Source organism: Silene latifolia, chromosome 11 (genome assembly GCF_048544455.1).
Source record: "Silene latifolia isolate original U9 population chromosome 11, ASM4854445v1, whole genome shotgun sequence".
In the NCBI taxonomy this organism is placed as follows: Eukaryota; Viridiplantae; Streptophyta; class Magnoliopsida; order Caryophyllales; family Caryophyllaceae; genus Silene; species Silene latifolia.
Window position 1 is genome coordinate 186,973,221 of NC_133536.1, and position 72,089 is coordinate 187,045,309.

Consider the following 72,089-nt stretch of genomic DNA (forward strand, 5'->3'; position numbering starts at 1 on the left):
CTCTTGTATCAGAGTTGGTAGGGAATTCGTTTTTTGTTTTGTAGTTGAGGATGGCTTGGTACCAAGCTTCGACATGGTTTTCCTCATCGTTGTTAATGGCGCAGATGTGAGCTGCCTCACTCCTTCTCTCGACACATAGGGGCATTTATGTCATGTCGTCGGGTAGGCTGACGAGCGCGGCAAGTTTTGTTAGGGCACCGGCAAATTGGTTTTTTTCCCGTGGCAAGTGGAAATAGTCGATTTGGTCGAAGAATTCGGCTTCCTGGTTAATTTTTTCTTGGTATGGTGCTAAGCTGTCGCTTCGGATTTTCCATGATTTGGACACTTGATTGATGATGAGGGAGGAATCGTCGTAGACTATCATTCTCTTGATGCCAAGTGTTATGGTTGGTTGTAGGCCGATGAGGCATGCTTCGTATTCGGCGGCATTGTTAGTGACGGTGAAGTCCAGTTTGACTAAGATCAGAATGTCTCCCCCTTCTGGTGATACTAGAAGGATTCCTACCCCGAAACCTCTCAGGTTTGATGCACTGTCGAAGCATAGGTCTCATGCGTCGGTATCAGCACAAAGGATGTCTTCGTCAGGGAGTGACCATGTCTCGGTCGTTGGATCCTCAATGACGGGATTTTCTGCTAGGAAATCGACGACTTTCCTTCCCTTGATAACCTTGAGGGGTATGAATTTGAGGTCAAATTCGGAGAGCATGTGTGTCCACCTGGACAGCCTTCCGTTTAGCACAGGCTTCTCGAAGATGTATTTAACAGGGTCCATCTTGGAGTGGATGTGAACTGTGTAGCTGAGCATATAATGTCGTAGCTTCTTTGTTGACCAAACCAGGGCAAGGCATGTCTTTTCCAGGTAGGTGTATCTTGTTTCGTATTAGATGAATTTTTTGCTGATGTAGTAAAGGGCTCGTTCTTCGCCGTCGACTGTTTGTGCTAGCATTGCTCCCATGGTTGTGTCGGTGACAGTCAGGTATAGGGATAAGGGAATTTCTTGCTGAGTTGGCATGAGGACAGGAGGCTTGGATAGGATTTCCTTTATCCTGTCGAAGGCCTTTTGACAATCATTGTCCCAGTTAGTGTGATCGGTGGCGTAGAGCTTCTTGAACAGAGGTTCATAAATCATAGTGAGTTTGGCTATGAAGCGGCTGATGTATTGGACTTGACCGAGAAATCCCCGAATCTCTTTCTCGTTCTTAGGCCGAGGCATTTGTTGGTGATCTTTGATTTTGGTAGGATCGATTTCGATGCCTCTTTTTCTAACAACGTGTCCCAATAGTTTTCCGGAGGTGACCCCGAATGCACACTTTTGAGGATTTAGCCTCATGTTGTATTTTCGAAGGCGAGCGAAGAATTTTCGAATGGCGCTGATGTGGCCGTCTCGCTCTTTTGATTTGACAATCATGTCATCGACGTACACCTTCACTTCCTTGTGCATCATGTCGTGTAGGAGAGTGGTGGCGGTTCTTTGATAGGTTGCTCCGGCATTGATTACACCGAAAAGGCATGAAAGTGTAGCAATATGTACCCCACTGCGTAGTGAATGCAGTCTTGTGCATGTCTTCTTCAGCCATTTTGATTTGATTGTACCCGGCATACCCGTCCATGAATGATAATAGGGCGTGCTCGGCGGTGTTGTCTACCAAGATGTCGACATATGGTAAAGGAAAATCGTCTTTTGGATTTGCTCTGTTTAGGTCTCTGAAGTCGACGCAAACCTGAATTCTCCCATCTTTCTTGGGCACGGGGACTATGTAGCCATCCTGTCAGAATATTCGGAAACTTTGATGAATCCGGCTTTGAATTGCTTGTCTATCTCCTCCTTGATTTTCAGGGCCCACTCAGGGCACATACGGCGCAACTTTTGCTTTACGGGTTTAGCTCCGGGCTTAATGGGTATCCTGTGCTCTATAATCTCTCTGTCGATCTCAGGCATGTCTTTGTAGGCCCATGCGAATACGTCCTTGTATTCGTGCAATAGGTTGATGAATTGTTGTCTTTCCGAAGGGTCAAGGGTGGTCCCTATCCTAAGTTATTGAGGTGCATTGTCGATCCCTACGTTGATGGGTTCAGTCTTCTCAAAGATGAGTGTTCTATGTTCACGTTTGTCGAGTTCTTTGGCTAGGTGAGGCGGGTAGTCACTCAAGTCAAATTCTTCATATTCGTTCAGAATTGCATTGCAGTTAAATTCAGACGAGTCGTAAGAAAACTTAGCATTCATTAAGTAGACCTGAGCGAAAAGCTCGGGTAGGACAAACATCTCATGGGCAGCCAGAGGTGACGCAGCAGAGGAGGTGGCCCCTAGAACAAGCTCCAGATTTCTACCTTCAGCGGAAGCAGGGTGACTTTAGTTGACTCAGCCTCTGAGACAGCCACAAGCTTGTGATAAAAAAAGCATAAAAGGGACTTTGACCGGGGTATCGGGAGCGTTAGAACAAAGGATAGACTCTGACTCAAGTTTGTCATCAGATTTAGACTCAGACTCAGTCTCGTCTTCACTTCCTTCTTTGAACATGGGGCCTTCTGCAGTTGTGATCTTGAGAATGTGGCCTTAACGATCGGTCGACTTGACAGTCTTCCCTTAGCCTTGGACAGCTTTCTCTGGGTTAGCATCAGAGATTGAGGCAGTGGGGTCGAACCGGATGTCTCTGAGAACAATGTTTATGATGTCCTCGTAGTTGAGGTGCTTGATGTTGTCTTCTCCAAAAAGGAGGTTGTAATACCTCGTATTTATTTAAGTGTAACTAGACCGAATAGAGAACCCACTCGGCCGAGTGCAGCTCCACTCGGCCGATTGGGAGACCGAGTGATCCAATACAGTAGGCTGGAAAGCCTGGAAAGTCGGTCACTCGACCGAGTGACCATCCACTAGACCGCGTGACCATCCACTCGATCGAGTGGGCTTCCACTCGACCGAGTGCCGGTCGAGTGATTTTATACGGGAAATGTTTGGTGAGATGTCGCTTTCATAACCCTATCATCTCTAATTTCCTACACCAAAACTCCGCTCAAAACACTATTCACCACTCTCTACATCTTCCCAACTTCTCTCTAAACTCTCTACCATCAAATCCTCTCAAGAACCCTAATTTCTCTTAAGGAGATTCTTGCCTCCTTAGCCTTCTTTCTTTGTTGTAAGTAGATTTACACTTCTTCTTCTCTATTTTATTTTAGTAACTCTATGTAGTTAGTAGATTAATATTTACTTAATTATGTTGTAAGAATTCAAGGGGTTAAGTTAGTATGTTGTTATAATAGATGGTAGTGTTAATTATAATAACTTATATGTGTAGGAAACTTCATTGAGAAGCATTTCTAGGGATTAACAAGTGGGATTGTAAAGATAAGCTCAAGGTAGGGTTTCCCTACTTAGCTATGGTGTTATGAGTGTTTAATTGTGCATTTAATACCATTAATTACATTTATCTCATAGTAGTTGCATTATAACATGTGTTGGATAATTAGGGTTTGGTACATATTGTGGTCCCATGATGATTTTAGGAAGAATGAGTATGGTGAATGAATCTAGAATTATTTATCTTGCATTATGACATGTTAATAAGCAATTAAAAGAAGAGAAAATGAATTAATGAAGTTATGAGCATGAATTCATTGTTGTATGAATTTAATGGCATGCTTGTTTGGTTAATTGTTTTTGTTGTTGGTGAATTGTTGACATTGGAGATTATTGGAGGATGTTGGTGATAGTTTTGGAGACGAAAGGCGGTTGGGAAACCATCATCTGCTCAAGTCTCCCTTGGAGCTTCCCACTCCAAGGGAATGTGCACATTAGTACTTGGGTTATGGAGGACCTCATGCGGTGAGGCATGTTGTCTTGCAGGGGACTCGAGTCGCACTCGGGCCCGGTACCACGGATGTGTTATGAGTACCTTAGTGGTTTGGTGATGTCGTGGGCGTGTCCCGGTCACAGTTGAAGGAGATGAGTCTGGGGGATGTTTGTCAGGTTACATACCTCATTAAATTAGTAAGTTAGTTGCATCTCTTGTTTATTATTGAACATTCATATCATTGGCTAACACTTGGGTTTGAATGTCTGTGATGAACCATATGATGATTTCCACCCATATGGGGAGCAGTGTCGACAGGTACACGTGTTTGAGTAGCGGGCTTGGGAGCGGTCTACCTCGTTGTCGTCACTTGTTCTTATCTAGTTTTTGACATTTAGACTCCAGTCGATTTGGTTGTATTAATAGGATGATTTTTATGTCCCTTAACTTGTGATCACTTAACTCTACAACTTAACTATTTATGTTATCTAAATTACTTCTTTACTTGTTGTTCACACTACACTCTTGGGAAACCAATGAACCAATGAACTAGGGTGAGTCAATTTAAAATGAACCCGGTTTGAGTTTTAGAGGGTTTGTGACAAGCTTGGGAGACGTCTCAAGGTTGAGTACTTACCCTCTTAACTTGAGTCGGTCACTACGCGTGGGTAATGGGACGTGTTTGGTGCATATGATTGTTGCATACTTCTTGCTTGATGCTGTGAATTTGCTTTGCTTGGTGATATCCTACATGATAATATGCTCGATGATGGTAGACTTTTTAGAAAGATATGTGGGATGTATAATAGTAAGTATACGTGTTAAGTACCATCATACGTGTGTCATATGTTGTGCATATGTCTATATTCTCTCCCGTGCTTGCGTATAGGAACATGTGAATAGGGTTATATGTGGACTTGTGTGAGTTAGAATGAGTAGATGACCCTTATGTAGTGTATTCGGCCAAGTGAAGAGAGAAACTCGGTCGACTAGATAGCACTCGACCGAGTGCCCCTCCCACTTGACCGAGTGGATGTCATTCCAGAATCAAAAGAGCTCCTGTAAGTTGCCACACTCGACCGAGTGAAGGTCTCACTCGATCGAGTGTGTTCTACTCGACTGAGTAATGTGGTCACTCGACCGAGTGGATTATGGGAGAATTCTGGAAACATTTTGATTGTTGTGGCACTTGACCGAGTGACGGATTCACTCGACCGAGTGTATAGCACTCGACCGAGCTGCGAGACCACTCGATCGAGTGAACCTCTGGAGATTTCAGGAAACCTTGTGATTGTTGAGACACTCGATCGAGTGGTACACCCCTCGACCAAGTGGGCTCACCACTTGACCGAGTGACTTTCCTCACTCGACCGAGTGGACCTGTATGGTGGTCAATACCCATTGACTCGTGTTTTGAGGCATGTATTGACGTTTGTTATACTTATTGAAGAGACATTATGCCAAGACCCCGTGCAAGGACTCCTTCCCCTCCACCTCGTGTGTCCGAGGAGAAGATGGAGCGGCTCATTGCTCAAAATGAGGCCCTCACTGAAGCTCTTTGGAATGTCACTCGAGAGAGAGATGCGGCAATGGATGCCTTGGCCGTAAGCACCGCCATCTTACGCCACCTCCCCACTAAGTACCTTGGAGTGGGGGAGCCTTGCCTTTTTAGCGATTGGGTAAGAGAAATGGAGAACATGTTCGAGGTGGTGAGGTGCCCGGAAGAGCTTAAGGTGGAGCAAGCCGCCTTCTACTTGAGAGGACTTGCGGGAGGTTGGTGGTACAAGGAACGGGAAGCTATGAAGAACTTCTATGAAGAGACGGGCGAAGCTGCCATCCCTTGGGCCGATTTCAAGATGGAAATGAGGAATGAGTTCATCCCCGAACACGTGAGGTGCAAGCTTTGAGCGGAGTTCGACCGATTCGTTATGACCGATGCTATGACCGTTTAAGACTACTACATCTGCTTTTGTGAGCTCGCTACTTACGTGGAGGACCTTCACCTTAGCCAAGCTTATTTGGCTCTCAAGTTTGAGAGAGGTTTGACCGTCAAGCTCTTGGAGAACCTCCCACCCGGAGATTTGTCTAGTGTGAAAGAAGTCTATGCTAGGGCCGGTAACGCAGAGAGGTTACTTGGTGTCGCCAAGGATGCTAAGGAGAGGTCCGGGGAGAAAAGGAGGAATGAAGGTGAAGGAGGGTATCAACCCAAGAAGGTTACTTTTAACCAATCCAAGTCGTACTCAGGAGGAGCACAAGGGAATAGCTTTGGTGGGACAAGCAACTTTGGGAATAGGGCCACTAGTGAAGGAGGAGGGTTAAGGTGCTATAATTGTGTCGGGCTCGGTCACAAAAGGGTGGAATGCACTAGTGCTCAAAAGGAACATAACCGGAGATTTGGACAAGGAAACTCTTACCACACCCCTTCCCAAAGCGGAGCAAGCAACCGGAACTCGGGGGCTTGGAGTAACCCAAGGAATGCAAATCCCAACTTCAATGGCGGAAACAATCGGGGAAACTTCAACCGGGGAACACCATCAAGGGCAACAAGTTATGTGGGCCGCAATACTTCCGGGAATAGGCCAACTCAATCGGCTAGCACGGTCCAAGGAGCACCCAAGACTAGTGGCAAGCTCATTGCCATGGACAAGAGGAGTGCCGAGGAAGACGCCCACGTTGTATCCGGTACATTTCTTGTTAACTCTCACCCATGCTTTATTTTATTTGACTCGGGAACCACACAGTCTTTCATGTCTAGGAGCCGTGTACCGACCTTAGGATTGGGGGAGGGCGAACTAGCTAAAGATGACGTGACCATACCTTCGGGGGAGTCTATTACATGTTCCAAGGATTTACAAAGAAGTACCCGTCTTAATTAACAAAACAAATTTTCTGGTAGATCTTTTAGAATTTCCATTTGAGGGGTTTCAGATAATTCTAGGAATGGATTGGTTGAGTAAACACAAAGCTAACACAGATTGCTATCAAAAGAAGATTGCTTTGAAAGGACCTAAGGGTATTAGTGTGTCATACAAGGGTTACCTAGTCAAGCCTAAGGTAAAACTAATTTCGGTAATGACCCTAAATACTTGCCTAAAGAAGAAGTGCCCAATGATCTTATGTCACGTGAGGGATACTAGTGTGGAGAGGCCCCAAGCTAGGGATATACCGGTGGTGGGAGAATTTGAGGATGTATTTCCGGAGGAATTGCCCGGATTACCTCCACCGAGATAAGTGGAGTTCAGAGTGGACTTGAGACCGGGTGCGGGACCGATTTCTAAGGCCCCGTACTGGATGTGTCCAAAGGAGCTAGAAGAATTGAAGAAAAAACTTCGGGAATTGGCGGACAAAGGGTACATTAGACCGAGTGTTTCACTTTGGGGAGCACCGGTTCTATTTGTAAAGAAGAAGGATGGAACGTTGAGATTGTGCATTGACTATAGGGAGTTGAACAATGTTACCATCAAAAATAAATACCCTCTACCAAGGATTGATGACTTATTTGACCAACTTAGTGGAGCCGGAGTGTTTTCAAAGAATGACCTACGTTCGGGCTATCATCAATTGAAGATCAAAGATGAGGATATCCCAAATACCACTTTTAGATCAAGATGTGGATATTATGAGTTTGTGGTAATGCCATTCGGACTAACAAATGCACCGGCCGCTTTTATGGATCTTATGAATAGGGTGTTTAGTCCGTACTTGGACAAGTTCGTGGTGGTATTCATAGACGATATCTTGGTCTACTCCAGGACCAAAGAAGAGCATCAGAAGCACCTAAGGATAGTATTGCAAACCTTGAGAGTGCTTCAACTTTATGCAAAGCTTAGTAAGTGTGAGTTTTGGCTAGAGAAAGTGGCTTTCTTGGGCCATATCGTGTCAAAGGAAGGAGTTGCTGTGGATCCCACCAAGATTGAGGTCGTGTCTAGGTGGGTAGCACCCAAGAATGTAACGGAGGTTAGAAGCTTCTTAGGTCTAGCCGGGTACTATCGTTGGTTTGTGAAAGACTTCTCTCAGATTTCAAGACCTTTGACATCGCTAATGAAGAAGGAGAGTCGTTCCAAGTGGGACGGGAGTTATGAGACGGCCTTCTTAACTCTAAAGGAGCGCCTAACCACGACTCCAAGTTTAGCCTTGCCGGAAGGAAGTGAGAATTTTGAAGTTTACACCGATGCGTCAAAGAATGGCTTGGGGTGTGTACTTATTCAAAATAGTAGGGTCATAGCCTACGCATCAAGATAATTGAAGACTCATGAGGAGAATACCCGACTCACGACTTAGAATTGGGAGCCGGTTTTTTTGCATTGAAGATTTGGAGGCATTACTTAAATGGAACAACCTTTAAGGTGTTTTTCGACCACAAAAGTTTGAAGTACATCTACACCCAAAAGGAGTTGAATATGAGGCAAAGGAGATGGATTGAACTAATTGAGGATTATCACATGGAAATACTCTACCATGAAGTAAAAGTTAATATGGTGGCCGATGCCATGATTAGGAAGTCGGTGCACTCCTTATGTACTACCTTGTCCATGATAAGACTGAAGGAAGAAGTAAAGGAAATGGGCATTCATATGATAAGAAAGGGGGAATCAATTGGAGACTTAACTCTAGAACCCGAGTTGTATGAGGAGATTCGGGAAAGACAAGTAAATGATGTGAAGATCCAAGAATGGAAATGAGTATTAGACAAGGGGGAACCTTCAAGGTTTGAGTAACATATAGATGGGAGCCTTAGATTCAAAGGGAGATGGTGCGTGCCATGTGATGAAGAGCTTAAGAAGAATATAATGAATGAAGCTCATACTACCCCATACTCGGTACACCCGGGTGGTGACAAGCTATACAAAGACCTCAAGAAGCTTTTGGTGGCCGAATATGAGAAGAGAAGTGGCGGAATTTGTGGCAAAGTGTTTGACTTGCCAAAGAATAAAAGGGGAGCATAAGAGACCGCAAGGGAAGGTGCAACCTTTGGATGGGCCGGAATGGAAATGGGAGTAAATCTCCATGGACTTTATAATGGGCTTACAGAGGACCCAAAAAGGGAACAATATGATTTGGTTTATCGTGGATAGACTTACCAAGTCGGCTCACTTCATTCCAATGAAGGATACTTGGAGCAAGGTAGAACTAGCAAATGTATATTGCAAGTATGTGGTCAAGCTTCATGGATTCCCAAAAGACATTATTTCGGATCGAGACTCGCGGTTCATCTCAATGTTTTGGCAAGAGCTTTAAAGCTCCTTGGGTAATCAATTGAAAATAAGCAAGACCTTCCATCCCGCGACGGACGGACAAACTGAAAGGACAATTCAAACGTTGGAAGACATGGCTTGTGTTCTAGAATTTGGAGGTTCATGGGAAGAAAGGTTACATTTGATCGAATTCTCCTACAACAATAGTTATCATGCTAGCATTGGAATGGCCCCATTTGAGGCTTTATATGGGAAGAAATGTCGAAGTCCGATATGTTGGGACGATAGTACCGAAGCCGTGAAATTAGGGCCTCAAATGATTCAAGACATGGTTGATCAAGTCCATATAATCCATGAGAAGATGAGAGCCGCGCAAGATAGGCAAAAGAGCTACGCCGACTTGAGGAGGAGTGACATAGAATTTGCGGTGGGAGATAAGGTACTACTCAAGGTTTCACCCATGAGAGGAGTCATGAGATATGGAAAAAGGGGCAAGTTGAGCAAAAAGTTCATTGGTCCCTACGAAATCTTGGATAGAGTCGGGGAAGTGGCTTATCGCTTAGCACTTCCACCGGCCTTGGACCGAGTTCACAATGTATTCCATGTGTCTCAATTACGCAAGTACATAAGTGATCCCTCTCACGTGCTCGAAGTGGAGATGATTGAACTTGATGATGCCTTAGCATATGTGGAAACACCCAAAGAAATCCTAGACCGAAAAGTTAGGAAGACAAGACATGGTGAGACAACCTTGGTGAAAGTGTTATGGTCCAATCACCTTGTGGAGGAGGCCACTTAGGAGGCCGAGGAGAACATGAAAGAGCGATACCCTCACCTTTTCGAGCAGGTATGAGTCTTTTACGGGGTCATAACCTTGTTTCTACAGGGGTAGGGCGTACTACACAAGTACCTTAAATAGAGTTTTCTCTCTTTTCTCTTTCGTATATGTAGTTGACCGCCATTTAACGTCACCTTTGAGTCAACACTAGTCTTATACTCACCCCGACTTGCCATAGTGCACCTTGATGGGGGAGCTATATTCCTTACCTAGTGTCGGGAGTGAACTTCGGGGACGAAGTTCTTTTAAGAGGAGTAGACTGTAATACCTCGTATTTATTTAAGTGTAACTAGACCGAATAAAGAACCCACTCGGCCGAGTGCAGCTCCACTCGACTGAGTGGGAGACCGAGTGATCCAATACAGTAAGCTGGAAAGCCTGGAAAGTCGGTCACTCGACCGAGTGACCATCCACTCGACCGAGTAGAGCCTCCACTCGATCGAGTGGGCTTCCACTCGACCGAGTGTCAGTCGAGTGAGTTTTATACGGGAAATGTTTGGTGAGATGTCGCTTTCATAACCCTATAATTTCAAATTTCCTACAACAAAACCCCTCTCAAAACACTATTCACCATTCTCTACAACTGCCCAACTTCTCTCTAAACTCTCCATCATCAAATCCTCTCAAGAACCCTATTTTATATTAAGGAAATTCTTGCCTCATTAGCCTTCCTTCTTTGTTGTAAGTATATCTACACTTCTTCTTCTCTATTTTGTTTTAGTAACTCTATGTAGTTAGTAGATTAATCTTTACTTAATTATATTGTAAGAATTCAAGGGGTTAAGTTAGTATGTTGTTATAATAGATTGTAGTGTTAATTATAATAACTAATATGTATAGGAAGCTTCATTGAGGAGCATTTCTAGGGATTAGCTTGTGGGATTGTGAAAATAAGCTCAAGGTAGGGTTTCCCTACTTAGCTATGGTGTTATGAGTGTTTAATTGTGCATTTAATACCATTAATTACATTTATCTCATAGTAGTTGCATTATAACATGTGTTGGATAATTAGGGTTTGGTACATATTGTGGTTTCATGATGATTTTGGGAAGAATGAGTATGGTGAATGAATCTAGCTTTAATTATCTTGCATTATGACATGTTAATAAGCAATTAAAAGAAGAGAAAATGAATTAGTGAAGTTATGATCATGAATTAATTATTGTATGAATTTAATGGCATGGTTGTTTGGTTAATTATTATTGTTGGTGGTGAATTGTTGACATTGGAGATTGTTGTAGGATGTTGGTGATAGGTTTAGAGATGAAAGGTGGTTGGGAAACCGTCGTCCGCTCAAGTCTCCCTTGGAGCTCCCCACTCCAAGGGAATGTGCACATTAGTACTTGGGTTATGGAGGGACTCATGCGGTGAAGCATGTTGTCTGGCAGGGGACTCGAGTCGCACTCGAGTCCGGTACCACGGACGTGTTCCGAGTACCTTAGTGGTTTTGGTGATGTCGTGGGCGTGTCCCGGTCACGGTTGGAGGAGATGAGTTTGGTGGATGTTTGTGTGGTTACATACCTCATTAAATTAGTAAGTTAGTTGCATCTCTTGTTTATTATTGAACATTCATATCATTGGCTAACACTTGGGTTTGAATGTCTTTGATGAACCATATGGTGATTTAGCGGGCTTGGGAGCGGTCTATCTCGTTGTCGTCACTTGTTCTTATCTAGTTTTTGACATTTAGACTCCGTTCAATTTGGTTGTATTAATGGGATGACTTTCATATCCCTTAACTTGTGATCACTTAACTCTACAACTTAACTATTTATGTTATCTAAATTACTTCTTTACTTGTTGTTCGCACTACACTCTTGGGAAACCAAGGCTTGTGACACCTCTATATGATGGGGATTACCTAGAGGAAGGGCCCCAACTTATGGGGGTGTTATAGAGGCTCACAGCTTGTCCGTCTAGGCAAGGGGTCGATTCAGACTTGGGCAACGCAGTTTTGGTGTTGTTGGGGTTGAAATAGCAGTCTTGAAATACTTCTACACCGGGTGCTTGACCTTTGTCATGGGGTCGTAGATTTGCGCAGGAAAGCCGTTGTAAAGCTTAGACTATCCCTCGGGGACGAAGTTGTCATTGAGGGTCAAGTGGTAGGGGCGGAGGATGACTCCTTGATTTTTGCGCTTCCTTACGAGGAAACCCATCTCTTGGATGTCTTCATCGATCAGCTCGTAGCCTAGTCCGAAAGGGATATTGGGGACCTTGGCTTGTTTTAGGGGAGGCAAGGTGCTTTTCAGTGGGTTGAGAGGTACGCTCGGGAAATAACCCTCGCGCATCAAGATGTGGTTGACTGTGAGGTTCGAGAACAGATCACAATCAAAAGGTGCTGGTTGCATCAGTTAGGGCATTCACAGCTTGGAATCCCCACATTTCATTGTCGTACTCTTAAATGGCTTGAGAGGTTATCCCCTTTTTCATGACAGCCTTAATTGGGGATACAGGAATTGTGATTGTCTTCCCGTTGAAGGGGACCCTGATTTTCTGATGAAAGGTTGATGTGACGGCTTTGGCGGCATGGATCCAGGGGCGTCCTGGAAGCATGTTGAATGAGGCGTCGATATCGACAACTTGAAAACTGGCTTGCCTCTCCAAGGGTCCCGTTGCGACGGTCAGGGTGATGAGGCCTCCGACTTTACGATGAGTGCTGTTGTAGGCGCGCACTCCTTGATTGGTTGGGATTAAGTTAGCTTCCCTCATCCCTAATCTGTGAGCCGTTTTGAGGGGAATGACGTTTACTACAGATCCGTCATCCACCAGGACCATGGGTACGTTCTTCTTCAAGCATTTCACGGTGATGTATAAGGCCAAGTTGTGGTTGGCTCCGAAAAGAGGGATATCTTTGTCGGAGAATATGATTGGGTTGTTCAAGTCAGGGACATCCCTGGTCATATGAGCTACCACTTCTTCGGGTGAGGAGGTAGAAGGCACTTTTAATTTCCCCAAGGCTTGAAGCAAAGCATGCGGTGCTCAAAGGATGTGGCGATCAGTTGCCAAATAGATATTTTGGCCTTAGCCTTTTGGAGTTGCGTGAGAATTGAGTTCTAGGGAACTCTGGGTTGAACGTCCACGTCCGGGACGATTTGGTCATTGGTTACTGGCGGTTTATTTGTTGTGTTGTTTAGGTTCTGGTAAGGGCATCCAGATCGAGTAAGGTGATCAATCTCTTTGGCTCGTTTGCCTTTTCCCGAGACAATGTAGACATCATCTACGTCGTCTCGCCAGATGTAGTTGCTTTCGGGGTCGCGAGGGTACCTTGAAGGGATATTCCTCGGAGGATAGTTTTTATGAGGGAAGTTTTTGTGGGGGTAGTTCTTGTGAGATTGATTATTGTGTGGTTGATTATGGTGGGGTTGATTATTGTGGTTTGTGTTGTGGGGTTGATTATGGTGGTTTATGTTGTGAGGTGCATGCCAAAATGGTCGCGGGAGTAGTCCTTTCTGGAATTGGGAGTTTTGGGTGCTTGATGGACCCTCCCTTGGGCGTGGTGTAGGTGTTGGTGGGTTGAATATCAGCCGGTGGTAAGCATCCTCAAGTCGAGTGATCCTTTCCGAGAGAATGGCTATGGCTTCTTCAACTTACTGAAATATGGCGAGCATGGTTGCGGTGCTAAATACGAACATCCCGTTCGGGGTGTCCTTTTCCAAGGCATTGATCTCGTCCTCAATAGGCAAGATGAGATGGGAGCATTCCAGAGTCGGCTCATCATCGGAGATGGCGTGGATTCCCAAGGGGTTTGTTTTGTTGTTTGGTTTTGTTGACAGAGGTAGAGGTAGTTCTGCTTTCTCAATCATATCTTGAATAGCGTGCTTCAGCTTGAAGCAAGTTTCTGTGTCAGGGTCCTTGCATTGGTGATACTGGCAATAGGCGTTAGGGTTCCAAAAGCGGGTTTTCCTTGCTTCAGGCGGGTGCGAAGTGGGCTCGATTGGTTGCAGTTTCCCTTGGTCTATGTGCCTTTTTAGGGCGCTAGCATAGGTTGATCGAAAGCTGGTGAATATCCTTTGGGGATGTTCAGCTTTCTTCGTAGTTGGTTCGAGGAGGTTGACCTCGTCAATCTTGTTTGCTTAACCGTAGGGATGAGATCCAGTTGATGTAAACCTCTGATAGCCTCTGCCAGTAGTCTTGGCGAGAACGCCCATGCGCAGGTCATCTTCGATACGGGTCCCGAGGATCTATAGATCCTGAAAGGTTTTGATGTTCTGATACCTCACTACAAGAATTCAGTTCTCGGGCAAGCAAAATAGGCGACCGAATTCCGTCGCTAAAACTAAATTGGCGACTGAAAGCAGTCGCTCAACTTCCGTCGCAACACGTAGTCGCCTAAATTGACTCGGGCGACCGATTTCAGTCGCCAAATTGGCGACGGCACACTTGATCGCCAATTAGCGACGAAAATGCGACGAATAATGGTAGCCAAATTGGCGACGGAAGCACAAGGCAGTCGCCAAATTAGCGACGAAATAAAAATTAGTAGCGACTGCTTTCGGTCGCTACTTTAGCGATGGATATTAGAGCGGTCGCCAGTTTGTCGCCAATTAAAAAATAGAAACAGACGGTTTGTGATGGTTTTTGGTCGCTAAATTTGGATTTTCAGTCGCCAAAATGGCGACGGATTCCCTTCAGTCGCCAGTAGGAAAATTGAATCAGATTGTTTGCGACGGAAATCAGTCGCCAATTAATCATTTTCAGTCGCCAATTTCAGAATGATTTTGCATGAAAATGACCATTAATTAGCTCGAGCCAAATTCCTATAATGAAAACCTGTATTTAAATCGTACAGCCTAGCATCAAGGACAACACACACATACACAAGATGGCCAACAACGTCACATTTTTATACAATGATACCTCAAATCCGAATCCAAGTTATTACAAGTTACTAACTAATAATGTTTGGTTCCAAATCCAACAAACCGACCTACAACTCAACTCAACTCAACTCAACTCAACTCAACGACAACTCAACTACAAGGCAAAGTAGCTCCCGCTCTACTACCTCCTCCTCCGGAAGGATCTTTAGGGTCTTGGTTGTGTGGATGCCATCCGGGGTTGCAAGACGAGAAATAAGTGGTCATCAACTCCATTTGCTCCTTCATTTTCTTTAATTCTTCATCCCTTGCGGCCTCCCTTGCTTTTCTTTCGGCCTTCCTTTCTTCTCTTTCGTCCTCAAGTGTAGTTTGAAGTTAAGCCACGATACCCGGCACACATGTTTGCTTTTGTGAGGTTGGCGTTCTTTCATTACGTTGGTCGTAGTAAAGTTCTCTTGCCATTCCGATTCTGTACACCTCCCCCTTATTGAAGCCCTCCACTAAGTCAAACCAAAGCTCATTATCGGGCACGTCCGGGTTCCTCGCTTTTCAGACCTTAAATTTATTCTAGAAAATGAAAATGTTAATGATTAGAGGTTAAACTTATATAACAATATGAATATGTAATCAAAACACTACGGAATTGTTTGATACTTAGATATAAATCTATGTCCTTCTTCGTCGTGAAAACCCTTTTGCCCTTAGCTCCCTCTTTGGTATGCGTCTCATAGAAAAGCTCCGGAACCGTAGGCATCTTATCCTTATTCTTGGCCACCTTCCGGAAAAAAAAAAAGCAAAAGATTAATTATAAAGATTAATTTATACTTTAAGTCCTAATCTCAAATAAAATCTAACTTATATACATAATTAAATATACAACGTACACTTGACATTGCACGGTCGTAGAACAATTGAGAACCTCCATAATGAGTAGCCTAAACTTGGCTATCTTTCTTTCCTCCCCTTTTATTGATTTGTGCTTGAGCCGACTTCTCTTTAAATTCTTTGGTATTTTTTTTGTCCATCAATTCTTGATATGCATTTCCTATAATCAAAATAAATTTAAAATATTAGTGACTAATTAAATAGATAAATTTGACGATCATTTGAACTAATTAAATACATCCATCAAAAGTAACTAAATACCTTGCATAAACTGAGGCACTTTCTTCCTTCTAGCAATCTTATACATGTTATCTCTTAACCGCTTTTTGCCGATGAAATTGTACCTCTCCCAAACTGCACGCTCTTGCTCCTTAGGCCAATGAAATTTTTTCTACACAAATTTTTGCTCCTTATGCCAATGAAATCTTATCAAACCACTTCCATTCCTCTCCATCACTCGGATGACACATCTTTTCCGGTGTACGAGGATTTTCTTTATGCCATCTCATTTGTTCGGCAACGTTTTTTGTTGCATACATTCTTTGAAGTCTAGAAGCTAGAGGAAAATATATCAATGGGTTTAGTGATATTGGTTTCTTACTCTTTTGAGCCCTCTTATTACCCTTCTTGCCTTTTTTTCCTTCAAAACAATATCTCCCTCACTTGTCTCATATCTACCTCTTTGACATTTCTTGCACTTGTCAAGCAAAGCATCATCTTTCCAAAAGAGCATACATCCTTCAGGACATGCATCAATCTTTTGATGCGGAAGCTCAAGGCCTTTAACAACTTTTTAGTATTATAGAAACTACGGGTCATGACGTTACTATCAGGGATAGCATCCTCAAGCAAAGACGCAATGCCATCAACGGCATTATATGGCATATTAAACTCATATTTCAAGGTTACTATCCTAGAGGCGGCTTGTAAAAATGACATTCTGCTCCCTTCATATAAGGGTTTTTCTGAAGCCTTTAACATTTCAAAAAAAGATTTTTCTTGTGGGTGTGGTTCTTGTTCAATGATAAGTTGGTGGTTGTCATTATAATTAAAAGTAGTAAACTCCAAAGCATCAAATACCATATCTCTGTATGGGTTCTCATTTTGTTTGATTTGAGGTTGCTCGGTAGTTGGAGAATATGATTCTCCATGACAAATCTAATTATAATAGTTTGGACAAAAACCATTTGTATAGAGATGTTCTTCTACCTCAATGTGATCTAAATATTTTAAGTTTTTGCATTTAGTATAAGGACACCTTATTTTTTTTCTACTAAATCATATTCATCTTGTTGTTTAGCAAACTCAATAAACTCAAGAATCCCCTTTACAAATCTACCGGTAGGACGTTTTCTCTTATCTACTCTATCTTCGTACATCCATTTGCATTCCGATCTCTTCATTTTAATCTAAAAAATATTACAAACAACAATTTATAACAATAAATCATACAAAATTATACGACTTAGTTTTTAACAAGTCTAACACTAATTTACTAAACTAATATCATACCAACATTATCTAATTTACCACCTTCAACAATATTAACAATACACAATACAAAATTATACTAACATTATACAAATTTGGTAAATTCAACAATACTACCATTAAACTAACTTTAATTAAACACTACAAACACTAATACTAAAACTATACTAAATTTTATCAACTATACTATTTTTTGTCAATTAAATGTACTAACATCATCAAAATCACCAATACATTGTCAATTACAACCCTAATTCAAATAATATTAACAATTTCACAAAAACCCCCAATTTATATTCATCCTAATTATCAATTTACACAAACCCTAATTAATTAACAATTAAAAACAAAGTAAGCATCACATAAGTATACATAAACAACATAATAACATAAAAAAAACTAATTACAATCAGAAATTAAACAAACAATACACAAATTAAACTAAAAAATTGAAATTTAAAATAAAAAAACACACCTTCAAACAACAAAGGAAATGAAAAGAAAGGTGAGGAGTTTGGTTGTCGGTGGTGTCGTCGGACGAAAGGGCAAGATCCGACGTGATGGTGGTGGTGGTGGTGGTAGGCTGTTGTTGGTGGTAGTGTGGTTGTTGATGGTGTCGTCACTCATTGCACCTCTTCCAACTTTTTTTTTTAGTAAAGTAACAAAAAGGGAGGGAAGAGAGCTCGTTGTGGTCTATGTTAATAGGGCGGGCGACCGATTTTGGCGACGGCTCCATTCAGTCGCTAAATTAGCGACGCCATTCGGTCGCCAAATTCAGATTTTCCGTCGCCAAATTCAAATGCTTTCCTTCGCCAAAATAGCGACTACAATCCGTCGCCCGAATTTTTTTCCAGTCGCCAACTTGGCGACTATGCTTTACAGTCGCTTAAAATAGTCTCCCGTGCACGAAATTCTTATAGTGCTTTAGCATATTCGCATAATATAGACAGAGGTTGTTGATAAATTTCTCCACCAAGGATGATTCGCTCAGTTTACTGACCAATTGGGTGCTCTCCCTCTTCCAACGGGTTAGGAATTCGGTGAATCCCTCTTTGTCATTCTGAGTTAAGACCTCAAGAGTGCGGATGTTGGCTTGAATTTCAACGTTGTCGGCGTAATGTTTAGCAAATTCAACGGCGATTTCATCCCAAGTGGTAATGCTCTTTGGGTCGAGGGGATAATACCATTGGCGGGGAATCGGCTCCAAGGATGATGGAAAGATCCGGGTGAAGAGCTCTTGTTTGACCCCTTTGATGGACATGTAATCCCTGAAGGCCCGGATGTAATTGAGTGGGTCCTCCACTCCTTTGAACTTAGGCACATCAGTTAAGGTAAAGTTGTCAGGCAGTTGATCCCCGACGGGCTCGAACCTTCGATTGTTTTCGAGGTGAATGTTGTTTCCACGGGCCAAGAGTTACTTTTCCAAGAGCTCAAGTCTTTTCTCAGGTTTGGTTAAAGGCGGAGTATTATGTTCTCCGGTTTCCTTGTTTTCCAGAGTGTCGATTGTTGGAGCTTGTGTCCTCCACAAATTAGTGTGATAACATTTGTAAATCTTTTACAGGTTCATAAGGGTATAGTTCGTATTTTAATCAGCTGATTAACGATTACCTAATAACGGTTGGCTTGCTAGAAAGTTTGACGTTATTATCATACAGATGGCGGTGATCAACTGGTCCCTAAAGGTCACACCTATAGGATGTGTTTGAGAGATGTGGTTATAGAAATATAATCATATTGATGCCTTATATGACTAAACAGTTAGTCAATGTGTTGATGAGACAATTATTTAATGAAGATTAAATAATATTAGTTGAGACGAATTAACTGTCAATTCGTAAGTTGAATATAATAAATTATATTTAATTAAATGTATGTAATGTTAGCTTGGACGAATTAATCTGTTAATTTGTAATTAAATGTAATCGGTTATATTTAATATCAACAAGATGAATATGTCATAGTGGTAATAGTGAGGGTACTCAAACCAATAGGTCATGGGTTCGATCCTCACTAGATGACAATTTAACACATTTTATAAATTTTTGGAATAATCGAAAATAAGGAGATCATACTCCTTATTTCGGTGATATGGGGCCGAATTTAGGGAAGATAATATCTCTCTTATTCACTCCCATTTTTCGGTTTCAATAAGAGGGGAAGGGAGATCATTTTCTCTATCCTAATTCTCTTTTAACCTAATCTCTCCTCTCATAAAAAAAAACACAAAATAACCTAAATTTTTACAGAAAATTTGGATCGATTACAGCATAACCAAAGGGCATATCTCATATCATCTTGGGCGCAACTGATAGGAGAATATCATTGCGATATTGTTCATAGGCCGTTTTTGCTAGGACCGAAGGTTACTTCTTAATCCTTTAGTATTGTTTATGTAATTTTATTTTATGACTAGTGATCATCTTCATAAAATTCGTTATAATCCTTGAATATAAAGGGATGCATACAGATAAATCCCACAAGTGGTATCAGAGCCAAGGCCACGAATTTTAATTTTGATGATTTTCATAAATTGGATGTAAACTTTTAGGGTTTCGAAAAAAATAGGGCACCGCTGAAATTTTTTTGCTAATGCCGAATAAAAAAAAATATTTGCAGCCGGTGTTTGTTCCTTTTTTATGCGAGATTTCCATTTTTATTTTTCATAATGTTGTTTTAATCAGTTAAAATTATCATATGAAGAATTGGTAGATGTTTAATTTAATGGAGATTAAGTTAAAACATAAATGGAATAGTCATGTTTGATTTAATGCAGATTAAGTTAAAATTAAAAAGGGCATTAGGGTTCTAATTTAAAAAAAAACGTGAAAATTTATTTTATTTTGTTTCGGTTATTGTTCACAGTAGCCAGAATATATAAAAAAAAAAATTTGTTATGGTTTTTACAGAAAAACCGCAAGAAGAAAGAAATAAAAACGGGCTGTTTTTTTGTTGTTTTGTCTATTCAGCCGAGCAAGATATAAAAAAAAAACATTTCATTTCTGTTAGTGTTCACGTGCTGGACAGATTATAAAAAAAAAAAAATTGTTTTTTTTTTCGGTTTAAGATGTAAAACCGAGATAGTTTTTTTTTTTATTTATTTTGGTTGTTTCGTTTTTTTACCAAGATAAATTTTAAAGAAATTTTTGTTTTGTTTTGGCAAATTAATTATTGTGAAGCGGTTCATAATTAAAAGATACCTAATTATTTTAAAGCAGTTTAAAATTTTGACGGATTGAATCCATATTACAAGTTTAATATGAATTAAGATTGAAATTAATGTAATTAATTGAGGAATTGTCACTTAATTTGATTTAAATAGGTGGTTTGGATAAAATTAATCAACATAATTAAGGAATTGTGTTATGTATGTTTAATTTATTTTTAGTTGATGCATTTTTTTTAGTTGAATGAATCGATTGAATGGTTTAATTTACGTATTTTTGCATTCGGTTGTAAATTGTAATACTTAGTGTGGCCTTAGTCAAATTATGTTTTCGTAATGAAGGAAACATGATTTTTTATGTAATTATGAGATCTCGAATCTCCTTTATTTTTCCTTTAGTTTTGGGTTTTGAAATTAGAATGTAATAAATAGGTTTATTATGTAATTTATTTATTGTAATTTCAAAGAAGACTAAAGATGGAGATTGGAGCTCACTCCCGCTACATGGATCAAGATGGAACATCAAGACAAGCTTCTTGGGTCCAAGGAGGATTCCAAACTTGTATTTATGTTCATTTTGATAGGATAGGCCACACTAGGACTTTATTATTGCTTTTACGTTTTTCATTCCTATTGCTTTTCATTCACATGATAGATTATGCATCATATTCCGCCTAAAACCAAACCACCTACTACTAAAATGCATGAAAATTGACACATATAGGTTGTATGTTAGTTTTCATGGACATACAGATGTCACTTTTTATTAAGCCATCACCTTAGTTTATTCATTCTCACATGCTAGATATTAGTTCACTTAAAATGAATTAAAAAGTTGATGGGATCTTCCTCTAAAACGGAAATTGAGATTAGTCTTTATAAGGGCAAACAACTATGAATCCCTTCTTCGTCGGTAGGCATAATATGACCTCTTCTACGTTGGGTAAGTAGCTGTGTTGACTTAGTTTACCTCAACATCATAGTTCGAAGAGTTTCTCGTGATTATGATGGACTAAAGATAGAATTTATAGAAATTTATCGACCGAGAATTCTAACGGTAGAATTAGCTAAAAGGTTAGCTTATCAATTTACAGAGAATTGAGTCTTGGGATCATTTATATAATTCTTAAGGGAGGTCAATTGTATAAATGTTTTGAGTCTTCGCGTTATGACAGTAGTTCATTAGACTTAAAAATATAAACGATGCACATGCTTATTATTTTTATTCTTCTTCTCGCAGTGTAGAACACGTTTATTTTGATAATACTGTTACAACAAAATGTCTGGAAATAACGCAATCCAAATGCCTAGTGCCACACTTGGACGCGAGTCCTGGCTGAAAATATTCATGGACCAAATGAATCAGTTCACACGTCTGAAAAACGACGGGTCCAACTTTGCGGATCGGGAGGCGGCACTACGGAATGCTTTGCCATTGCGACGGTAAGCTCGTGTACTGGGAATCGAGCCAATACCGGTAAACCGAGGCCCCAATGCAGGAGTCAACGAGTCACTCGGTTATAGTGACTTCGTTATGGAAGCGGGTGCGATAAAGAACGCACTCATCTTTGCAATGGAAACCAATTTGCAGAGACGCTTTATTGCCCAAGGTGCAAACAAGATTTTCACCACGCTCACTAACGAGTTCTCAAAAGCACCGAGAATCGTTACATATGAGCATACCTGTCGCTTCTTTGATGCGAAACTCCAGAAGGGTCAACCGGTTAGCCCACACATTCTTCACATGATTGAGAATGTCGAGAAGCTGGAGGCACTTGATTGCAAAATCAGTGAGAGCATTGTCATTGACCGAATGCTTCATTCTCTTCACGATGGTTTTGCCCTTTTCAGGGCGAACTACTACATGAATGACTTGAAAAAGAGTCCTCATGAGCTACACTCCCTTCTCGTACAGACCGAGAAGGATATGAAATTGAGTGGGAGCATGAAGCAGGATGTTCTCACAATTTACAACAAGGGTAAAGGTAAGGGCAAGGCTCATGGCGACCTAGTTGTAGGTAAGCCAAAGTTTAAGAAGCCAGGAAACGGTAAGAGTGCGCCTGGTGAGACTAGTGGCTCACAGGGCAAGGCAAAGAGCAAGGGCGGTGACATTGAGTGCCACCATTGTCACAAGACTGGACATTGGAGGAGGAACTATCCCGTCTACCGTGAGGACATCAAAGCAGGCCGCGTCGTTCCTGTTGGTATGTCATCTTATATTCATATGATTGAGATTAACCATGCAAGTTTCGGAACTTGGGTACTTGATACTGGTTGTGGTTCTCATCTGTTTAATCATTTGCAGGGCCTAAAGAACATCATATCTCTCGAAAAAGATGATGTGGACCTGCGAGTCGGGAATGGAGCACGAGTTGCTGCTGTCTCGAAGAGAACATATGTAATCCAACTCCCTAGTGGTTTTGAGTTATTTTTAAATAATCACATTACTATGTACCCAGTTTGTCTAAGAACATTATTTCTGTTTCCGTACTTGCTAAAGACGGTTGTGCATTTTCAATAAAGGATAATAGCTGTATTTTCTCTTTCAATGAAATGATTTATGGCAAAGCAGTTTCCATGAATGGAATTTACATCTTAGATCAAACCACAGAAGTATTACACATTAATAATAAGAAATTAAAGGTTGGTCACAAAGATCAAACCTATCTATGGCATTGTCGAATGGGACACATAAATGAGAAACGCGTGAAGAAACTCGTCGATAATGGGACTATTCCCACATTCGATTTTTCTACATATGGCACGTGTGAATCATGTCTCATTGGCAAAATGACTCGAATTTCCTTCAAAGGTGTTGGAATGCGCGCTAGTGACCTATTAGGACTCATACATACTGATGTTTGTGGACCTATGTCAATTACCGCTAGAGATGGCTATAGATATTTTATCACTTTCACGGACGATTTAAGAAGATACGGATATGTCTACTTAATGAAGCATAAAAGTGAGTCCTTTGAGAAATTCAAGGAATACCGAAACGAGTCTACGAACCAACTCGGGAAGAAAGGTTAAAGCACTCCGTTCAGATCGGGGTGGCGAATATCTTTCAAATGAGTTTGATCAACACCTTAAAGACTGTGGAATCGTTCTACAGCTAACTCCACCTGGAACACCTCAATTAAATGGTGTGTCCGAACGGAGAAATCGAACCTTGCTTGATATGGTTCGATCCAAGATGAGTCACACGGTAGTGTCTGATTCATTATGGTGTTTTGCTCTTTTGTCAGCCGCTCTTATACTTAACCGAAGTCCGACTAAAGCTGTCGACAAGACTCCATATTAAATGTGGAAGGGAACGGTACCTAACTTGTCCTTTATTCGGGTTTGGGGTTGCGAGGCTTATGTCAAGTGGAGACACGAGGATAAGCTCGGCCCGCGATCGGTCAAAACATACTTTATAGGTTATCCAAAATGAACATTTGGTCATTACTTCTATTCGCCTACCGAACATCGAGTTTTTGTTGCGGCTAATGCGACGTTCTTAGAGAAAGAATTTCTCGAGAACAAGACGAGTAATAGAACCTTCGAGCTGTCGGAGATTATAGAACCAACAACCGAAGAACAGGTGGAGGAAGTTGTTCCTCCAACTGATGATACGGTTAATATTCCTGAGGAACCTAGGAGGTCGGGTAGAGTCTCTCATCCTCCGGACAGATACATTGGTATGGTCGAGGAGAATGACGTTTTACTCCTAGAGAGTAATGAACCCGCTACCTATAAAGGTGCTATGACCTGCTCCGACTCAAAGCTATGACTCGAAGCCATGCAATCCGAGATGGACTCCATGTATGAGAATGACGTATGGGATCTAGTTGATTTACCTAATAAGGTAAAACCTCTACAGTGCAAATGGCTTTACAAAATAAAGCGTTCTGTAGACGCGCAACCAGATTCCTATAAGGCACGACTTGTGGCAAAAGGTTTCACTCAAGTGCACGGATTGCATTATGATGAGATTTTTTCACCTGTAGTCATGCTACGTTCCATTCGGATAATCTTAGTGATTGCCGCTTTTCATGATTATGAAATTTGGCAAATGGATGTGAAAACCGCCTTCTTAAACGGTTATTTGGAGGAAGAGTTGTACATGGTGCAACCCGAAGGTTTCATAGATCCTGAACATCCTAATAAAGTATGCAAGCTTAAGCGTTCCATTTATGGACTTAAGCAAGCTTCTCGGAGTTGGAATCATCGTTTTGACCAGGTGATAAAAGAGTATGTTTTTACTCGATCGGTCGAAGAACCATGCTTATATATCAAGTTGAGTGGGAGCAAGATTATATTCTTGATATTGTATGTCGATGACATACTCTTGATTGGGAATGACATTCCTCTCCTAGCTTCGGTTAAAGAATGGTTGAAGAACCATTTCCAGATGAAAGATCTGGGTGAGGCACAACGCATTTTGGGAATCCGTATCTACCGAGATAGATCACGACGGACGTTATCACTTAGTCAGGAGTCTTATTTGGATAAGATTCTTGAGAAGTTCAGCATGACCAACTCCAAGAAACGGAACCTTCCAATGACGACCGATGCGATTGAGCAAGTCTCAATCACCCACGACGCCTGAAGGGATTGAGCGCATGAGTCGTGTTCCTTATGCATCTGCAATAGGATCGATCATGTATGCCATGATATGCACACGTCCAGACGTGGCATATGCATTGAGTATGACGAGTCGGTACCAAAAGATTCCAGGTGAAACACATTGGATAGCTGTTAAAAACATCCGCAAGTACCTACGGAGGACTAAGGATTGGGTATTGACTTATGGAGGCGATACTAAGCTATGCGCAATCGGTTACGCAGATGCTAGCTTCCAAACGGATCGAGATGACTCAAAATCTCAGTCCGGGTTCGTCTTCACTCTTAATGGTGCTGCGATCAGCTGGAAGAGTTCCAAACAGAGTGTTGTAGCAGATTCTACTACTGAATCCGAGTACTATGCCGCTTCGGAGGCAGCAAAGGAAGCGATATGGATGCGTCAATTCTTACAAGGACTTTCGGTAGTTCCTAGTTCGAATGACCCAATCACCATCTATTGTGACAATAGAGGTGCCATCTTCTAGGCTAAGGAGCCAAAGTCTAGCAACAAATCTAGACATGTACATCGGAAAGCTCACCTGATCCGTGATTACGTGGAGCAAGAAGAGATAGTGATTGACAAGATTGCGACGGATGATAATATCGCGGATCCTCTTACTAAACCGTTGAATTATGATAAGCATGTAGGGCACGTTATTTCCATGGGAATTAAACGTGTTCCTGAGTTGTACTGACAACATTGAACGCCACAAAGTGAACTGAATTACATTATTCTTGTTTTTGGTCCGTAATCGCCAATGTGAGCTGATAACTCCGGCTATTATATTGTGCAGTCGATTGATGGTGGGTTCAACGAGCCATAAGTCAAACGGTTGACTGATCGATCACAAATGCGAGATTATAACGATACCTCGTAGGACAAATTTTTGTGACAACGTAATGGAGTCCTAAATGTTTAAAAACATTCGGTGCCAGGTCATGGATAGGACATCCATTGTGTTCCTAGAGTCGATTCTTTTGACTGTCGAATGTCTCTTGAGATTAAGGCACTTTTTGGGTGACTTTGGTTTCTTTCTCACGGTCTGCCGTAACTGGAGGCTAAGTAGATTTTTTCTCGGTCATTTCATACTGTGCTTACATCTGCAGGATTCAAGTTGAGGAAAATATCCAACCCTTATCAGGTATAGTTATTTCTCAGGGCCACTCGGGGAGTTGTAACTGAAATGCATGGCCATGCTCGAATGTTGATTCGTTTATCAGTTAAGTTACTCTATAGTCGGGGAAACCACTCTTGATGATGATCTCTTGTAAAATACGACCTTTGTGAATACGGATTTGCAAATTGTTTTACATTGAGTGGGAGAAATTTTAGGATATGAGAATCGGTTATCGCACATACACTTGTGAGGACAAGTGGGAGTTTGTTGGAGCTTGTGTCCTCCACAAATTAGTGTGATAACATTTGTAAATCTCTTACAGGTTCACAAGGGTATACTTCGTATTTTAATCAGTTGATTAACGATTACCTAATAACGGTTGGCTTGCTAGAAAGTTTGACGTTATTATCATACAGATGGCGGTGATCAACTGGTCACTAAAGGTCACACCTATAGGATGTGTTTGAGAGATGTGGTTATAGAAATATAATCACATTGATGCCTTATATGACTAAACAGTTAGTCAATGTGTTGATGAGACAATTATTTAATGAAGATTAAATAATATTAGTTGAGAGGAATTCACTGTCAATTCGTAAATTGAATATAATAAGTTATATTTAATTAAATGTATGTAATGTTAGCTTGGACGAATTAATCTGTTAATTTGTAATTAAATGTAATCGATTATATTTAATATAAACAAGATGAATGTGTCATAGTGGTAATAGTGAGGGTACTCAAACCAAGAGGTCATGGGTTCGATCCTCACTAGATGACAATTTAACACATTTTATACATTTTTGGAATAACCGAAAATAAGGAGATCATACTCCTTATTTCGGTGATATGGGCCAAATTTAGGGAAGATAATATCTCCCTTATTCACTCCCATTTTTCGGTTTCAATAAGAGGGGAAGGGAGATCATTTTCTCTATCTTAATTCTCTTTTAACCTAATCTCTCCTCTCATAAAAAAAACACAAAATAACCTAAATTTTTACAGAAAATTTGGATCGATTCTAGCATAATCAAAGGGCATATCTCATATCATCTTGGGTGCAACTGATAGGAGAATATCATTGCGATATTGTTCATAGGCCGTTTTTGCTAGGACCGAAGGTTACTTCTTAATCCTTTACTATTGTTTATGTAATTTTATTTTATGACTAGTGATCATCTTCATAAAATTCGTTATAATCCTTGAATATAAAGGGATGCATACAGATAAATCCCACAAGTCGATACGGGTCTCGACACGGTCCAGAATGACCTTAAGGGCTTTAAGCAAGCTGGCTAGCTGAGCAGTTGTGAGATCCCTATTGTCATCGTTGTTGTTGTTGTTGGATGAAGCCGGAGATGGGGCCATGGTTCTAAGGCAGAAATTGGCTCACGTTATTCGACACGATTTAACTACTAAACGCAGACAACACAAAGGACAGAAAGACCCTTTGGACCCAACGAGACGAGGGAAATCGTGTGTGGTGCCTCGGTGCTAAATCGATTTATGGTGTGACGGTGTTGACCGGACTTTGACTTGCGTTCAACGTAATGGCGTGACGCCGTTGAACGACACCCAAGGGGAGACAACTCATAAGTAAAGACCCATAAGTACGTTTGTTTTGACTCGGTAAACACGAGGCCGAATTGGAGTGGTGGACTGATCTTTTCGAAAATAAAAAATTTCAGAAAGATTCATTTGCTTTATGGACGGCTTTCGAAGAGTAGGGATCTACAAAGAGTCGGCCAGTTGAAAAGGGTCGTCTTAGGTTTGTTTTCAAAAGACGGTTTGAGTTGAAGCTGCAGCGGTTTTGAAAACAATGTGTTGTTTCCAAAGACAGTTTTGAAATCCAAAATTGTGCGTTTTGAAAATCGAGATTTGCAAGGTTTGAAATTGTTGCGGTCTCGAGAACAGTGTGTTGTCTTCGGGTATTGCAAAGCCTCGAAAAAGGTGTTTTATTTTCGGGTTTTAAAAAGGCCATTATGTTGGCGCAAAAGGGTTTAAAATATGTGTCTTGAAACGGCCATTATGACGGCGCAAAAAGGTGTTTTTGGAAACGGTTGTAGAAACCGGTTTGAAAATCGTCATTACAACGACATGAAAAGGTGCTTTTTGAAACGGTTGCAAAAATCGGTTTCAAAATCGTCATTACGACGGCATAAAAAGGTGCTTTTGAAACGGTTGTAAAACCGGTTTGAAAAACGTCATTACGACGGCATAAAATGGTGTGCAACGGTCGGCGAAAGACCGAGGTTTGAAACGGCCATTATAACGGCGCAAAAAAGTGTTTTAAAATAATGGAAATGACATGGAAGGACTTATGATCACATAGCACATAAGCACTCGCAGTTCATTATATTATGCGTAATGCTGACATGGGTTTTGGCTTAATAAGGGTGGTTACACACCAAGCGATCAATTCCCGATTTTCGAGAGGGATGCCAATCTAAACAAACTATGTAAGGTTGGTGACCTAGCCTCGTGCACGAAGGAAATGAATGCTCTTTGACGAAACAGAAATGTGTAACGTCAATGGTATGCTTGACGCAATCAGGATTCGAAACGCGGGGATAAGAAAACTCACGCCGACGGGACGAGCCAATTGGTCGATAAAGGTCAGGTTATGGGTCCGGACAAGGAACCCGATTTATAACTAAGTGGTGTTAGTCCAGTGGTAGCCGGGTTAAACCTTGAAGCTTGCAGAAATGCAAGAGTTGAGAGGTCCCGGGTTCGACTACCAGCTGGAGCGATGATCACTTGGCCACTGCTGCCCCCGAAGGGGGTGGCTTACATGGTCCATGTGGTGGTGCGGGAATGCATGGGCCTGGGGGGATTCAACCCCTCGTCATCAAAAAAAAACAAAAAAAAGGAACCCTACTTATGACCGTAATATCAACTAATGCATTTTAACCAAAACGTCGTTTGAGTCTCACCATTTAGGGATCGCAACGACACAAGTGTCCTAGTTATCCCCAGCGGAGTCGCCAATATGTAGACATGGGCCCACCTACACGCCAGGCCAATCTGTGGACGTGCAGCAGACGGAAAGCCACTCTAGGCGGCCTAATAAATGTTTTCGACCGGATCGCTTTAGATCGGTCGGTTTCGTCTCGGTAAGGGTCTCGAAACAACGCAGAGATATTTGGAGTCGCCATCAAGCAATTATGGGATGCCTGGAAACCATTCGAATCAATTTTATACCTAGGTCAATCAAGGCAAAAAGCGGTGCTTGACATAGGTACTAAAGATAAGGAATCGTCCCTCTTTAGCATTTTATCGCTAGAATGACTCTCGTTCGCCCTAGATAAGGTCGTCAACTATCCAAAGTTTCTGAGTAAGAGGTGAGGGCACGTATTGGGAAGCCCTTTAATTGGACACCCAATCTCGCCCGCGGTAGCGGCCTCTACTGATCGATCTTGGTTGGTTATATGCAGAAGTTGATAAAACGGGTAAATGCATGAATGCGCATCTACAAGTTTAAACCTGACATGTGAAATTTGCTATGTCGGTTGTTTATCCAAATATCAAGTAATTGATGTCGAGTTGGAATTAATGTTGATTTGCATGCAAGATGGAAATTAAACATCCATTTACCGAGTTAGGTTTATGGTGCATAACGTGATCCATTTGTCTTAAAAAGGTGTTTTGTAAATACAAAGTGTAAAATGTGGACTCATCAATCTGATCCGTTCTGTATTCGGGTTAACCGAAGTCGAGATCGTCCTAGACGAGTGCTGGAAAAGAAACAGAAGCATCTCCAAGCAGCCTATTGAGGCGCGAGCCATAAGGCGATGCAAGGAAGCGTGTCCAGGTTTGAAAACTGGAAATCAGAAGGCTTGTTAAAGCGCGAGTCAGGCGACGACCTAAAGGGTGTCTCCTGGCTGTTTAAAATATTTATGAAATTGTTTGTAAAATTATTTGTAGACGGGTGTCAAAACCCGCTTTGTTGAAAAGGTCGTTGAGACCGCTTTTGTGCTAATATGAAGAACAGGACTTGAATAATCGTCATTATGTTTACAATATTCGATGTCGGGTTCGGTTTTGCAAGTTTAACATGAATAGTTTTGTAAGAAAAGATGCAAAATTTTTTGATATGAACTAATTATGTTAAGTTCATTGCTTTGTAAATAGAGCTTAAAAAGATGCTTGATATGAACTAATTATATTAAGTTCATTGCTTTTTAATTAGTCAAAGTTCATGATCGTCCTCGGATTAAACCGACATGGTATGTAGAACTAAGGATGATTATGCATCTATGACTAATATGGTTGTTTTGCAAATGTAAACAAATGAATAAAAGGTTTTAAAATACCCTTTAAAATGTAATTAACCAAATATCGTCACCGAATCACGGATTAAACCGTCATGGTATAAGGAACCAATGGTGAATATAATTTATGGTCAAAAATATTTGTTGTGAAAACGGTTTGAAATATTTGAAATGGTAAAAACCGATTACAAATAATAAATGAAAATGGGAAAGAATGAACTCACACTCTTTTAAGTTCTGACCTGGGCAGCCAGAATAGGAGTGAGCCACCTAGTTGTGACTAGGGGCTTCTGTTTCAGGTCAAAACTCAGTTTTGGCTCATTCAATCCGTATTTTGGACCATGTTATGCATGTTTTAGCATGTTAAGGTCATAAAAATAGATAAAAGAACATGAAAGAAGAGGATTAATTACACCCTCATACTTACATGCTAAGTTTCTTGACGAGAAATCGACGAAAGTGTAAAAACTTGTTGAGTCGGAAAACACGATTTAAAACCATTTTTGTAAAGTAAGGAGTGTTGCTTTGTTTAGTGATGGTGTAGTTGGTCTAAGTGATAAGTCAAGTGATTTAATGCACGAAGACGGTACCAAACAATGTGTATGGCTCGTATTTTCGATCGGTAGGTCGAAAATACGTGTCGTTTGTTGACTGGGGAAGTCGAGGTCTAGAATTTTAAGGGAGAAAAGAGGGGGCGGACACTCGCGTGCCTTCAAATGGTAGCATTTAAGAGGTATTTATAGAGGATTGTGTGGTTGTGTGCATTTTGAGCGGCGTGGCCATATCGGCTACTCGAAGAGGTGCGAGCATGTACGCGGGTCTTCGAGCTGTCTTGTCACTATCACGCATTTGGATTTATGGTTTGTTGTATCCTAGGTTTTGGATGTCATGATTGTTGTAATTGACCATCAAGTATATCGCGTATACTTAGCATGGAAGGTTTGTGATGTTTGTTTTTGTGTTTGACTCAGTTTGACCCGTTGTTGGAGTCGGTTTTTGAATTTTCGAGTCGGTTTTTGGTCTGGTGTCGGTTTTGACTCTAGTTAGTGTCATTGTGACCCCGTCGTCGTACATAAAACACTCCAGGTACTTTTGAAATATCTTGAAAATGTTTTATTTTCGAAATCGTTTTGTGTTTTCCGACGCAAAGTTATACAAACTGTCAATCAAACGTAGCGATTCCAAAGCATGTTGTAGTCCGATAATCATCGGGTGTTTGTTAGGGATTCAACAGATACTGAGTATCTACAGGTTATACTAGGTCAGGTCAATTCGGGTTCGGGTCTAGTTCGGGAGTCGAATCGGGTTCAAATCGGGTCAATTTTGCTAGGTTTAGAATAGATTACCAAAATTAGGCCAAATTCTAGATTGTAGTGTTTTAGGCGAAAAAATTTAGAACTTCACCTAATTTTTTTGGTACATGGGGGATTGCGTGAACCGACACGTAGTTAAATCTAGATATGGCAAATTGGTTATTCAGATCGGTTTAATTTCGGATCGGGTTCAATTAATTTGATTTAAATCAAGTGGACCCTAGTTTTGATTTCGGCTCGATTTCAATCAGCAGGTTCATTTCGTTTAGCCACTTTGATCGCTTTGTGTTATTCTGAGTCGGTTACGGTTTTTGTTGGGTCAACCACTAGGACACAAAAAGGGGGAATTGGGTTATTCTCAGATTGAAGCTTGGGGGAATTGGGTTATCGCTTTGTGTTAACTGAGTCGCTTGGTGTTATTCTCAGGTTGAGGCTTGGGCTTTCTTCCTATGAGATCAGGGTTCTATCCCCAGTTAACATAGTTTATTTTTAACATCCCTGCCATTTATATGGAAGTTCAGCTTATGAGCACTTTAACACCATATAATCATGTCCATGTGATAACTGAAAAAATATTTTTAAATAGCGTTTAAAATACAAAAGGTCAAATTTCAATTCTTAATTTAGCAAAAAAAATTCCCACCAATTATTCAAGAAAAATAGATTATATGTTAATGATTTTTCAAATTTATCCCCTAGTATAAATATATACTCAATTGTACTAGCTATGAATTCTTTACAATATATACACTTATTTCTAGTTCCATCATTTATGGTTTTAAATACGGGCCTAGAAATTCAATCGCCCTACGTAAGATGAAAATTTTGCGTCTGCCAGTGCTCCCTAGTCCATCACACTTCTAAAAATGGTCTATCACACTTCTTTTTTTTTTTTTTTTTTTTTTTTGAAATCAACAGCCCGAAGGCCTTACTCGATTAATAACTTATCAAAACGAACAGCAGAGTTTGCAGACGATGGTAAATCATCATCCCATACAACTTTACCCGAAACACAAGGGAAACAATGAGCTAAAGCATGAGCTACACAGTTATTGTTACGAGACACATGTGACCAAATGACCGACTGAAACTTAGTACTACAATCAAGAATGTCTTCGATCAAATGCGCGAATCCACTTCGTCCCGTCTTCCTGTCTTTAAGAACTTCAATAACTTGTAGACAATCGCTCTCAATTTCAACGTTTTGGATCCCCCGCTGCACCGCCTCCTCCAACCCATCAAGCACTGCACACGCCTCAGCCACGGGAACCTCCCATTGTTGCTCCCGACCCGTTGACACGCCCCACATCACATCCCCATTTGAGTCTCGACACACTACACCCATAGTCACTCCCTCTCCCTCCTTTGCCCCTGCATCAATATTGATTTTAACATAACCAGGCCGCGCTACCTTCCACCCTCCTTCCTCCCTATCCCCACCCTTCGACCTTCCCGCAGCAGTTGTACCCCGTGCCACCCCCTTACTGTCCCCCACCTCCTCATTAATCACATCTCTAGCCCTTCTCACAACTAGCTCAGGTTCGACCGAAATATTATCAAAAGTGACTTTGTTGCGGTGTTCCCAGATAGCCTAACATCCCACCATTAATTTAACACACTCCGTCACACACATCTCCTGCCAACAAGCCTCCACCCATTTCTTCACATCACTCCCCTGCTACTCCGTCGCAACCTCGACCCCCAACCTTTCCCAAACCCATTGTGCCACCCCACAATCCCGAAACAAATGTAAGCTAGACTCAATAGAAGAATGACATAAAGAACAAAGAGAAGACTCAATAGAAGAATGACATAAACAACATTGATATGAATCAACTACTAAATATTCTTACAAAAAAAAACCTAGAGAGAGAGAGAGAGAATGAACGAATAATTTACTGTGTCGCCATTGAATTTACTGCCTATGGCTAGGAAAACTAGCCAACAGCGACAGCGAGATTTGAATCTGAGTGGGAGGAGTATCCCTGCTAAAACTAAGGACGATGCTACGTTAGTAGAGGAAGCATAAAGTATGGAAAATAGTAACCCTAATGCCGTATACACAGGACTGGATGTTGATGAGGAAGGCAAAACCAAAAAGATCCATGACATTGTGGGCATCCCAAAATTGGTTGTAGAGACGGACTAGGAGGGTGAAACAGAAGAGGAAATAGAGGAAAGTGAAGAGGAGGAGGAATATGTGTGTGACAGTTTGGAACAGGGGATAGAAAACCCTGAACAAGACAAGGAAACAGAGCCTGAGGAGATTGAGAACAATGAATGTGACAAGAAAGCGGAGCAAGATGAAATGTTGCAGATTCAACTTGAGGATGTTGAAGAAGAAATAGATTACTGGAAGCAGGCTGTGGTGTGCTTTATTTTAGGCGCTAATCCGCCATGGGAGATTGTGGAAGGTTTTATAAGGAGAATTTGGACGAAATTTAACATTGATAAAATTTCCTTCATGCCAAATGGGATATTTTTGGTTAGGTTTAAAATCTTGGAGATGAAAGAAAAAGTTCTTAGTTCAGGGCATTACCTTTTTGACAATAAACCCATGATTGTTAAATCATGGGAGAAGGACATGGAGATGAACAAGAACAATGTGAAATCAGTGCCTGCTTGGATTAAGATCCATAAATTGCCTCTTAAATTCTGGGGCAAGGGACTTCCTAAGATTACTAATTTAGTAGACAAATATGTCAAATGTGATGTGGCCACAGAGGAAAGAACCAGACTAGGGTATGCTAGGGTTATGGTGGAGCTGTAGGTGGATCACCAGTTGCCAGCTAGCATATCTTTTAAGGATGAAAATGGAGGAGTGGTTCAAGTGGAAACTAAGTATGAATGGAAACCTGTAAAATGCAAGAAATGTCAAGGTATGGGCCACGAAATGGAGAACTGTAGGAAGGGGGAGTTTAAGAAACCAAGCCAGCAACCTGTTAAGCAGGTATGGAGGCCAGTTCAGAAAGTTGTAAATGTCTCTAAAACTGTACCAGTAAGACCAGTTGTTCAGAAAGCTACACAGGTGGATGGGAGAGCTGCTGTGGGTTTCCATACTCTAATAAAGAGGCTGGTTAAGATGAGTAGTCGTGAGAGGGCAAAGGAGGGCTATAGTAATGAGGCTTTTGGAGCTTACTCCTACAAGGAGGTTGCTGCCTCACCACCTAAGAGGAATAGTGCTGAAATTGGTAATGCTACAAACTCTATTTTATCTAATGGATATGATAGGCTTTTGGAACATTAGAGGGATGAATAGAGTAGGAAAACAAAGAGAAATTAATAATTTTTTGTAATCTAATAATATAGGATTATTTGGTTTACTTGAAACAAAAATAAAGAATAAGACTTTTCATAAGGCTTCATGTAGTTTTTCTAATTGCTGCATCACTACAAATTCTGGATATCATTCTGGTGGACGCATTTGGGTACTCTGGAAGCCTAATTGTTTTAGGGTACATGTGCTGGAATATAATGCTCAATATGTACACATGAAAGTTGACTCTCTGGTAGATAGGAGGAGTTTCTGGTTAACTATGGTGTATGCTTTCAATAGAACTCATGAGAGAGAACCTCTGTGGGACAATTTGAGAAAGGCTGCAAATATGGTAGCTGGTCCATGGGCAATTGCAGGAGATTTCAACTGTGTGATGAATGCCTCAGAGAGAGTGGGTGGGAATACACCAGCTGGTGAAATGGAACCTTTTAGAAGGTGTGTGGCTGATTGTGGGGTGGTGGATATTGCTGCAGTAGGGGCCTTGTATACCTGGAACAATAAGCAGAAACCTGAGGAAAGAATATTTAGCAGGATTGATAGATTCTTAGTCAATAAAGACTGGTGTGATACATTTACTGATATTTCTGCACATTTCCTACCTGAGGGATTATTGGATCACACACCTTGCCTTTTAAAGAGCACAAATCAAGGTCAGGGCAAGAGGAGCTTCAAATATTTTAACATTTGGGGTGGTTCAAAGAAGTTTATTCCACTGGTGAGGGAGCACTGGGATTCTGGTTTTACTGGCACTCCAATGTTCAGTCTGGCAAAAAATTTGAAGAATATGAAATCTGTGCTTAAGGAATTGAACAAGGAATGCTACAGTGATATTGAGAATGCAGCTACTATCCTGCAGAAACAGGAGGAGGGGATGCAAGAAGTGATAAATAGAGATCCTACTAATATGTAGAGCATTACAGAAGAGTATGAAGCTTCTCTTAAGCAGCAGGAGCTAACTAAGGCCAAGGAAAGCTTCCTCTCTCAAAAATCTAAGCATCAGTGGATTAAGGATGGGGATGTTAACAGTTCTTACTTTCATGGTATGCTGAAAAGGAGGAGGAATATGAATAAGGTTGCAATGGTTGAGGACATGAATGGCAAGGTGTGTGATACCCAGGATCAAATTTAGGAAGCATTTATTGACTACTATCAAGTCCTGCTAGGATCAAGTAAAGATACAAAGAAGATTCATAGGAGAATTATTGCCCAAGGTCCTGTTTGCAATGCTGACCACTGGTATAGCCTGAGGAAACCTGTAACTGGGGAGGAAATTAAGGAGGCTTTATTTAGTATTCCTGATATAAAGTCTCCTGGTCAAGATGGTTACACTAGCAAGTTTTTTGAAGATGTTTGGGGGGAGATAGGAGGGGATGTTAAAAGAGCAGTTCAAGATTTTTTCCAACATAGGCAGCTCCTCAAACAACTTAATTCCACAAATATTTCACTTATTCCCAAGTGTGACAGGCCAAAGAGTGTGCTCCATTTCCGGCCTATTGCTTGTTGTAACGTTTTGTATAAGATCATATCAAAGCTACTATGTACTAGGCTTGCTGAAGTGCTGCCACATATTGTTGGATAGAATCAGGGAGCATTCATACAGCAGAGAAGCATCCAGGAGAATATTCTTATATGCCAATATTTGATCAGGTTATATGAAAGGCCTTATGCTTCTGAAAGGTGTATGTTCAAAATAGACTTGCAGAAGGCCTATGATACAGTGCTATGATCTTTTGTTGAGCATCTTTTAGAAGAACTAAATTTCCCTCCTGATTTCAAGGCTATGTTAATGCAATGCATTACTACAACCACATACTCACTCTCTGTAAATGGTGAAATGTTTGGCTACTTCCAGGTTAAGAGGGGCTTAAGACAGGGGGACCCTCTCTCCCCCTTGCTCTTTACTTTATGTATGGAGTATCTGACTCGTACTCTGCAGTATGCTACCTCAAAGTATGAATTCAAATTCCACCCTCTGTGCAAGAAGCAAAGACTTACTAGCCTTATGTTTGCTGATGATGTCATTCTGTTCAGTAAAGGGGATGTCACCTCAATGATGCTTTTGTTACAATCATTTTCTACATTCTCCAAAGCTACTGGACTGCAAGTTAGTGCCTCAAAGTCTAGTGCTTATTTCATAAATGTTCCTGAGCAATTAAAGTCTGAGATTCTACAGATATCAGGATTTAGTGAAGGGAGAATTCCATTCAAATATCTTGGTATGCCAATACAGACTATGAGGCTTAAAAAGCAAGACTGTGAATGCCTTGTGGATAAAATATGTGCTCGGATACATGGCTATGGTGCAAGGAAGTTCTCCTATGCAGGAAGGTTAGTAATAGCGAAGAGTGTGCTTAATTCTTTACATTCTTATTGGGCATCTATGTTTATCATCCCCAAGGGAATTATCAAGAGAATTGAGCCAGTTTGTAGAAATTTCCTCTGGGACAACAGTGCAGACTATAGAAGGACTCCTCTTGTGGGATGGGACACCATTTGTAGACCTAAAGATGAAGGAGGATTGGGTCTCAAAGATCAGGAAACCTGGAATAAGGCCATGGTAGGCAGATTGGTTGACTGGGTAACTATGCAAAGAGACTCAATCTGGGTACATTGGGTACAAAGTAACTATCTTAAGGGTCATGAGTGGATGGAATATAAGCCTAGTACAAATTCTAGCTGGGTATAGAGGAGAATTTTCAGGGTTAAGGATGGAATGAGTGCTGGTTATGTCAATGGGCAGTGGAATGCTCAACCAGGAGGGTTTACACCAACTGGTTGTTATGCCTGGTTTAGAGGGACTAGGCCAAGAGTTCACTGGATTAAGGAAGTCTGGAATGGGTGGGCTTTACCAAAGCACCAATTCTTGGGATGGCTGGTTGCTCACGAGGCTTTGAATACAGCTGCTAGATTAGCCAGGTTTGGGGTGGATATTGAGGACAAATATTCTCTATGTGGTCTAGTCTCTGAAACCATTGAGCATTTGTTTTGTGATTGCTTATACAGTAGAAGAATTGTCAGAGAATTGAATAAGAAAACTGCTTGGGCCTTTCCTATAAGGGATGTGATGACATGGTGCGTGCATAGGACAGGAACAATGCTGCAGAGAGGAGTACAGATTGCAATGATGTTGGGTCTTTTGTATCAGATATGGCAGCAGAGAAATAAAGGCAGAACCGAGAATGTGTTGATTCGTCCAAAAGTTGTGGCAAGCATAATCTTGGAGGAGATGAGAACACGAGTTCGAACCCGAGAGAGAACAATTATGACAAGTGCTGAAAGAGATTGGCTTATTAGAATGCGTCTTATAGAATGATATCTTGTTTCATGTGTATGATCACCATATAGCCACATGTAATTAATATTTTTATGATTTATATAATTTCTCACTTTTCACCAAAAAAAAGAAGACTCACCTCCAACTCGTGCCACAATGTTCGCCTTCGTAGCTAAAGCTTCGCTACACAGTTGCCAAAAGAAGAGCTTCACACGAGGCCAAACCGAAAAGCTCCAAAGTCTCTTCCATAGCCGCTTAACTCTATCTCCATCCGAGTTGTCTGCCATATCCCCCACCTCACCAGCCAGCATCTTATACGCACTACGGACCGTGTATATACCATCCCGTTCATGCCCCCAATACCATATGTCCCACGGTTTATTTGGATTGACCCGAATATTTCTAATCCGTTCCCTTTCAAACTCCAGGAAGAAATGGCATAACTGCGCCTCATCCCATTCGGCCCCACTCGGCATAAGCAGCTCCGTAACCCTCATCACCTCATTCCCCGGACCACGCGGTGATATAATATGCCCAGTATGCGAGTTTGGAATCCACGCCTGACCCCAAATCAACGTGTCCATCCCTTCACCAATACGCCATCGCAATCCTTGTTCCATGACCTTGCGAGCATCAAAAATGCTTCGCCACGTATAACTAGGATTATTTCCAAGCCTAGCTGTCATAAAATCACCATCCGGGAAATATTTCTCCCTCATAAGACGGGTCCAAAGGCTATCCGGGTTAGTTATATGGCGCCATGCCTGTTTCCCTAGCAACGCAAGATTGAACAGCTGGAAGTCACGAAAACCCATTCCTCCCACCCCTTTAGGCCGAGCCAACCGTTTCCACGCCACCCAATGAATCCCCCTCTTATTCTCATCATGTCCCTACCAAAACCGGGCTACAATCGATCGCAACTCAACAAAGAAACTAACGGGAATTTTGAACACACTCATCACATAGGTAGGGAGCGAATTGGCAACAGCCTTTATGAGAATCTCCTTACCAGCCCTAGACAACATCTTCCCGCGCCATCCCTATAAACGTTTGCAAAGTTTATCACGAATAATATCCGTAATAAAATTCTTGGATCGACCAATCACCGTAGGCAGGCCCAAGTAACGAGCCTACTCATCAACCTGCACTGCCCCTAGCTTCGCTGCAATAAGATTCCTTCTTCCCCTATTCACTCCTCTACTAAACGAAACAGTTGTCTTGTCAAGACTCACTAGCTGTCCCGAGGCTCGCTCATATCCCCTCAAAATTTCGTTTATTACCGCTTCATCCTCCAATGTGGCCCGTGAGAAAAATATGCTATCATCGGCAAAAAGAAGATGTGAAATAGTAGGAGCCGAATTAGCAATACAAATCCCATACAGCGCGTTGTTCTCCACAACTCTTCGAATCATATTAGACAAGGCTTCTGCACATAAAAGGAATAAATATGGAGATAGAGGGTCCCCCTACCGCAATCCCTTAGCAGGTCGAAACTCCTCGGATGGGAACCCATTAATAAGGACTGAGAAGGTCACCGTCGAAACGCAGTCCATAACTCGCGCTATCCACCTCCCGTCAAACCCCATAGTACTTAGAACCCGGCGCAAAAAAACCCACTCTACCCTGTCGTACACCTTAGCCATATCAAGCTTAACCGCCATATGTCCCTCCCTTTGTCTGCTATTCTTCATATGATGAAATAATTCGAAAGCAATTAAAATATTATCATAAATCAACCGACCTAGGCCTGGAGTGAAGGCACTTTGATTCTCTAATATAATCTCCCCAAGGAACACTTTTAGACGATTAGCTAGGACTTTGGAGACCAGTTTATAGACCACGTTACACAAACTTATTGGTCGGAAATCGCGAATTTTATCTGGCGCCTTTTTCTTCGGGATTAGAGCAATATTGGTCTTATTTAAGCCGCTCGGGGATACCTCGCCTCTCAGAACACCCAGGACGTGTTCACGACATCTGGACCAATAATTTGCCAATACGATTGATAGAATAATACATTCATACCATCCGGTCCGGGAGCTTTCAGAGGATGCATTTGATTAAGAACCTCATCAATCTCAGCTTCATTATAATCAGCTTGTAAAACCCGATTCATATTATCTGTGACACGCCCTTCAAGCCCGAGTAAAACATCATCAAAATTACTTGGTTCGGCCGAAGTGAACAGCTCCTGGAAGTAATTATTCGTGACAAGAGACACGGCCTCATCACCAACCCGTTCCCGTCCCTCATCATCAACTAGCATCCCAATAAAATTCTTCCTCTTTCTCTCCCCCGCTCTATTATGGAAAAACTTCGTATTTCGGTCCCCATCCCGTAGCCAAAGAGCACGCGAGCGTTGTCTCCAATATTGTTCTTCTTGCTTATAAAGCCTAACTATTTCAGCTATCAATTTCCTCCGTCTTTTCACAGCCTCTTCCGAACGGTCCCCCTCATTCAACCGGGCCAATTGTCTGTGTTTGACATCCAAGGATCGATTAATCTTGCTTATACTAATTTTCTTCCAGGCTTGCAGCTCCCGTGCGCATCTCCGCAAAGCTTCCACCAAATTCCCATTACCCCTAGCCACCCCACGAATCACCCCATCCTCACACCCCTCTTCCCCCACCCAAATTTGTTCAAACGAAAATGACTCCTCGCCTTACCACCAATCTCACATCTGTCAAAGACCAGCTTTATAGGTGCGTGGTCAGACCATTCACGATCAAGATGAAATAGCCGCGCGTACGGGTAAAGATCATGCCATAAATCAGAGCATAAAGCACAGTCCAATCGACATTGTCGATTGTCTATTCCCGCTTGACCATTATCGAACGTAAAAGCATACCCTTCCCACGGAACATCCTTAAGCGCACAATCGTCAATCGCAGCTTGGAAGTTATTCATTTGCCATTGAGCCCGGCTTCCCCCTTTCATTTCCGTAGAAAAAAGAATCTCGTTGAAGTCCCCCACACAAATCCATGGTAATGAAGATTGCCCATGGAGAAGACGGAGAAGCTCCTAAGAAAGATGACGGTCTGAGACAGCTGGCCATCCATAAAAGCCCGTGATTCTCCATTCTTTCTCTCCCTCCCGAACATGGAAATCCATGTGATGAACAGAAGCAGACACAAACCTACAATCCACCTCCCTCTTCCATAAGAATGCAAGACCCCCCGATCTTCCCATGCTATCCACCTCAATCCCATCATAGCCATCTAATTTCTCCTGCACCCTCCGCATATCACGACCACAAAGTTTTATCTCGCATAAAAACATCATGGTCGGGGCTTTCCTCCGTACCAAAGTACGAAGGGCATTCACCGTGTCGGGGTTGCCCAGGCCCCGACAGTTGAGACTTAGGATATTCATTGGGCCTGGCCGGGTTGAGTGCCCTCAACCTCCGCCTCGGGTACTAAGACGCCCCCGTCTGAAATTGTCTTCATCCGTTTCTCACCACCAATAACCAACTCCTCGCCCCTGCCCCTCTTACTTCCACTTACGACACCTACCTCCCCCACCGGCTCCCTCTCTCCCACCCTAGCCATTTTTTTCCACTCCCTGCGCTTGCCTCCCCCTGTCACATTATGAGTCCCTGCCCCATTCGTATTCCTAGCCTCTCTTCCCATATCAGCTCCCGTCACCATCTCCACCTCCACAGCTGACTTCCTCCCCGCTTTTCGCAGTTCTGTACAGCATTAGCATCATCAAAACCCCGCTCCTCGACAGTACCTTCCTCATTCCCATCCCCTGTGTTCTCCTCCTCCCCTAAAACCACACACATACTCCCCGTCTGCTGCTGCCCACTACTAACCCCGCCTTCATCCCGCTCCCTCCCCCTTCAGTTGCTCTCACTTTCTTGGTTTTAAGATCAATGGCAATTGATTGAAGTCTCTCAATCATCAAGCTAATATCCCTCTCCTCTGCCCGTTGTTTCTCAGCATCAAATAACTCGTTCAAGTCCCTCCTCGCCTTACCTCCCTCATCCGCCTTCGTCTTAGTGACCTTCCATGGAGATGCTCGAAGCCACTCCCCAAATGGAAGCTCATCCTCCTCATACAGCCCATGTTCGCAATCCTTCTCCTCATGACCCATCACCCCACAACTATAGCAAAAAATAGGTAATCTCTCATATTTCACATCAAAATTCACCACCCTCTCCTCCTTCATTTTAATTGGAATTGTAGCTTTAAGGGATTTTCGAACATCATGAATTACTCTAAATCGTATGGCCCTGTCGAGTTCAGTATATTAACTAGCATCAGTTTCGACAAAAGTCCCCAAGCTTGCCCCAATCCGCCGTATATTAGCCTGGCTCGTTCTCTCGGATATAGGAAGATCGTATACTCGAGCCCAAATAGGAAAATGGAAAAGAGGAACCTCAGTAACTTTACTAGAGAGATTAGGTTCGTTAAAACACCAAACAAATTTCTCGAAGTGTCATGGCTGCCCTTCAAGAACTCTCGCTTTATCCCTTTCCCCTTCGAATCGGAAAACAAATGTCTTCTCCTTCGCGTCAACAACAGTGCCAAGGATCGGTTTTGAGGGGTTCCACAGCCGTATCATAGTATCAATGGCTGCCTTCACATTCAATGCCCTCGATGCCCATAACTTCCCGACTAAAATCTTGCTGTCAGCCTTCGAATTACCTTCCTCCTCCCATTCAAAAACCGTGTGTTCATTCTCCTCTTCGCAAATAACCGGCCCCATATCTTTTCGATTTGCCTCGCGTGAAGAACTCATCCTTTGTACCTGCATAGAAAACAAAAACTACAAACGAAAACAGTGTGGAAAGACCTCTCACACGATCAGAAAATCGTGCGAAAGAGCCTCGAGTAAGAGGATGAACCCTAAGATTTTTAGACGGAAATCCTAGGAACCCTAGACGAAAATTTTCATAATTTTTCTTATAAAACGGATATTTAATTAGTTTTAAGTTAAAATGAGTTGAATAGCAATTGTGAAATATTAGTTAATAAAACGCAGATCTCAGTTCTCTTAATATTTAGATATATAAATCTGAGATATTCCTAGAATCCTAATAGAATTAGGAAATTTAGGCAGCCAATACTCAATAGGGTTGAAGAGGAGGGCATTTGTAATTTAATACCCCTTTCATTTCAATTTTATTGTCATCTCTTTCCTTTAAAATTATCCACATTGTACCATTTATGAATCTTTGGTCTATCACACTTCTGAATAATGGTTGCTTAATGGTTGCTTAGTATATGCACCACACTAAAATGTTTATACTATAAGGGTGTTTTCTACCTTCTCCGACCTTAACTTTTATTATTACCGATTAATAAATAAATACTCCCTCCTATTCTTAATAAACCTTCTTATTTCATTTTCCGTCTATTCACAATAACTTCGTATTTCTATCGTTGAAAAGTGTTTATGTGATTCAAATTTATTTATATAGTGGTGTAGTGTGTGTTTTATATTAATTAAAAAGTCTTATGTACAAGTAGAAGAACTTGATTTTAATTTACACGAATATAGGATGGATATATTTTTCAGGTGGAATAGAAAATTCAAAGGGCAACAATATTTTGGGGGGAAGGGTTTGATGATTGTAGTGGTTTCCTAGAAATGAAGTGCATAATAAAAAGTGCTAAAATAATTAACATCGGATCTATCTAATGTACTACGAAGTATTGCAATTAATTTGTTAAATGATTAAACATACGCTTAGGGATTGACGTTACCCCTACATGGCTACATAAGTGTGGAGCCAATGATAACTAGGCATGTGTCAACATTTTCTTTAATCAAACCTATGTTTGTTCATGAATTAACTGTAAAATTGTACGGAGTAAAATTGTTGTACATTCACTTTATTTATTACCACTAATAAAAAAAAGGTTTAAAAAATATGGTACTTTCTCCGTTTTCATATGATCTATTCATTTTATTAAAATACTATACTCATATATTTAACAAATGGGTAAATCATATAAAAATGGAGGAAGTAGATTATTATATATGTATGATGTATATATGTACGATTGTTTTATAGGTCTACTATTATTCATAATGTTTAATTTAGGAAACTTTTACCGACAGCTAATCAAACACATATAGGAGTATCCGCTAGTCTTGCTTGTGACGGGCTAATCCCATCACAACAAGCTTGTGACCTCTCACAAAAAGGGAGAGGGGACAAGGTGGGGCACCCCCTATGTGCTTCCCACTCACCTTTCAATGGGCATTTTGTGAGAGAAAACGGTACCCGTCACTCACTTGTGACGGATAGTGGTCACAACTCACAAGTGATAATTTGTGTAGGAGAATTTAGGTAAGGGTTTTAAATTACCATTAGTATGTGATACTTCTTATGCTTTGGTCATTTGTTTGCCTATTTCATTTTGCAATGTCTGAGTTAATTGTTTACCTTTTTATTTTATGAATGTCTTTGACGGGCAATTGGATCCTCCACACTCTATTTGGTCCACTTGTCATCTAATAAATGGTCTCCTCTTCTTTCCTTGGTCTTTGTGCCAAAACCAAAGGCAAACAAATGACCGAAACAAAGGGTTTACATATTAATACTTAAGTGTTTTCATGATAAGTGTGTTTAAATTCTGTCAAATTAGTATAACGAACATAATTAATTTGAGAAAGTTGCAATGAATTGAGACAATCTAATTTTAAAACATACTTGTATAAAACAATTTATGTAATATTCTAGGTTATTTAAGTCTGTTTCACCATAAATAAATATTATTCTAAATGTTTCCTCCATCCCAATCATTTGGTTGTTATTGACAAAAATTAAAAATACAATTTATAAAGAATAAAGACAAATAAATAATTGAGGCACAACGAATATTTAGTTTATCTTCGATAAAGGATTTTTACAATATTTGATATTGTAATAAAAGTTACACAAGCAATTCGTAAACCAATAAAGGAGGTAACATGTAGGCAAAATCCCAACCGTTAGCGTCAAAATGGTGAGCTGTATTATTGTGCTCATGAAGTGGAGTAGAACTAAACAAGATAAACCCAATTAATTAAAGACAAAATGATCACTTAATAAAATGAATAAAATCAGACCAACTAAATAAGAAAATATTATTAAAATAAAAGAGTTCACAGAGTTCAAGACAAAGGCAAGGGAATAAAAAAAAAAAAAAAAAAAAAAAAAAGGCAGAGGAATCAGGCAGCAAAGTTGGACGTTAATGCACGAGTCGCAGCGACGAATCTGCTAAGATCGATTCCAATATAATGTGCTTCTATTTGACACCAATCTACTGTATTTCTTGTTACTTCTACATTTCATGTAAATGTAATTCACTAACTAGCACAAGTAGTTAGTATTTCTTTCGGTCCGGTCGTTTATTTAGCCATTTCATTTATGTGTAACACCTCGATCCAAAAATCTTGGAATGGGAGCGATTACTCACGGTAGCTCGCGAGGCTCTATACATAGCGCACAGATCAACACGGATCCTTTCCAGGGCATTTTGTCCTCAATCTTGCGCATCCCGGGAATCTTCCTAAGAGGTCACCCATCCAAAGACTATTGATATAAGTAGTACTAGACGTGACAAAAGCAACCCGACCCGATTGATCGATTGAAAAGGCTTACCCGAGACCCAAAATTGATCCGAACAACAACACCCGAATGTGACCCGAAACCCAAATTGACCTGACCAGGACCGAAACTAACCCGAGCTTTCTTGACCCGTAACAGACGTGACCCGAAATGACCCAGTCCGAAATAACTCAACCCGAAAATGACCCTACAAAACATAACTCTAATTGACCCAAAAAAAGACTTAAAATGCATTTTTCTCTCTTGATCATTGACCCGACAAAAAAAATAACCCGACCCGCTTGACGCAAAACAGACTTGTTACCCAAAATGACCCGACCCAACTCGAACTAGTCCGAAAATGTGATAAACCCGAAATGATCCGATCGGAACCCGGCCTGACTGCCCTGTTAGCCAGATCTAAGCAGTACCTTTAATCTCAACACTAGTCGTTTAAGCCTATCAATGGACCTTTTCAAGGGATACCCCACCTGAATAACGTCTACGGTTCACCTAGAGTATTACATTATGGTATCTCACCAGGGGCGTCTATGGTCCCGGCCTCCCGGGTAAACCTGACAAATGAGTTATTCGGGTTGGGTCACTTCGGATCGAGTCATTTTCGGGTTTATTAACTTTCGGATCGGTCATTTTTAGGTCGGGTCATTTTGGGCTAGGTCATTGTCGGTCGGTCGTTTGAATAATTTTGGGTCATGATTTAGCCTTATTTAAGTCACTTCGAGTCATTTTGAATCAATCAGGTCATTTCGGGTTACTCAAATCGGGTGACTTTCGGGTCGGATCCTTCGGGTCTATCGGGACACCTTCATGTCATACATTTCGGGTCGTTTTTGGCCTCGAATCAACCTTATCGGGTCGGGTCATTCGGGTCTTGTCACTTTTGTCAGGTCTACTCCCGGGTAGACCTGGCAAAACGGGTCAATGGTTCGGGTTCGGGTCGGACCATTTAGGGTCGGGTCAGTTCGGGTCTCTCATTGATTTCAGGTTAATTCCGGTCAGGACGGGTCATTTCGGGTTTCAGGTCTGTTTCGGCTTTCTTGGTCGGGTCTGCTTTGGGTCAAGCGGGTCGGATTGTTTCGGGTCGGGTTATTTTCAGGTCAATGAATAATAAAGAAATAGTCATTTCAAGTCTATTCGGTTCAATTAGAGTTATATTTTGTCGGGTCATTTTTGGGTTTGGCGTTTTCAGATCGGGTCATTTTCGGTTTGGGTCAGTTACAGGTCAAGAAAGCTCGGATCTTGTTCGGGTCGGGTCGGGTCAATTCGGGTTTCCGGGTCACATTCGGGTGATGTAGTACAGATCACATCGGGTCTCGGGTCATCTTTTTCGGGTCGAGTCAATCGGGTAGGGTTGCTTTTGCCAGCTCTACTCCCGGGTAACCACGAGCGCGGGAACCAGGCCTGCAGTTTTGCTCACCAAATAACAAGTTTTATTAATGAAATTCAATATATACAAATCTCGATGTATAGTACACTTGTGCATTCATATTTAGGGCCTCCCTCTTTTATTTACAAGTATATCATTCATTTAATTGTCTTTTTTATATCGGGAATATTTTTGAAGTGTAATATAAAATCTACATAATCTATTGTCCAGTTGTCACTCAATAACACCAGGTGACCCATAAATGTTCCCTTCCCCTCTCATTGATTTGTGTCAAAACCAAAGTTAAACAAATTAACGGAATAAAGAGATAACCAATGGACGATCAAGCTTGAGCATACTTACAGAGAGGCAAACAGAGCAGCTGATTTACTAGTTAATAGAGGAATTAATTCTAGTACTATTCCTATACATTTAGATGTACCTTTTAATGATTTGCGTCCCATCCTTAGAAAGGACATTAGCTATTCCCCGTGTAATACCTAATAGATAATATTTTCGGGGCTTTGCCCCTCATTCGCACCAAAAAAAAATATTAGTACTCATAAACTACCAAATTTATATTCAGCTTCCCTCAAATGTTCTTCAAGGCTATTTTCATCCACAATTGAATAATTTTTTCTAGTAATGTTCAATTGAAATAGAGTTTATATAATTTATTTTGGGTTTTTCTATGGGGTGCCCCTGAACTATTTATGTTTCTAACTTATATCCTCGCATTTTTCAAATTACCAGTTGTACCCTTAAACTCTAATAGTTAGTCCTAAATGTGACCCTTAGTTTCTAAGCCGTCAACTTAGGGACGTTAAGTGCTTACTTGGCTTGATGACTTGGGCTACTTATCCTATGTAGCTATGACTTTGGCTTTCCTCCCTTTTTCCCTCTTCCCTCCCTTTATCCCTCCTTTTTTTTTTGAAAATTTTCCCCCAAATCTTTATACTTCAGTTTTATTATTCCCTCCTCAAATCTCCTATTTATATGTTACTTTTCCATTCTCTCTTTATTCTCCTATTTTAATTTCCTTTCTCTATTCTCTTAATCTTATTTTCATACTACCTTCCACCAAATTTTGATGTCTTATTCGGTTAATTGGAGGAACGCTCCCATTACGAGTCTTGAATTTAAAACACAAGCTTGTACTCGTTGCGGCAGAAATACGGTTACTAAGATATCTGGATCTACAAACAATCCAAGGAAAGCATATTTTGAATGTCTTGAATGTGACCACTTTGTAATGTGGGTTGGGGGAAGAGCATGTCATTCTAACAAGAGCTTTTAAGGTTTCAAGTGAAAATGGAGTTGATGAAGTCTCAAGCAAGGAAAGTCTTAATGACGAGTTCGTTGGATTGAAGAAAAAATTTGATGGAGACCTTTCAAATCAGTTGTACTGGACGAAATTGAATTTTGGTGTGTTAGTTGTAGTTGTGTTTGATATTATGTTGACTATTTAAGGATGAAAATGTTGTGTTAATTTGCAAGAAATTGTAATGCAAGAATTTCTGAAATTAATAAAGCTAAGTTGCATTCCCAAAAGAATAGTCATTGTTGGTGTTTTCACAACCATTACAAAATTATATGCATAATTAGTAGTTGCAAAATATTACATTGTTTGTCATTGTTATTTAAACCATTAAAAACCAGATTATGCATCAAAAGTTATCAACCCATCAGAACTTCAAAGTAGTCTTCTACTTCTTTCCCTTCCTAGCATCTCCTGCTGCTGAAGTTTCTGCTCTTTGGCTTCCAAGTACTAAAGCCTCCACCCATGAAATAGATTGATATTGTATTACATCAGAAGCTGCCTTAAAACCCTTCTTCCTTGTCTTTTGGGTTCTTCCTTCCATTGCATTCCTCTCTTTGGCTGTGTACCCTCCTTTGCAGGTCTTTGAGTTATGTCCAAAGTACTTGCACTTGTTACAACTTATTGCTATGGTTCTCTTTCCCTTCCTTTGCTTCCTTCTTCTCTTCTTCTGTTTCTAGATGGTCTTCCAATTGATCTATGCAATGTGGGTGGTTCCAAAGTTGGGAAGTCAAACACATGTCATTGCTCCATGTCAGGGATAGGGCTGATTGGTAGTCCATATGCTTCCTTATACACCCTCACAGAATACCATTCACTGATAAAGTCCACATGGTCCTTCTTAGCAATTATTATGGCTCTAGTAGCATGCTTGCAGGGTATACCACTTATCTACCATAATTCACATGCACACTCTGTTTTGGTTAGTGATACAAGTACGAAACTTCTGTCATCACGAATCTCATAATCACCTCTCCCTGATTCAAATGTTGTACAAGTTCTTGAATCCTTCTTCAACTTCCTTAAAATGCTTCTTATGTTAGGACAAATGCCATCATCAGCCAATGTATCAGCCACATGCTACCTTGTGACATGCCTAACCATAGAAACTCTCCTCACACCTTCAAGAAGAGTAAGTACTGACACTCCTTCAAGAAGAGTAAGTACTGACAACAATCTTTGAGATCATAGTGTGGCATTAAAGCTCTCCACAAAGTTTGAAGTGTTCTTATCAATTGAGATACTGGGATCAAACTTGTGTTTTGCCCACTGCTCTTTATCACCCAGGTAAAGAAACCATCTACCCAACCCAATCCTCCATGATGTAAAATTGTTTTCATAGCCTTCTTGAAACTGTACTCTAAAGTGGCATTTACAACCTTCCAGAAAAGCTTATGCATGACTATTCCGGGGTAATATTTCTTGAAATTTTTACATAGATGCATGGCACAAAATCTCTTATATGCTTCAGGCCATACACTTTCCAAGGCTGGTTCAACTCTCTACAATTACATTAACAATGTTACAAGCTGTTCTTATTTTTCAGATTCCAGGTTACATTAATAATTTAGAACAATGTTACATAAGAATTCAATGCATACCTTTTGTCTCTCACATATAATAGTCTAGTTGGTTCTTTCACTCTCCTTGAGACATTCCTTCAAATGTCAAAAAAAAATTGACCAGTTGTTCTTATTTTCAGATTCAACCACCCCAACAGCTATAGAAAACATCTCATTATTCTCACCCATTGCTACAACAGCTAACAAAATCCCACCATGATTGCCTTTTAGATGAGTTCCATCAAACCCCTATCAAACTCCTACATCTAGCAATAAGCCCCTTAAACTGAGCAGTGAATGATACAAATATGCTTTTGAATTGCATAGGCCTCTCAGGTGTTTCCATCTCAACCCAACTGTATATAGCATAACTTCCTGGATTGGTTTTTTTATCATTTCACACTAAGCAGGCATCATCTTATAGGACTCATCATGTCCCCCATTTATCTCTGTCATGGCTATGTCCTTCATTCTATATATAGTTGAAGTCTTTATTCTATACCATACATTTCTTGGAGAAAGCTCTATATTTATGGTCCATTTATAGCTGGGTTAGCTCTGATATATATTCTATCAAATTTCTAGCAACCCAAACAGAGTTGGCCATGAGATTGTGGCTCTCAACACCAGCACAACCATGTGTTGGGTTGTTAAAAGACTTGATGACCCAGGTTGTTCCATCAAGTAACACAATTGCACAGATTCTCCATTGACAGGTTGCAGTTGCACACTCTGATGTGTATCTATTGTTATCAGCCTTGACAACAATCACATAAAACCCTTCTTGAATTCCAAAATCTCTAAGAACATCCTTAAAATGTTATTTGTCCATAAACAACATCCAAGGCCTTAACTTGATTGCACCAAAGTCCTTGTCATCATAAATTTCACCATTACTATACATCTTTGAAGCAAATGGGTCTTTATTATCAATCCATTTGTTTTCATCAAAAGCAACGTAACCATCATTTATAAAGTTTAAGTTGGTTAACAATGATGTATCTTCAACCTCCAAGTCAGTTAACTCATCTTCACTATCATCCACATCTTCATCAGATGGTATGTATGAGCCCTTACTATCAGATTCATCAGACACTGGATCTTTATATTCAACTCTCTTCCTTGTTGTTACCCTTTGACTGCCATCATTCACAGTAGGTAATGCCTTTGTTTTTTGGACACAAACATTTAACTTCTTTGCTCTGGTTTTGGGCATTTCGAATCTCTCATGATCTTTGGCAGCCCTTGGATTGCTTCTCCTTGGTGATGAAATATTTTTATGAACTTCTGATGATTGAGTTACAACAGTTAGGGTTGTTGGGGAAGGATTAGGGCCTTGAACTTCTGATGATTGGGCTCCAATTTTCCTTGGACTTCTCCTAAGGACTAGTTGTTAAGTCACATGACTAGGTATTGTCTTTATTTCTCTCCTTACTGTTAACTTCTCCTTTTCTTTATTAACAACATTCTCTGTGGTAACAGCATTCATACCCACATCCACAATACTTGCATTCACATCAGCATTCCTATTTACCACAACTTGTCTAGCAATCAACCAAACATGGTTAGGAGCACTCAGACTAACAATAAAAATATTGATAAATCCACTCCTCTCCTTTAATCTATCAAACATTTACAGAAGCCCTTTATCATCAGTTATCTCCACATGCCTCAACACATAATTATATGTTAAAATAGGATAAGTTGGCAAAGGTATCCCCTGATTTTCTGCCTCATCAACTATAGCATTCAACACATCAATCAACAAAACCCTATCGGTATCATCAATCATAAGATTAAAAGATTCACCCATATAATTCATCTTTAACTTAACATTCTCCATCCTGCAAATAAATTATAATCCACCTAAAAAAAACCCCAAAATTCACATAAACATCAAAACTAATTGAATAAACTAACAAGAACACGGTTAACCAAATGAAAACTTATAAAAGTACAAAACTTTGGATTAAAACAACAATATAATGTAAACGGACAACCCAAAAAAATAATTTTTTGACTAAAAAAATCCAGACAATTGAAAAACCCATAATAAAGGGCATAAAACCATTGTAACAATATAAAATAAGAACAGAAAACTTACTTTTAGATGATGAAATTGGTGAGCCCTTTATTATGTATAAAGTAGCAGTAGAGGGTGAGACGAAATTTAGGGTATGCAGATGAAGTTGATTGAGGGAGATGAAGTTGAATGAGGGAGAAGCAGAGGAAGTTTAAGAGTTTTCTTTTATTAGGTTAGGTTTTGTGTGATCAAACTGAGTGATATGAGAAGTGTATAGAGGAAGTCTTACTTATCCTAGTCATAGTCCAGTCACATAGCCACATAGGATAAGTAGTCCAAGTCATCAATCCAAGTAAGCACTTAACGTCCCTTAGTTAATGGTTTAGCAAAGCGTCTTGCTTGTGACGGGCTAATCTCGTCACAAGCTGAAGATCTCTCACAAAAAGGAAGAGGGGACAAGGTGGGGCATCTCCCATATGCTTCCCCACTCACCTCTCATGGGTATTTTGTGACAGGAAATGGTATCCGTCACAAGCTTGTGACGGTGATACGTTAGCGGAAGCGTTAAATATTTTATGGTTTCCACAAAGTGGAAATATATAAATAAAGCACTTTTTTTTTGTGGGTTTTATATTTATAATTAAATAGAAAATAAAAATTAAAGATATGATTGCACAAATTCGACCTTGAATTTATACAAAATGGGGTGCTTAATATTAGACGACCTTGCCTAATAATTAAACGATTGATTTCACCAACCGCAGCTAGAAAATCAAAATAGAATTGAATTACTTCTCAACTCTTGTATTAAAATTCAACGAGAACTTCAATGTGTAATTTGTATTAAAAATTTGATGATTATAATCAATTACAACATCACTTATTTATAGTGATTTAAGAAATGAATGTACGTAAACATGAAAACGTACAACACTTATTACATTTAACATATGTAATTTATTTATCTCAAATAAACTTGCGAGATTACTAAAACTTCATGAGTTACCACAATTAACTCAATTGAATAAGCCTTCTGTTTTCATCCAACTTGAAATGCGTTGCATTGAGATAACTCTGCATTTTAAGTTTTGTAAACTCCCATACTTAAATTACTAAAGAAACTCCCTACTTTATTTAATATGTCAACAATATGTTGAGAAGATAAGGAGTTTTTCAATCACTTCCATTAAGCGATTGGTCCATTAAAATAATCTTCATTAATCAACGCAACATGACTTAGACTTGAATTCACCCCAAATGAATAAGTCCAATTTGTAGTACTTAAAAGAACTTCTTTGTCATTTACGTCAAATAATAATTGATCACTTACTCCCGTATCATCCTCTCCCTCTTGAAAAGGAATTGACCTCAATTCTGCAAGACCGTCATCATCTAAGTAAGGAGATAAATCACCAACATTGAATGTAGCATGAACACCGTAATCACCTGGTAACTCTAACTTGTAAGCATTATCATTCACACGCTCAATAATTTTATATGGACCTTCTGCTCGAGGCATTAACTTGTTTTTCCTTTTACTTGGAAATCTTTCTTTTCTAAGATGTAACCAAACCAAATCACCATTATCGAACACTTTGGGCTTTCGGTGCTTGTTAGCTTTTCTCTTGTCACTACTACAAATTTAGGCAACTACAACGCCCCTTTAACAACGATTATTCACGAAAATCACAATAGACGTTGTAGAATGTATGGCGCGAATTTTACTAAAATCAATTACAACGGGTATGGTTATACAAACCGTTGTTATTATTTTTCACAACGGGTCACACATGCGAAACCGTTGTTAATAATTTGGCGCAAATTTGGCGCAAAGTTAGTGAAAAGTAATCACAACGGTTACTTTTGAAACCAGTTGTTAAAACATATTTGACAACGGGTGTTTTTTACAACCGTTGTTAAAACATATTTCACAACGGTTGTTGTTTAATAACCGTTGTCAATACCTTCCATACTATAAACCACACAACACAAGTCTGCTGCAACCACAAAACACAACCCTTAATACACAAACACAAACACAAAGAGATAAAACAAACACAAAACACATACACACTCTCTTTCTCTCTTTCTCTATTTCTCTCTTTCTCATCGTCGCTTTATCTTCTCGCCGTCACTGTGATTTCATCGTCTATTACGTTCGTATTTATCGGGTAAATCTCGCCGTCACTTTTAGTTTCATCGTCATTATTTTCTTTTTCTATTTATTTCTTTTGCATATATGTGTTTTTATCGACCATTATGTTATTTGTTTAAGTATTGTTCGCATAATTAGTTTTTTTTTTGTTTCTAAAACAATGAAGAAGCAAGATGAAGAAGTAAGATAAACATAATTAATATATATATATATATATATATATATATATATATATATATATATATATATATATATATATATATATATATATATATATATATATATATATATATATTTATAAATACATAAATTAAAAAAAAATTACATATGTAAAAATGCAATTCTTATATTTTCATGGAGGATCTTATTGTGCTCTATCGTATCCATCCTCTCCTCCTTGGCTATTTGGAGGTTCCGTTCGGCAGATTGCTATATCGTCATATAGCCGCAATCGCCGCTGCTTCCCGTCAAGCCATCTTCTTTGGCGTGCTTCGATGCGGTTCGAGCTTCCGCAAGGTAGCTCCTGAAACTTTCCTCAATATGGAGGAACCGGCGGATGAAGTTGTTGTTGTTCTCGATCATGGTAAGAGTCTTTAGGATGAAATCATTCATTTTCTTAGAGTTTTTGAGTTTGATTTGAAAGATTAAGTAGAGTTTGTTTTAACAGTTAGAGTTTGGAGATGAATATATGAGATAATGGAAATGTTAGTTGAGATATGCAATGTATTTATACTAAGCAATGTGTGGGTTGAGTTAATTGCTTTTTAATTAATAAATATGTTAGGAAGTTGTGCCATAATCATCATCATATCTCTCAATAATGCTGCTTCAAATCCTATTACTAACTCTTCTCATTCCATATTATCCGTTCATATGTACAGTGATGTCAGTAATAATGCATGCATCGGAATTCTAACAGGCCGTAATTATGCATACATCTAGTAATATTTAATTTAATTTTTTTTTATTTTTTAAGAACAAACAACAACGGTTATTTTATAACAACCCGTTGTCTTTAGTTATAACAACGGTTTTGTATATTAAAACCCGTTGTTATAACTTTCCCCCCAAAATTGTGTCACACTTTCCACAACGGGTTTTTATACATAAAACCGTGGTTAATAGTTTTAACAACGGTTTCCTTAAGTAAGCCAACCGTTGTTAAAACCTTCTACAACGGTCGCTTTAACAACGTCCGCTTTTTTATATAACAACGGTTTTTGACCGTTGTTATAGCCTGTATCTGTAGTAGTGTGTATGTTTCATTAACAACCTCAATTCTCTTGTGGACTTGTTCATGTAACTCCATCATAGACTTTAGTTTTGCCTCAGCATCCTTGTGAATTATTTCATCTTTTGGCAAAGGAATTAAATCAAGTGGTAAATATGGATTAATACCATAAACAACTTCAAATGGAGAATGCTTAGTAGCAAGTAGGTGACCTGTTATAGGCAAACTCAGCATGAGCTAACTTTAAATCCCAATCCCTTTGTGTTTTACTCACCAAACCTCGAAGCAAAGTACCCAAAATTCGGTTAGTAACTTCAGTTTGCCCATCCGTTTGCGGGTGGTGTGAAGTACTAAATAATAACTTGGTACCCAACTTTCTCCATAGAGTATTCTAAAAATAGCTCAAAAACTTAGAATCTCGATCAGAAACAATGGTTTTAGGTATCCCATGTAAACGAACTATCTCGCGAAAATACAAATCAAAGAACATATGAGGCATCATCGGTTTATGGCAAGCTATGAAATGAGCCATTTTAGAAAATCGATCGACAACCACCATAATTGCATCCTTCCCTCTTGGTGTCCTAGGGAGAGCAACAATGAAATCCATCGAAATATCTTCCCATGGATGCTTTGGAATAGGCAATGGCAAATACTCTCCAGGTGTGAATTTGCTCTTAGCCATTTGACATGTAACACATTTAGCAATTAAACTTTGAACATCTCCCTGCATCTTCGGCCAATAAAAATGTTCATGTAAAATATCAAGTGTTTTAGAAACACCAAAGTGACCTGCAACACCTCCTCCATGAGCTTCTCGTACTAATAACTCACGAACTGGACATTTAGGAACACACAAGCGGTTCCTTTTAAAAAGAAAATCATCTTGTAGTGAATAGTCTTTCAGAACACCATGTTTACATGTAGAAACAATATCAGCAAAATCCACGTCGTTCTTGTAGTAAGCTTTTAACATCTCAAATCCAAGAAGTCTCACATTAAGTGTAGTCAGGAGCGTATAACGCCTAGACAATGCATCAGCGACGACATTACTTTTACCATCCTTATATTTTGATGAAAAATTAAAGGACTGCAAATATTCAACCCACTTAGCATGGCGTGAGTTAAGCTTGTGTTGGCCATTTATATGTTTCAATGCTTCATGATCAGAATGTAACACAAAATGATTAGGCCTCAAATAATGACTCCAATGATCAAGAGCTCTCACAATTGCATAAAATTCCTTATCATACGTCGAATAATTGCATCTTGCTCCACCAAGTTTTTCAGAAAAGTAAGCAATTGGGCGTCCACCTTGAAGCAAAACAGCTCCAATACCCACTCCACTAGCGTCACATTCAACTTCAAATGGATTAGAAAAATCAGGTAATGCTAGGATAGGTGTTTCACATAACTTTCGCTTTACCTCATCAAATGCGCGTTGAGCTTGGTCATTCCATCCAAATGATCCTTTCTTTAAATAACCAGTTATAGGACTCATAATAGTGCTGAAATTGCGAATAAATCGACGATAAAAAGAAGCTAAACCATGAAATGATCTTACTTCTGTCACATTTGTTGGTGTAGGCCATGAACGAATAGCTTCAACTTTTGATTGGTCAACGGCAACTCCATCTTTCGATACCACATATCCAAGAAACACAACACTAGGCACCATAAAACTACATTTCTCCAACTTGGCATATAATTTTTGCTTCCTTAAGACTTCAAACACTTGATGCAAATGGTTCAAGTGTTCTTCCGTATTTTTGCTGTACACAAGGATATCATCAAGGTAAACCACAACAAATTTACCAATGAAAGATCTCAATACCTCATTCATCAATCGCATAAATGTGCTAGGTGCGTTAGTAAGCCCAAATGGCATAACCAACCACTCATATAAACCCTGCTTTGTCTTAAATGCGGTTTTCCATTCATCTCCTTCACGCATTCTGATTTGGTGATAGCCAAGATCGCAAATCAATCTTGGAAAATATAATCCGACCCATGTAATTCATCAAGCATATCATCCAATTGAGGAATAGGAAAACGATATTTGATAGTAATATTGTTGATGCTCTACTATCAATACACATACGCCACGTCCCGTCTTTCTTTGGAACAAGAAGTGCAGTCGCACACGGACTTAAACTTTCTCGCACATAACCACGCTCCATAAGTTCCTCAATTTGCCTTTGTAACTCCTTTGTCTCATCGGGATTGCATCTATAAGGTGCTTTGTTAGGTAATGCAGCACCGGGAATCAAATCAATTTGATGCTCAATTCCTCTCATTGGTGGAAGGCCTGGTGGTAGATCCTCCGGAAATACATCATGAAATTTCTCCATCAGGGGTTGGAGTAAAGGTTGAACCTCCAAAGAACTATTTTTTTCATTTTCTCCCTCTTTGACAAAAATAGCGAAAACTTGACCTCCTTTATTCAATTCCCTGTCAAAATCTTTAGCACTTGCAATTGTTATTAAGCCTGGTTTTTTACTCTTACTCATAGTGGTTCTTATGTCCTTAGGAGACATAGGTTTCAATTCGATTTTCTTACCACCAACCAATAAGGAATACACATTAGAGCGTCCCCTGTGAGTGACATCACGGTCAGATTGCCAAGGACGACCTAATAAGAGATGACAAGCATCCATAGGCACCACATCACACAATATTTCATCTTCGTAAGAACCCATAGCAAAATTCACAAGAGTTTGTTTTGTTACTTTTACCTCATTACCATCATTCAACCAATGAAGTTTATAAGGTTTAGGATGATTATGAGTGTTCAAAGATAGCTTGTTCACCATTTCAGTTGAAGCAACATTTGTGCAGCTTCCCCCATCAATTATCACATTACACCATTTACCTTTTACAAGACATCGAGTGTGAAAAAGTTGTTCCCTTTGTTCAGTATCAATAGGTTCAAGTTTGGCATGTAAAGAGCGTCGAATTACTAAAGACTCCCCTCCAATAGGAGCCTCAAATCCCTCAGTTTCAATTTCCTCATCTGTTTCAACTTTTTCTTCCTTTTCTTCTAATTCTTCATATATCTCATCCCTTATTTCAATTGCATCACGTAAAGTAACAATACGTTTGTTTGGGCACTCGCTTTGATAGTGACCAAAGCCTTGACATTTAAAACAACGAATTTTACTCAAGTCACGCTCTTTACCTTTTGCATGTGAACTACCAGCTTCTGGTTTGGGTGGTAATTGAGGTTTAGAACTCGAGCCAGAACCTCCAAATTTTGACGTACCTTCATTCTTACTCCAAGTTGTGCTTTTAGTACCAAATGAAGCGGTACGAGCAGTCTTTTGTTGTTTCTCAACTTTAAGAGATAATGAACATAGATCATCAAAAGAAACATATGGATACATATCGACTACATTTGCAATAGGTCGATTTAAGCCTCTCATAAATCGTGCCATCTTTTGTTCTTCTAGTTCATTCACATCACACATCATAATAACTTTCTCAAATTCAGAAATGTATTCATGCACACTTAAAGATCCTTGAACCAAATCAGCGGCCCTTCGATAAAGATCTTGTTTGTAATTTTTTGGAACATACCTTTTACGCAATTTGCGTTTCAAGGTCATCCAAGAATTTATCTTTTCTTTGTTTTCACGTGCTCTTTGAATTTTTAAATTCTCATACCAAAGTGATGCATTTCTCACAAGCTTTAAGATAGCATACTTGCAGCATTTTTCATCGTTGAGATCTTTAAATTCAAATATACGTTCAATCTTACGTTCCCACTCCAAATAATTTTCCGGATCTGTTCCTCCATTGAATTCTGGCAATTCATTTACTTTGAGATCATCGACATTGCGCCTTGGTTCTTCGTAATGTCGCGGAGGTGATTTACTACTACGATCCTTGAGGACCAAGTCTCGCAATTCTTCTAAAACTGTAGCTTGCGAATGGAAGTTTTCAAGAAGGACAGCAATCTCCCTATCACACCTTGCATTTGCATCTTCGTCACCGTTCACCATTACCACTTGGTTAGGAAATCAAGAGCCGAAGCTCTGATACCAGATGATACGTTAGCGGAAGCGTTAAATATTTTATGGTTTCCACAAAGTGGAAATATATAAATAAAGCACTTTTTTTTTGTGGGTTTTTTATTTATAATTAAATAGAAAATAAAAATTAAAGATATGATTGCACAAATTCGACCTTGAATTTATACAAAATGGGGTGCTTAATATTAGACGACCTTGCCTAATAATTAAACGATTGATTTCACCAACCGCAGCTAGAAAATCAAAATAGAATTGAATTACTTCTCAACTCTTGTATTAAAATTCAACGAGAACTTCAATGTGTAATTTGTATTAAAAATTTGATGATTATAATCAATTACAACATCACTTATTTATAGTGATTTAAGAAATGAATGTACATAAACATGAAAACGTACAACACTTATTACATTTAACATATGTAATTTATTTATCTCAAATAAACTTGCGAGATTACTAAAACTTCATGAGTTACCACAATTAACTCAATTGAATAAGCCTTCTGTTTTCATCCAACTTGAAATGCGTTGCATTGAGATAACTCTGCATTTTAAGTTTTGTAAACTCCCATACTTAAATTACTAAAGAAACTCCCTACTTTATTTAATATGTCAACAATATGTTGAGAAGATAAGGAGTTTTTCAATCACTTCCATTAAGCGATTGGTCCATTAAAATAATCTTCATTAATCAACGCAACATGACTTAGACTTGAATTCACCCCAAATGAATAAGTCCAATTTGTAGTACTTAAAAGAACTTCTTTGTCATTTACGTCAAATAATAATTGATCACTTACTCCCGTATCAGACGGATATCGCCGTCTTCAATGAGATTTTATGATGGTTTAGAAAATAAGGGTCACACTTAGGACTAACTATTAGAGTTTAAGGGTACAACTGGTAATTTGAAAAACATGAGGATACAAATTAGAAACATGAATGTTCAGGGGCACCTCATAGAAAAACCCTTTATTTTATTTTATTTTATTTTTTTATGTTATGAATCGAATTTCAACCTAGCCCTCGTTGATATCTATATTATTCTTCTTATTATTGTGTCTTGGCTATGTAATAACACATTCACACGCATTGAAATTTACTTTATTTGGTATTACCATATATATTTGCCATGTTGTGACTATAGTTTAATGATAGTGATCAATTTGGTAATTTTTATGCTTTTTTAAAAATTGTGAATTTCAAGTTATATGTATGATACGATTTGGGCAGCGGAATCTCGAATAATTGAACGAATATATGGATTGTTCGTACTAGGTATGTGCAGTTCTCAAATGATACAAACTGAACAGTAGAAACTCGAACTATTTAGACGGATTTGTGGACTGTTCGTACTAGGTACATGCAGCCCTTGATTGTTTGGGATAGAACTTTGTTGAATAAGACCTATTACTCAACAAAAAAGGCTAAGATCAAGACCTATTGGTCTATAACTAGAGAATTCGATTAAGAATGCGTCTCAAACGAACCAGTTTTGTTTTCTAAGCAAGAAAAAGATTTTGTAAACACAAGTTTTTTTGTAATTTCTGAATGATCTTATTGTTGAAAGCCTGTGGCCTTATATAGGCAGCCAAGGCTCGAAAATCTTAGCCAAGTGAAGAGTTGTCATCACTCCTTCACTAATTACAATCATAAAAGCAAGCAAATTGAAAGGTCTAAAATAAATACAAGCTTATTAAATACATTATTAGCAATAAGTAAATAAAAGATGATCATTTTATTAGCTTGTAAAAGACCGTGTGCCATCAGCTCTTCTCGGGTCGTGTGCCATCACCAAATCAGTCCATTGTCCAAGAAAGCATGGACACAAAACGAGAACGAAACAAGCCCATGTAAGAATCGTCATTACCATATCCGTGCTCACTGCCAACTCATTATCCAAACCCGAATCATTGGCTTGAGTCACATCATCCCCTCCCCCTTGGAAAGGAATTGACCTCAATTCAGCTAGGCTATCGTCATCCAAGTAAGGAGAAAGATCCCTAATGTTAAATGTACTATGCACCCCATAATCACCTGGAAGTTCAACCTTATAAGCATTGTTGTTGACTCAAGCCACAATCTTGTAAGGACCTTTCGCTCTAGGCATGAGCTTGTTCTTTCGCTTGCTTGGAAATCGCTCCTTTCTCAAATGCACCCAACCAAGTCTCCAACCTCGAACACCCTCGGCTTCTTATTTTTCCTTGACTTGCGTTTATACGCTGCATTCACGGCCTCAATTCGGTCACGGACCTGCTCATGTAGCTTTATCAATGCCTTCAACTTGGCCTCGACATCTTTATAGACCAATTCTTCTTTTGGTAATGGAATGAAATCCAAAGGGGGGGATAAGGATTAATACCGTATAAAAATTCAAAGGGTGAATGACCCGTAGCATGATTAGCTGACCTGTTATAAGCAAATTCGGCATGAGAAAGTTTGAGATCCCAATCTTTTTGTGTCTTTCTCACAAGACCACGCAACAACGTTCCCAATGTTCTATTTGTGACTTTGGTTTGTCCATCCGTTTAAGGATGGTAAGAGGTACTAAACAACAACTTTGTACCCACTTTCCTCCATAATGTATTCCAAAATTACCTCAATAATTTAGAATCCCGATCAGATAAAATAGTTCTTGGAATACCGTGTAATCTCACAATTTCCCGATAGTACAAATCAGTAACATTTGAAGCATCATCGGTCTTATGGCAAGCAACAAAGTGAGCCATCTTTGAAAAACGATCAACCACCACCATAATAGCATCATTACCACTTTGAGTTTGTCGCAAAGCGACAATAAAGTCCATGGAAACATCGTCCCAAGGTCTGGTTGGGACTGGTAATGGAGTATATTCACTCGGCTTGAAAGTGCTTTTCGAAACTTGACAAGTAACACACTTACCCGCGATGTTGTGAACATCTTTTTGCATTCGTGGCCATAAGAAGTGTTCTTTCAAAACCTCCAAAGTCTTAGAAACCCCAAAATGTCCAGCCAACCCACCTTCATACGCCTCTCTAACAAGTAGTTCACGAATCGGATGCTTTGGTACACAAAGTCGGTTCCCCTTGAAAAGAAACCCATCTTGGATCAAATACTCACCCTTGGCACCTGATTTGAAATAAAAAAATAACTCCCCAAAATCCTCATCCTCTTCATAATAATCTTTAAAAGTTTCGAACCCCAAAAGATGAATATCAAGCGTGGACATCAAAGTATAACGACGAGATAAGGCATCGGCTACAACATTGCTCTTCCCATCTTTATATTTGGATGAAAAGTGAAATAATTGCAAGAACACGACCCATTTTGCGTGCCTCAAACTTAACTTCTGCTGCTCATTAATACACTTCAAATATTCATGATCGGAATGCAATATAAAGTGGTTAGGACGAAGATATTGACTCTAATGATCAAGAGCCCGAACAATGGCATAAAATTCCTTGCCATAAGTACAATAATTCAAACGAGCTCCACCCAATTTCTCCGAGAAGTAGGCTATAGGTCTTTTTCCTTGGATCAAAACAACACCCATTCCCACGCCACTATCATCACACTCAACCTCGAAAGGTTGAGTAAAATCACGTAATGCCAAGATAGGAGCGGTGCACAACCGTTCCTTAATCAACTCAAAGGCATGCTTTTCTGCCACACCCCATCCAAACCCTCCCTTCTTCAAACACTCCGTAATAGGGTTGTTCATGGTGCTCAAATCACGAATAAATCATCGATAGAAAGATGCAAGCCCATGAAAAGAACGTACCTCACTCACTGTTTTAGGCTCCGGCCATGATCGAATTGCTTTGATTTTTCCTTGATCGACCGAGACCCCATCCTTGGACACCACGTATCCCAAGAATACCACGCTCTCCACAAGAAAAGAGCACTTCTCATGTTTTCCCATAAAGTTTCTGATTTCGCAATGATTCGAACACTTGCCTTAAATGTTCAAAATGATCATCAACACTCTTGCTATATACCAATATATCATCAAGATAAACCACAACAAATCTGCCCAAGAAAGATTTAAGTACCTCCTTCATCAATGTCATAAAGGTGCTAGGAGCGTTGTTAAGACCGAAAGGTATGATGGTCCATTCATACAATCCATGCTTCATTTTGAAAGCCGTCTTCCATTCATCACCCTCACGCATCAGAATCTGATGGTAACCACTCCTTAAGTCAATTTTTGAGAAAATCACCGAGCCATGAAGTTCATCGAGCATATCATCAAGTCTTGGGATTAGAAAGCGTTATTTGATGGTTATATTGTTCACGACATGGCTATCAACACACATACTCCATGGCCCATCTTTCTTTGGCACGAGCAACACCGGAACAAGACAAGGGCTGATACTTTCACGCACATAATCCCTAGCCATCAACTCATCAATTTGCCTTTGGAGTTCCTTTGTTTCTTCGGGATTACACCGATAAGCAGCCTTGTTTGGGAAAGATAAACCCGGAACAAGGTCGATTTAATGTTCAATGCCTCGAATAGGAGGAAAACCAGCAGGTAGCCCATCGGGAAACACGTCCCCAAACTCTTCAAGCAAATCGTCAATTGGGCTATGTTCCTGCAAAACAACATTAGGACTCGAATTTTCTTTAGCAACAAGCAAATAAAATTGCTCTGTATGATCGATAGCACGCTTAATATCCCGTTCTCCAATCAACATAGCAGCATGAGTCTTAGATTTCGGTTTTGGATTAGAACCACGAACAGCTTGTGGTGACATTGGCTTAAGCACAATTCATTTCCCCTTATCTTTCAACTCATACTCGTTACTCCTCCCTCTATGCAACACATCCTGATCATATTTACATGGCCGTCCCAACAAAATATGATAAGCATCCATGGGTATAACATCACACTATACCTCATCGACATAAGAACCCATGACCAAGCCAACACGGACCTGTTTTGACACCTTAACTCTGCCGCCATCATCCAACCAATGTAATGCATATGGGTGTGGGTGTTTAGTAGTCACAAGACCCAATTTCGACACCATTTCAGTAGAGGCTACGTTAGTGCAACTACCCCCTTCAATAATTAGACTACACCACTTATCATTCACTCGACACTTGGTATGAAATAACTGATTTCGTTGTTCCGAATCAGTAGGCATAGTCTTTATTTGTAAGGTTCGCAAGACCAGATTTGTGTCGTAAATAGGTGCCTCATAATCCTCTACTAACTCGTCATCCTCCTCACCTTCATTTAGGTTGAAAATCTCACCCATTTGTTCCTCCTCGGCCAACAACTCATCTTTACACTCAATGGCTTCCCTTAAGGTCACCAATCGTTTATTTGCACACGTACTTTGATAATGGCCGAAGCCTTGACATTTGAAACAACGGACTTTGGACAGGTTGGTCTCCTTGGCCATGGTACTAGAGGTTGTGTTTGGTGGTGTCGTGGCCTTGCTAGGACCCTCAAAGGTGCTGCTAGGTATGTCGAGTTTAGGGTTTGTTTCGGTTTTGGTCCATGACTTATTTTTTCCCGATTCTGAACTCGACCCTCCCCCATATTTAGACTTCCCTTGTGACTCTACTTTCAAACAAAGACCACAAAGAGTATCAAAATCAGAATAGGGATACAAGTCAACAAAATTAGCAATGTTATAATTCAATCCACGCAAAAAACGAGACATTTTCTGCTCATCTACCTCCTCCAATTCGCCCATCAAGCATAAATTTTCAAATTCGTCAATATATTCACCAACACTTAATTTCCCTTGTCTCAAATCAGCAATCTTACGATATGTAGCTAATCTATGGGTCGTTGGTACATACCTTTTATGGAGTTTATGTTTCAAAGACACCCAAGAATCGATATTTTCCTTACCCGAGCGCACCCTCTTGGCCTTCAATCCTTCGAACCATAGGGATGCTCCCTTGATTAATTTCAGAATTGCATACTTGTACCTCTTCAAATCATCCAAGTCCATGAAATCAAAAATACGATCCATTTTCCGTTCCCACTCCAAAAAGGCCTCGGGATCAGCCCCTCCAACGAACTCAGGTAGTTCATTCACTTTGAATGGATCGGTCACTCTTTCAAAACGCCTAGGTTGCCACCTTTCGTCCCTTCCCTACACGTTTCTCAAGGCATCACGAAGTTGCTGTAAAAAGTTAAGATTGTCGAAATCCATAGATGAACAAGGATCAAGAACCGAAGCTCTGATACCACAAATGCTACGATTTGGGCAGCGAAATCTCGAATAATGGAACAGATATGTGGATTGTTCGTACTAGGTAGGTGCAGTCCTCAAATGATATAAACTGAACAACGGAAACTTGAACTATTTAGACGGATATGTGGACTGTTCGTACTAGGTACGTGCAACCCTTAATTGATTGGGATAGAACTTTGTTGAATAAGACCTATTACTCAACAAATGAGGCTAAGATCAAGACCTATTGATCTATAACCAGAGCGTTCGATTAAGAAAGCGTCTCAAACGAACCAGTTTTGTTTTCTAAGCAAGAAAACGATTTTGTAAACACAAGTTTTTTTGTAATTTCTGGATGATCTTATTGTTGAAAGCTCGTGGCCTTATATAGGCAGCCAAGGCTCGAAAATCTCAGCCAAGTGAAGAGTTGTCATTACTCCTTCACTAATTACAATCATAAAAGCAAGCAAATTGAAAAGTCTAAAGTAATTACAAGCTTATTGAATACATTATTACCAATAAGTAAATAAAAAAGATGATCATTTTATTAGCTTGTAAAGGACCTTGTGTCATCATCTCTTCTTAGGCCGTGTGCCATAACCAAATCAGTTCATTGTCCAAGAAAGCATGGACACAAAACGAGAACGAAACAAGCCCAAGTAAGAATCGACATTACCCATATCCGTTCTCACTACCAACTCATTATCCAAACCCGAATCATTTGATTCGCATCAATGTATATGGTGCATGGTTGATTTTATTGGACTATCAACTTCTATATTTTTTTTCTCTCTCTAAAATCATACTAAGAGTTTTTCTCTCTTTTATGATAGCATTTTCACTTCTCTAAAAGGTTTCATATAAAGTTTAAGAGAACATTAATTTGGGTTTTTTATGTTTTGAGTATTGAATACAAAAAAATCTTACTAACCAGTATGATCGGTTATAAAGTCGTATCACCAAATCAAAGAAAATAACCCAACAAGTTTAACCTAAAGCTAGTGTAGTCGAGGTCGAACACAAGGAAACGGAAGTTACTCCAAATTACTAAATTGATCTAAATTATCAAAATTCTGGGGCTTTGATTGATTTTGAATCTAAAATTAGATGATTGCGAAATTTAAAACAAATAACAATAATAGAAAAAGGACTACGACTTTGGTCACTATTGGATTCATATGGATCGTTCAACGGTTTAATCAAATCAATGAATAATGCAATTAGACAAATGATAAGTCTTCTCGGATCAGTTATCGGTCTTAGTATTATAATAACGGGCTTTCGCGTCTTATTAGCTAAACCTACTGATTACATGCAAAGTCTAATCATAATTAGGCTTTCAATCTTAGGCAACGATTTTCTATATTCAGTTGAAAGGTTGTGTACTTTAATAAGTCAAATTGATAAATTACAATGTGTAATTTAGGCAAAGCCTATATAAATCGTCGATCTAATCAGACGCTTAAACAATCCCAAATTTTCCTGCAGATTCCCCTCAATCCTAGCATTAGAATTAACTAATAATATTTAGATAAAAAATGTTTACGATAATTAACAAGAAATTCATAATTAAAAAAAATATTAAAATAAAGCATAAACAATAAATAATTAACAACGAAAAAAATAGATTGAAACATAAATGAGTTAGAGAAATTAATTACCATATGATTAATGAAACTTACAATAAATCTGGAATACAATTGTTGTTAATGCATGAAAATGATGTAGGAAAACTTAATATCGTACTTAGGGTTTTAAAGCTAACATGATACATATTTAGAACTAAAAACTACAGCTTAAGGCAAACCGGCCAATTTAAGGTATGCAACCGTCCAGTTCACTCTCTAGCGTGTTCACTTCAATTCTGCACCGGTAAGCCTCTTAAAAAGTGCCAAAGCACTTCCTTGAGTCCTTCAAGCTTTCTAACTTGCCTCCTCTCAACTCCAAGTTATCTTCCGGTAGTCTATTCTAAGTAAAAGCTCTCTCACACATCCTCGTATGTCCATAAAGTGGCTAGAAAGTGTGCCAAAAGTGATAAATCCTGCAAAATAGTAAACAACATACCCAAAAGTAACAAAGTGGGGGAATACGTAACTAAATAAATTATAAAGCTCCAAATATAGCTCAAATAGTAGGAGGAAAGCATGCAAAATGATGGTACAAAATGGACACATCACTGTATTAAATCACCCATAATCACATGCATCTTGCGTTATTGCATTATCATTCATTGGGTTAGGGTGTCTTTTTTTGTATTAGTCGTCTTTTCTATTGCTTGCTTTATTCCATTCATATTTTCTTTGTGCCTTTTTTGGATTAGTAATTCGTTAAATCCTCCTTCTTTGTTGTTAGTGTTTATAACCTGAAATTCATTCCTAAGTTTATTCTCATAAATCTTTAACTGAATTGATTCCAATATTTATGTGTCGTTAAGTTCTTGTTATCATAATGGCTTCAAATTTCATTCTGCAAGTGCAAATGTCTCCAGTTTTTAAATGCAAAAACCTCATGAAAAGTTTGTTGATCCTGAACCTCATGATAACAACTGGAGGTTCCTTAGCTATGTCTTGAGGCATTACCTCAGTCTATTACCCCAAATTCGATGGGTGACTCAGGGAACCACTGTATACTTGGATATTTTGTAGATTACAGAGTATTTGATGCTTAAGATAATCATATTCTAGAGGAACGATGGGCTACTAGGGATTTTGTGAATGGCGTTTCAGATGAGTGACACTTACTTTTTTTACTTCAGTGATGAGAAAGATAAAAAAAAAAAAAAAAAAAAAAAAAAAAAGATCTTGTGGACCATAGTGTAACCCGTCTCTTTTTGGACCTTATTGAGTTAAGGATCTTATGTCGTATATATTTCATTAAGGATGTGTGCTATTTCCTGGGCCACTCGATGAAGTACTTGATTGAGTGGGGGCCACGCGACTAAATCGATCGAGTTAGGTGAATCATCAAGATTAGCTGGTTCTTGTGTTTATGGGCTCGTGATTAAATGGGTTTATTCCTAACTCATTCTTATTCCTTTCTAAATTTTGCTTAGACCTAGTAAGCAGTTACTAAATATAATATGCCCTATTCTATCGTCCTAATATTTTGAGTGAAAGAGCAATATCTGGGTAGAGCGAGAGGCAGCTAGGATGGATTGAAATCCCCTCCTTGTGTTCGGTGTATCCCAGTTAGCAGTGAGACCCTTGAATAATTAGTTAGTATCTTAATTCGATTATGAAATTCATAACTGTAACTAAAGGTAGAAATCGGGTCACTCGGGTCTGTTCAAGTTGGGTCGAGTCATATCAGGTTAGCCTAATCTATGGGGTCGTGTGGGGTTCGGGTCGGGCTATTCTCGGATCGGGCCTTTTGGGTCGAATGATGTATCAGGTCAGGTCGGCTTCGGGTTGAATACTTATCGGGCTCTGTTACTTAATCACATTACTACAATTTTTTACCATTAAAATTTAGGTTTTACCCTTTATTTAATTTAGTTACTTCATTATTAAGTCAAACTTATCAATCTAAACACTAAATCACTTTCATTTGATCAATATTAAGCTTAATAGTGGTCAGAGCATCAATTTAATCGGGTCAATACGGGTCGAGCTTGGTTCAGGTTCAGGTCACTTATCATCGGGTCGTGTTGGGTTACAGGTCAGGTCAGGTCAGGTCAGGTTAGGCCAGTTTTGGGTTGCAATATTCTCGGGTTCTGTCGGGATTGGTTTGCTCGGGTTTGGGTCGGATCACTCGAGCCGAGTCAGACTTGCCAACTCTTATAACCGTTTAGATGTGTTGGTAGCGATTGTATTCAATTGAACCATGTAGGTGATGAATTCCTTGTGATTATGTGAACGACCATGATTGTGCGTCGATGGCTAAAAGGTAGGGATCATATCTACTCACCTTTGGCTTTGTTATAATTACCGATTTTGTGACATAATTGGATTATGATCGAATGTGATATGGATGTTGAGACTTTTTAATTGGTTGAGGTTATTAAGATTGATGTTGAGGAGTTTATATATATATAGATATATATATATATATATATATATATATATATATATATATATATATATATATATATATATATATATATATATATATATATATATATATATATGGGTAATTGGCTCAGCCCCAGGGATGCCTCTTGTGTACCGAACTACAAGAGAAATTTGCACATTAAGGATCTGAGTAAGTCGTGACATGTGATCTGTAGCATGCACCTTGTGACGTGTGATCCGTAGCACGCGCGAGATAACGTGTGATCCATAGCACGCATTGAAAGACATGACCTGTGATTAATAGCACGCATGAGAGATGAGACATGTGATTTGTTGCATGCCCTGAGTGACATGTGATCTGTATTTAGCATGCACTGTATGACATGTGATTGTAACACGCATAATAATGGTATCGAGATTGAGATTCCTTGTGGCTGTTGTTTATGTTGTTGTGTGTATTTGATTATTCTTACTCAACCGTTGGTTGATGCCTGTGTGCTTCTAGTGTTTAAATCATTTCAACCTATATATATGCAGTGATCTATTTGATATTTCCGACAAATAGTGAGCAGTGAGTCTAACAGGTGAGTTTTTAGATAATTGTTGCAATGGATGTTGGCTTGTAGGATTGGGACGCAGATGCGTTGGAGTCTTACACATCATTCGGATAACAATTTCATTAGATAGAGTGGACTTGTCCTTGTAAAGCTGTCAGTTGTATTTTTGATCCTGAAACGGTTGCATCAATCTTTAAATTTGTAATAAAGTGTCTTTAATCGTTGTTATGATATGTACTAACTCGGGAACCGAGATGGTAACAACCTTATTTACCTTGAAAGGTCTTGCTAAAGGCTCTTGTATAATGAGGATGTTACACATAGTGTTGTGGTTTTCAAAGGAGCTCTTATGGTTCTCAATAGATGGTATTCTGAATCTATTCCATAATCTAAAAGATTTGTATTAACTTGTCTGTGCGCAAGAGTCTCTGGGTTACCTTTTAAGTATTTTAACATGAATTTTGGTTATATTGTTGGCCAAAACTTATTAGTGAGCAGCGTGTACGTGGTAGAACCCTTTAGTGTTATTCCTAAACTGACTATCTAAGGATTAGGTTTAACACCCCTAATTACCCGGCCAAGGTAATTATGGATGCTACCATCTCGATTTCCCGAGGTAATGCATCAAAATACAATATGAAGAACACGATGTGAATTATAGATTATACAAACTCGACTACAACAAACAACTCTAATAAAGTCTACATCAACTATAATGTGTGTGCTCAACTAGACACTGAATGTCAATAGCTCAGCCCATATCCCGATCATCACCAAGTCCAAAACCTGCAAATCAGTCTCAATAATACAAAGGCTAACGATGCAATATAAATTCAATGCAAATGAATGAGACACACATATCACACCACCTCCTCCAAACCTAACTTCAACTCCACCTCAACTCGGTAACGCATCACAACATCGCCACTAACAGTCGGACCTCAACCGAAAATGTATCCATATCGCAACACGGTATACCGAGCCAGGTTCGCGACCCGGACCACTGCCGGATTTACATCGCAACACGAATCCCTCTTCCTTAGATCATTAAGATGCACGTCCTCCTTGAAGTGGGAAATTCCAAGGGGTAATTCGGGTGCGAGACGGTCTCCCGAACCGCCTCACTCTCCTTACCACCACAACACGACCACAACTCCACCAACATCCACATGTAACACAATATGCACCACAATATGTCAAGTATTCCACTTTCACATTTATCATGAATCTTAAGTATGCCATGACTCCATGTACCAACAATCACCACAATTATTAAGACACATATGCTAACTCTCATGATGTGATGCAATTCCAACACTTATTAGGAGACTCAAAATAATACTGACATATGCAAGCATTCATACTATTAAGAACCAAGTAGGGAGACCCTACCTCCAAGCAATACTCCAAGCACAAGCACAAAACTAAATGTCCTCCTCAATGAAGTCTCCTCCTACAATTAACCAAGTAATTTCTATCACAGTCGGTAATCATGTCCTACAACAATATAATACATATAATCATCTAAATACTCAAATTCTCGATTAATTTACCTAAATAGCAAAACCCTCAATCCCCCCCCCCCCCCCCCCCCCCCCAATTTTAGGGTTGGGTAACAATAAAAGACATTAAAAGAATAAATAAAGATGAAAAAGATGAAAAGGCAAAGAAAAGATGAAGTATGATGTTAAATCTTCAAATCCAAGGTTGAATCTTCTCAAAATATGATAGGAATGTTCTAGAGAGAGTTTGATATGGTATAGAGAGATATTTAGGGTTCAAAGAGAGAGGCAAAACACTGTTTATGGCCTTATGTAGCAATCACCCAAAACACGGAACTGGATTCCGCGTTTTTTGGGTATGAACCGGAGTACTTGGTCGACTCCTCGAGAGCATTCGGTTGACTGCGCCAGCCACACGGACGAGTGCCAGAACATGCTTGGTCCACCTCACTTGGTCGAGTGCACTCCCTTACTCGGCCGAGTGCTTCCTAAAACTCAAGGTATTACATTAGGGTTTAAATCTGCTTAATAGACTCCCTTATTTTTGGAGTTT

At 39.7% G+C, this 72,089-nt stretch overlaps 2 protein-coding genes across 2 annotated transcripts; both read right to left on the minus strand.

The window, feature by feature from the left end:
- Positions 1-32,418: 32,418 nt before the first annotated feature.
- On the minus strand, positions 32,419-33,211 carry LOC141614496 (uncharacterized). Its single transcript, XM_074433241.1, has 2 exons — positions 33,197-33,211; positions 32,419-33,081 (listed from the first exon to the last, which is right to left on the minus strand). The coding sequence occupies exons 1-2, from the start codon at positions 33,209-33,211 to the stop codon at positions 32,419-32,421; spliced, it is 678 nt and encodes a 225-aa protein (XP_074289342.1).
- Positions 33,212-57,206: 23,995 nt separating this feature from the next.
- On the minus strand, positions 57,207-59,261 carry LOC141614497 (uncharacterized). Its single transcript, XM_074433243.1, has one exon. It carries the CDS (start codon positions 59,259-59,261, stop codon positions 57,207-57,209), a length of 2,055 nt encoding a protein of 684 aa, XP_074289344.1.
- Between the last annotated feature and the right edge of the window lie 12,828 nt (positions 59,262-72,089).

What these genes read in the sequence shown, in the direction of transcription:
- LOC141614497 (XM_074433243.1), bottom strand. Translation starts at nt 59,261, where the DNA reads ATGGTGAACGGTGACGAAGATGCAAATGCAAGGTGTGATAGGGAGATT.